The following is a 72089-nucleotide window of genomic DNA, read 5'->3' as shown; positions in this document are numbered from 1 at the left end:
CATGCTACAAATCGGGGGGTGCCTTTGATCTTTCAAGCCTCATGGAGCCCTAAGTGGTCAATTTGTTTATTTTTCGTCTTCCACCATGTAGTCACGCAACGCTTGAACTATCATCTCCCACGCTCTCGCCATCTCCAAGCTTTTTTCATTGTCAGTCCTAGCAGCTTGTCGCATTCGGAGCACACTCTCACATCCAGACCATTTCAGCAGCTCATTCATCCATCTCCGTACCGACGGACCCTCCTTGGACCTCCAGTGCCAGGTAATTTCTCTTTGGGCCAGCATGAGCCCCAGATCAATGAATTTGCTCGTTATTTTTCTGTTCTTTGTGTGAGGAAACCAAAGCAATAAGCACACCGCCATGTCAAAGTCCACTTCCCTGTCAGTAACCACGTTCAGGAGTTCCCCCACTTCCGGCCAATACGTCCCCAATTTCAGACAGCCCCACAGCAAGTGGTCCAGGTCAACCTCAGGCGCCAGGCACCTCGGGCACACTGCGTCATGTACCCGAAAGTACTGTTTAATCCTTTCCGGAGTCAGGTATGCCCTGTGCAGGACATAAAAGTGTACCTGTTGGAAACGTGCATTCCTTGTCCCCTTCCATGTACGTTTCAGAATATGGCCCCACACCGTGTCTGGGATGGGCTTACCTATACTGTCCTCCCATTTCGCCTTCAGCGCCAGAAGCGGTTCCAATCCCTCATTTAACATCCTATTATGTAGGCAGGTCACCGCTTTAAACGTACCCGCGGCCATCACCACATACTGGCAGGCCATGGTCGTTTCCGGCTCAATTAGCCCTCCCTTCCAGTGCTTTTGTATCGCCGCCACTACAGCCGCATGCAGAAGAAAGTGCCCGTCCGGTAGGCCAAACTGTTCCTGCAACGCCTGAAAGGGGACTAACATTCCATCTTTGTATAAGTCCCCCACCATTTGTAAGCCTAATTCCTCCCATTCCGACAACGGAGACCAGTCACCCCCATGCGGCAGAGCGCTGAGCATTCCCAATGGTATCTCTGGGGCGTACGGCCGAGCTCTCTTTGCTCTCTTCAGGCTTCTTAGCCAACACAGCCTGATCGTGTTTTCCTCCATTGTAAGGTCCCTCATTTCTAGTTTCTGTTGCATAATTATATAGGCCAGGACGTGGCGTTGAATACCAGTCCCTCGTTCACGATCCGGCCCCCTGAACTCCCTGGCAACGTGTTGTGTGAGTATCTGAAGCTGTGCTGCCAAATAGTATAGCTCAAAGTCGGGGCCTGCCATCCCTCCCTCGAGCTTGGGTCTGACCAAAGTATTCAACGCTACCCTGCGTCGCCTGTGACCCCAAAGGAAGTCGTCACCAACATCCTTAGTTCTTTAAAGACCCGCTGGGGAATCCAGATCGGCAGCGTGCGAAAGTAATATAGCAGCCTCGGAATCGCCACCATTTTCAGTAGCGCCACTCGGTCCAACACCGACAAAGGGAGGGAGGCCCAGAAGGATATGCAGCCTCTCAATGCGCGTACACAATGCCCTATGTTACCCTCCAAGAGATCCGCGGCCTCATGGTAGATGCGGACACCCAGATAAGTGAAGCAAGATGGCTCCCAGACCACACCCAGCTCGCGAGGGGGACACGGCGTGCCCGCCCGCAGCGGAAAAATACAAGTCTTAGTCCAGTTCACCTTAAGGCCCGACAAGCGGCCAAACCTGGATAACATGTCCACTGCTCCCTTCAGGGCCTGTTCTGCATCTGCTAGGTATAACAACAGATCGTCTGCATATAAATATGTAATGCAACTTCTCACCTTGCTCGATCCCCTGGTACATGGCTCCGGACCTTGCACGCGCCGCCAATGGTTCCATTGCCAGCGCAAACAGCAATGGGGATAACGAGTACCCCTGCCTCGTCCCTCTACGGACTGGATAATCTGTGGATATAAACGATCCTAGGCGTACCCTCGCTGTGGCCGATGAATACAGCACTCTTGTCCATCTACCAAACCCCTCACCTATACCAAACTTCACCAACACCTCATCCAGGTAAGTCCACTCAAGGCTATCAAAGGCTTTCTCAATATCAACTGATAAGACTGCAGGGTCCCTATCTGTGTCCTCAGCACTGTCCAGTATCCGGATCAGTCGGCGTATATTCAGTGATGTGTTCCTAGTAGGAATAAACCCTGCCTGGTCCCCGTGCATTAACCCGGTCATATGTGGTAGCAGTCTGGTGGCTAGGATACGGCTCAATATCTTGTAGTCCACAGTCAGCATGGACAGTGGCCGATAAGACATCACATCTGATGCCTCTCTTCCAGGTTTCAGCAGTGGCACCACTAGTGCCTCCCTCATTGACTTGGGCAAGTACCCCAACCTTCTAGCTTCAGTGTACACCACCAATAGTCTGGGCGCCAGAATATCAATATATTTCAGATAGAATTCTATCGGCAGGCCATCCACCCCAGGTGTTTTGTTCCTCGCCATCTGTTTAATGGCCACTCTAATCTCCGATAGCGTTATAGGCCCTCCCAGTTCCTTTGCTTCCTCATCATCCAGCACTGGCAGTGGGACAGAGTCCAGGTATTCCCTGATTTCAGAGACCTCCACCTCTAGTTGGCATTCATACAACTTCGCATAATAAGAATGAAAGCGCGCCAGCACCGCCGCCTGCGAGTAGACCATCTCCCCTGACTCCATTCTTATGCTCATTATCGGGCAACCTCTAATGTCTGGGTTAGCAATCCTAGCAAGGAGCGTGCCCACTTTATCCCTCTCGGCATGTGCTTTAATGGTGTATTGCTTATAATCATAGCACCGCAGCCGTTCCGTTTCGGTCGCCAATGCTTCCTTAGCCTCAAGTAACCGCTCCTGTAGTTCCGGTCGCTCAGGCCTACGCTGCTCCAATTCCCTTAACGCATCCTCCGCTTTCGCTAGCGTATTCAAAACTGATGTCCTTGCATTCGAGAACCTGCCCAAGCATACGCCTCTCAACACCACTTTCATCGCATCCAATTCTACCGATCTCGCAGTAGCAGAACCCTCGTTCTCCTCAAAGCAGTGGTGAGCAAAATAACGATGGATTAAACCCAGGTCTATGACTGCGGGTGAATGTTTTGCCAATGTGCAACATTACGTTCATCACCTTGTGTGTTTTGCTGTCCAGAGGACAGATGGCACTCTCCTTGGACAATGTCTGTCTATGCACTCGCTCAAAAGCTCACTCCCTGCACTTCGACAATGAGCAAGTAATCAACCAAACTTTCATCAGCAGCAGACTCGACTACAACAATGCACTCTATGCAGGCATCACCCAGAAACTCCTCAAGAAACTGCAGAACATTCAGAAAGCCTCCTCCAGACTCTTCCTCAATATTCCCTGACGCAGCCACATCATCAGCCACCTGAGAAACGTCCACTGGCTCCCAGTCAACAAAAGAATCACCTTCAAGCTCCTCACACATGCCCACAAAGCCCTACACGGCGTGGGACCTGCGTACCTCAATCACCGCCTCGCTTTCCATGCACCCACTAGAGAACTTTGTTCTGCCCAACTGACCCTGGCCACTGTCAGGGTTCCCTAAAGGGGAGGAGGCAAATTCCACAGAAGCGAAGATGAAAGTCCCCCACACTTCCAAAGAGCAATGACAAAAGTGTGGTTTAAACACACTCAATGCCGACTGCTCCCACAAAGTGTGGGGGGAATAATCCAAGGAGTGTACCAACTCTCCCCCAGCTGGGTGATTGTAGCTGTAGTCTTGGAGTCAGGAAAAATCTGCAAAAGATACACAATGCTTCTAAACTTCACTTCAAACCTCTAAGAATAATATACATGAGTTCAACATAAAGCTCTAATTACCCCACAATAGTGAGCGTCTGATCTTGAATGAAGATACACCAGGGATATTCCAAAGAGGATTTGTGCCAGGGAGCGGAGTAATACCCGGCAAAATAGCAACAGAAGTGAAGGAAACACTCACAACCAGGGGAATTCTTACCGTCTTGTGATCAAAAATTAGCGCGGTAAGAACATATACTTGCCAAAGAGACAAAACCCTGACTGGCTCTAAAACTAAAGACAGAGCAGAACGGGATTACAAAAAACACAGATGGAAGATTCTGCCCCACTCTTAAGCTAAATACAAAGTGGAACGGAATACTCGCACCCCTTCCGACTCATAAACTTAAGACAGAGCAGAATGGGTGTACACAAAACACGGACACAAATGAGCAACTCCGTCCGACCCCTAAGCTAAAGACAGAGTGAAACGAAGCTCTCAAATGGCCAGAAAGTTACGAAACACACAAGACAAAAGGGGAGTGTTGTCCGACTCTTAAACTGAAGATGGAGCGGAACAAGCACTTCCCCAGACAGACACACACGCTAAGACTTTACTCACAAATACAGTGAAACAATGCCAGGTGTAGGTGATAGAGTCAAAAATCCCAGGATAAGACGGAATCCGGAAGTGCAAGACAGCAGGGGAAAGAAACTCCACCCCGCAAGGGAGGGAGAGGGAATCAGAGGAGAATAGGGGGTGGACAGCGAGATACCAAGGATCTATCCACACATGAATGGTCAAAAATCGATATCAGGAACTCGAGCAGGAAGGGGATCAGGAAACAAGGCTCCGGTAGCTTCCACGAAGCACGAAGAGCGAACGCTAGGTAAAGGGGGCGTGGTCATGACAAAATCAGTAAGCCAAGCGTGGATTAACGTGAGAGACGTCCTTTTCAATTCCTTAGGGATCGTCTCAAAAGTACACGGCTAGGCACAAGGAACACCAGGAACTGTATTAGGGGATATCTAAAAACACGAAAATCCGGTTAAGAGGGAACACAATGTTGAACTCATGTTACAGAGGGTCTGTGAATCCGACCACTCCTAACAGCCTACTGTCCCACGTATCTGCACGACCACAGCTAGAGAAAGAGCCTTCTCCTGCCTCGCAGCAAAGGCCTGGAACATCCTGCCTCCTCACCTCAGGCAATCACCATCACTGCCTCAATTCAGGAAGGACTTCAAGACCTGGCTCTTCGACTGAACCACAGTACCTTCAACGGATCAGCAGCCCACCAAACCCTCCCAGCACATTGAGATCCATACGTGTGAGTAGTCGCGCTTTACAAATCACTTGATTGATTGACGTTGTGGAGGAGCCCTCTCCTAATTTCTTTACATAATGCACCTCCCAGGTGTGTGGTGGTCCAAAAACAGTGTGTCTCTTCAGGAATAGCTGTGCCCCGCCTGACATGCCACTAGAATTTCCTTCAGCTACGGGGGCCTTTTCTTGAACTGCACGCTCACTGGTGACTTGCATACAGTGGGGGAAACATGCTAGTCACTTGCTCGTTCTTTTGGTGCAGTTCAATGTAGGTGCCACTAGGTGGCGATACAGCCTTCCGAGTGGCTCAACACTCTCTCTCTCTCTCAGGTGTCGTTATTCCCCAGGGAACCAGGGGCCTCATTTATGAGGCCCCTTGCGCCATCGGAACTTCACTTTTCATGAAGTTCCGTGGCGCAGAAGCCTGGGTGGTATTTATCAGGCAGCAGTACGCCAGTTTTTGTGGCGTACTGCTGCCTGATAAATATCAGTCCATTTAACGCAGTGTTCTGCGTTGAAGGGGCGTGCAATGGGTGTTGCTGGGGGCGTTCCCAGCAACATCCATGGCCTTTTGACACTGCCCCAGATTTACGAGAAATCGTAACTCTGAAGCAGTGCCAAAACCTTACGCCTCCCCAGGGGAGGCGTAAGGGAGGCGCAACAGGGAGAAATGTCTTTATTTCTCCTCGTATTTCCTTTTTCTATGTGTGCTGCATTCTGCAGCACACATAGAAAGAGGAAAAGCCTCTTGTGATTATTTTTGTACAAAAAAGTTTCCCTTCCTGTTCAAAAATAGTCTTCCCCGCAATGCAGGCACCCTTGCACCATTGTGCAAGGGTGCCTGCGCTGGCGCAGACAGCCCATTGTGCGCCGGCGCAGGGGATAAGGACAGGAATGCGCCATATCTTATAGATACGGCGCATTTCTGCCCTTTTCTTTTGCCGTAGGGAAGCGCAGCAGGAAGGCCTGCTGCGCTTCACTACGGCAAAAAGTCATAAATGAGGCCCCAGGCCCGCTGTGGCCCGGACACACAACAGGACAGGGACATACCAGCAAGACCGCAAACAAAACTTGCCCCCTCACAAACAAGTACCTCCTTTATTTGGTGAGTGCCCGGTGGCATCCTCCTCGATGCAGTGGGCCGTGCCATGCTCCTTTCACCTTCGGGCGGGGTATCATCTCTTTCTCCTGGCATGGCACCGGGCACTAATCTTCCCTTCTGCAGGTGCTTCCCCACCATGCTGCTGCTATTTATGCTGCCGTATATTACAGGGACCTCGCGGAGGACATGAAGCAGATAAGCTTTCTCACTCATGTGACTGCGTGTCCTCCCTCGGGAGCCATCGCTTGTCGGGGGGGGCACAAATATGCAGGCACTTGACAGCCCTGTACTGGGTATCAGCACTTGCGCTGTGAGGAGGGTGATCGCTACCTCCTCGTCCATGCAGTAGTTGTCGATGCGGGGGAAGGAGTGTCCCTTCATGTGGTCGAGGTCCGCAGCGTGTGGGTGCCTTTCCCTCAGCTCAGGCTGGCACTCTTCACCCCAGTTCTCGCCTGCTCCATTCCCAGGTACTTGGCCCCTGGGAGAAGTTCGCCTGGAATATGATGTCTACTAGTTATAGTGGGCACCTTGCACCAGTCTAATCGCCCCTATTGATGATGGTTTAAAGTCAACCTTATAGAAAGCTATCCTAGTGGTAGCATGAACCAGCAGTCTTCAGGCTAAGACTTCAGAAGGCGAGTTAAGCAAGTTGTTTTACCATATATAATCCCTTGAATACCAAATGAAAGGACACCACACAAGGTATATATCATATATATGTATTTAATCTAAACACAAACCCTCTGTACTCTTTATGAGGTCAGAGGTCAAAATACAATACAAGTCACACAGTTAATATACGATAAGTTGCACAGTATACGTTATGCCCTAGGGGCCTCACAAACCATATACTAAGAAAGTGGTATAAGTACTACGTGAGATTTAGAAAGGAGGCCTAGAGCCTGTAGAATCGCTGGGGCTACACTAAATAACCAAAGGTTAGGAAGTAGGAGACCCACGTGAGCCACCTGTAGTGTCTAAACACAGGCGCGGGTTACCATTGACTTTCTATGGAGTTCGTAAAAGATACAAAGTTACAATTTAAGGACACTTCCGGGTGGACTAGGATGGAACCTTTTTACACTAGGACACTTCGACAGTCAAGACCCACAGGAGCACCGGAGTACTCGTGTTACCTCACCCAGGGAAGCCAGGTGCATAGGTGTCTTTTCGTGTCGGGTTTCGTAATTGTTTTCTATGGAGAGCTGCAAAGAAGTGCTGCAGGCGACCAGAGGAAAAGTGTCCGGGTGGATCCAAGGGTGGATCAGTGATGTGAAGAACCTGAAAGCAGAGGGGACAGATTCTGGGTCACTAGCCAGTGACCAGGAAGGAACCAGGCGATGTTGCGTGCTTGAAGGTGAAGAAGGTGGTTTTGTCTCTTCAGCCACGAGATCCAGGAGGCATCGACGATAACCAGACACTGGATTCAAGCTGATCCACAATGGATCTAGGTGACGGCGGTGTCAGTATCCAGATTGGACCCAACAAGCCTTGGCAACCGCAACCCATGCAGGATGTCAAAATTGGCTCTGTTGCAGACCAGCAAGATCTGTGGTGTTTCTCCTTTTCAGAGAAGTTGGAACGAGCCTGGAGCAACCAGGAAAGCAAAGTAATTTCAAGGTGGCGTCTTCAGGGGGCTCACTAGCAAACAGGCAAGGAACTGGGCAGACGCATGAAGCTCAAATGCAAAGGCAGGGCCCACGGCACACTCGTGGAGTGTGAGGGCCTGAGCTTCGGTGCAAATTGTGCTCGGGGCTGGGGATTCTCGTACCCTAATGCACAACTTACTGAGGTTTCAAGAAAGGAGTGCAGGTAGCAAAATGCAGGATGTCCAAGATGTCCAGTTCCACGTCTCTCGTGTCCGTCACGGGTCTCAGCTTTGCTGTGAGTGTGTGTCAGGATCAGAGAAGTCTGGAAGTCTAGTTCTTGAGTCGCAGATTCTTCGGGTTCCATCGGTAGCCATGAAACTGCAGACCGGCAAAGATGCTGTTGGTGCCTGTTTACACAGGGTGGTCACTCCTTGACCACAAGGGAGATGTCTTCCGTCTTCCAGTCAGAATGGAATGTCGAAGGTCCAAGATATGTCTTTCAAAGATTCGTCCAGGATAATCTAAAGTCCTGGGGACACAGCTCCTATACTTATACTAAGGATGGGGCTGGATTACCTGACTAGGTCCCTCCTATGGGTGGACCTGAGAAGGCGGTGGTTACACCCCTTTCCCTTTGTCCAGTTTCGCGCCAGAGCTGGGGCTGGAGTGCCCCAGCAACTGGTTTTAACCGGGCTATGCATGGAGCACCTTGTGTGCCCAAGGCAGTGTCTAGATGCATTCACTGAATGCAGCCCTCCCTGCCCCAATACACAAAACCCCTGTCTGGGGAGGTGCTGGCACCTCCCTGGACAGGAAACCTATTGTCCAGGCCACCCTTGCTGGAGTTTCCCCGATCAACAGGAGGTCAGACCCGTGTCTGTGGCAGCAGCATCCATTTTGTGATGCTGAGGCTCTGTTTAACTTTAACCGGGTAAAGCAGTAACATACATGCTTTTTCCCTCTAGAAGGGTGGAATGCTACCCCCGCCACCAGAATTGGTAGGGGGGGGGTAGTATTCCAAAGTGTTTGACACCTTACATGACATGTTTTGATAAAGCCAAACCAAAGTTAGCACTAACCGGGAGGATTATAATGCACTTAAGAGTATATGGTACGGCTATATCATAGAACAGCTATAAGGAGATGGTTCCGCAAGCTGCAAAGGGGCTTAGCTCATGCTAGAGCACCATCTCACACAAAACCAAGCACTCTGCCTGCAGGATTGTCGAGGCCTACCATAGGAGTGGCTTATAGGTGTATCTGTGTCTATATGTAAAGGTAGATATAGGTATACTATATCTAAGTAATGGGTGATTACATCACCTTACCCAGGCTGTGTGAACAGACCTGAGGTGTCAGTTTGGAAGGCAAACCAGGGGTGGCACAATACATGCTGCAGCCCCTGGTAGGCCTAGGGTGCACCTATGCCCTGGGTACCTATGGTACACTATACAGGGGCTCACAAGAGTGACCCAGTAACCAATCTGGTATGTACCTAAAGTACATGGTATCAATTTAGAGAGAGAACAGCTGGGTTGTGGGTCTGATTAGCAGGCCCACAGCCACACTAAAGTCGAAAAACCAGAGAATCACAGCAAAAAGTGGGGGTGACCATAGGAAGCAGACCCTACTCTCCTACACAGCCGCCTGCAGGGCTCACCTCACGGCCAGCAGATAAGCGAGCAGTTTACCTGGTACACCACTGCCTTACTTGGTCGTGTCAGTGGAACACTGGACTAGTACTCCCCTCCTCCTCACGTCTGGGGATAAACCCCTCAATGTTCCAGCACTGGCCCACGCAGGCGGGCTGCTTCAGGGTCCTTCACTTGTGGGCCCCAACGTCCTCACCCACTGGGCACAGCGAGCTGGCAGGGACGCCTTGTACTCAGGCTACATTCCCCCCCCCCTTGCCTACTTCAGGGTGGCTGCACAGGCGGGTCCAACCCGCTCATAGCAATTGTAAAGGTGTGGACCCCAGACACTCATGCTAGTGAAATAATGTATAGACACATAGCTGGGGTACCAGTGACACCTGTGATGGTTGGGTGTGGGGTGAGTGTAGAAACCAGCCCAGGAAGAGTGGCTAGTGGAAACATATATTACAAACACTAGACCGTGACCAGCCAGTCACTACAATAACTAACAAGAATGATAAATAAAACAAATGACTGACCAATTACAAAAACAGCATCTGTTGGGGTACAACATACAATGTAGAACACAACCCGTGCAGGCTAAAGGATACTGGCAGCCTGTTTTCCTTTTCGCCCTGGCCTGCTTCCCAGACTCTGCTAGTTTACCTCAAAGATCTTCTCTCTTCCACCGGAAGGATGCAGAATCTCCTCCACGGCTGCTTTCAAACTCGAAGCCAAAAGATTCCTAATGAACAAGTTCTTACCTTAAATGGCTTATGATCATCCGCTCGAAGTCTCTGATCCTACAACCTTCAGACCTTCATTTGATGCCACTCTTCTTTACCTCATCGTTTGCTCACTTCTTAGCCCAATATGTATTAGTTGTTGTATTTTTTCTCCTTTGAACCCTTTGTACTGTAATTATTCATGTTTATTATGCTCTTTTATATGTCAATATTGCATTTATTACCTTCCTTCTATCAGTTTGTAAAGCGCTCTGATATCCTTCGGGATCTTGTTTGCGCTATATAAAACTTTATAAATAAATACTCCCGGAGTTGCTGGATGGAGTTGAATTCTGCCGGAGATTATACCTCGGGAGGCCCCAGTCATGTCCATTGGGTTCTGTTTCAGTGTCCTTTTCTACATGCGGGGCTGAAGGCAGTGTGGGTTCGGAGATTACGCGGCTATGCTGCAGGGATGTTAGTGGTTTGGGGCATGGCAGGAGTGGATCAGCCCCTTCCATATTGTCCGGCTCCTCTGGACCGTGTTCATCCATAGGGTCATGTGAGACTCCGGGATTTCCTCGGAATTAATTGAAATGGTAAGCAGTGAGGGTGACTGGTTCTCGGCCCCTGGAGGCCGATATCATAGTACATTGGATCCTGGTGATTTTCCACAGGTGGCGCTCAAATGAGAGCTGGAACTTACTCCTTGGATGTCAGTATCTTACCAACAACAAGTCCTCTATGGAGAGTCTTGGTGCATTGGCTCACCAGTGTTGAGATGCTCATCGGTTTTGCTCCTCCCTGCGAGAGTGAGCATGGGTAGTCGGCTCTGGGGCTTGTTCCACTCTTCACCTGAAACAAAAGATGCTGGGTGCTACTCTGCTGGTGGTGTGTGAGGTCAGGCAGTAGTCTTTCAAGAAGGTGTAGATTGCACGCACTGTTGGTCCACCTGGGCTATGCACATGGCTTTAGTGATGGTTCTCATACCCCTTTTGACCTCACCGTTGGCTGGGGGCCACGGCGGTGTTTTGTTCCTCTGGATGTCAGGTAGTTCATGAGGTCTTGGCTGATGAAAAGCAGTCCTTTGTCCCTTTGGAGGTCCCTTATTAGGCCATGCATTGCTAGGATTTTCTCTAGCTTGGGAATTGTCTCTTCTGCTGAGGTTGTCCTCACGATCGCCACTTCCGGTTATTTAAGAAAATGTATTGATGACTAGAAATAGGTGTCTGACGTCTGGGAGAGTGCCAAAATCCAGGCTAGTGCAGTGCCACAGAAGTTCAGGGACTCGCTCTGTGATGTCGGGGGAAGAGGATCACCTCTCTTGATGGCCTGGCAGAGGTCACATTGCTGGACTGTCTGTCCCCCCTTCTCATCCAGGCTGGGAAACCATACTTTGCTTCTCAGCCTGTTTTTCATCTTGATGACTACCTGGTGTGATCCGTGGGCTAGGTCCCACACCTGCTGAGTCAGACTGGCTGGGATGACAATCCATAGTTCACAAGTAGCCATCCGTCTGCCGAGATGGTTAGTTTGTCTTTCATGTTTTGCAGGGATCTTAGTGTGCCCTGGGCTTCCACCGTCTTTTGGGGAAGGGCCACCATGATTGTGTTCCACCTCTGTAACCTGGCTGCTCGATAACCTGTTAGAGACAATTGTCTGCTTGAGTGGCTACCATTATGTTGGTCAGAGATATGTTATGTTATGTTATGTTATGTTATGTTATGTTATGTTATGTTATGTTATGTTATGTTACGCAGGTTTTATAAAGCGCTCAGCTACTCAAGAAGAGTGTCCCGGCGCTATCAGACCAATATGGGGAGGGGGCATGACCATTCGCTGATTACCATCACGTATTCTTCTGCATCCTTAGTCTTTAGTTTCTCCTGCAGTGTGGCAAGGCTGGCATGTCTTGAGAGATAACCCGCAGGGTTGTGGGCTCCAGGTCGATACTCCACTCAGAGATGGTATTTCTGTAACTGGAGTATCCATTTCTCAAGCTGCAGCTGGGGCTTCAATGCTGACCCTTTGAACAGTGTGACCAAATGTTTGTGATCAGTACTGACTGTGAACAGGTGTCCATTTAGGTAGATGTAGGAATGTCTGAAGCCCAATGAATGGCTATAGCTTTATTTTTGCTATGTGAGTATTGCTGCTCTGTGGGGCTCAGACCATGGCTGGCATAGACAACGGAGGCCCACTCTCTGCAAAATTGTCGCTGGGACAGTACAGCTCCCAGACCCATGGGACTAGCATCCATGGCTAGCTCTGTGTTGTTTTTGGTGTCGAAGTAGACAAGTGTAGTGTCTGCTTTGTGTCCTGGAATGACTTCTCTTGTTTGGGACCCCATTGGCAGAGGGTAGACAATTTGGTGAGGTCGCACAGAGGTCCTGTGAGTTCGGCTAAGTTTGGCTTGAACCAGCCCCTGTAGACGACCATTCCTAAGAAGCTTCTGGCTCCGGTGAATGTGGAAGGCGCTGGTGGGGCCTTAATGTCATGGACTTTGGCCAGGTCAGGGGTGACCCCTTTCATGGAGAAACGGTATCCAAAGAAACATATCTCTTCCTTCAGGAATTCACATTTCTCTTTGTGCAAAGTGAGGCCTCAGCTTTGTAGCTGGTGAAACACTGAGCATAGTCTGTGAAAATGTTCCTCCAGAGTAGGTGAGTGAACTATGATATCGTTGCTGATGTTCAACACTCTGGCAAGGCTAGCCAGCACTCTCCTGATGATGTCTTGAAACGCCTCGGCGGCGCTGGAGATGCTGAAGTTGAGGCGCTTATTTTGCATCAAATCGAGGTGAGTGGAAAATGTGGTTGCATGACGGGACTCGGGCACCAGGAGGACTTAATGGTAGCCAGACCCTAGGTCCATTTTGGAGAACCATCGGGAGCCAGAGAGTTCATCTACAATGTCATCCACAGTTGGGGTTATGTGGCACTCCCACTTGATTGCAGTGTTCAGGAGACTCATGTTGACGCATAAATGGACTTCTCCGGGCTGCTTCGGCTTGTTAGCTACTATTATGGGTGATAACCAGGGTGTTGTCCCTTCCAGTTTTTCAATAATTTCCACTACCTTAAACTTCAGCAGATGCGCCTCCACTTTCGGTCGAAGGTGAAAGGCCACCCTGTGGTGGCACATTGCGACCGGTTGCACCAATTGTCAATGTATAGCTGAACTACTCGGTCTTGAGGCATCCAATGCTTTGGAAAAGGTCTTCAAATTCATCCAGGAGCGAGTTTATAGTACTGACATTGACACCAACCGCAAATAGGACCAGCTGAAGTCGTTCAGCCGTGTTGCAACTGAGGAACATATCGGCCACACCTTTATGACATAAACCTTTGCTTTGGTGGTTTGTTCTTGGTGGCTGATTGTGGTGGTGAACACTCCTGTGAGCTGGAGACATGTGGAGGTGCCATAGTGGTGGTGGTGGGACGAAGTGCTGGTGGGGAGGTCATTTCGCTGTGTATTGATAGTGGCAGTATGTTGATTGACACCCCAGTGTCTATGAGGGCCACCAGTGGTTGTCCATCAATGGTGACTTGGCACCAAGGGGTGTGGTGGATATGGCCTTGGCCCGGCTCCACGATGTGGATGACATGGCCTGTTCTCTCTGATTCGTGGTCATCCATGTCATTCTCATCTGCTCGCATAGATTCTTTGTCCACCAGGTTGGCTGTCTTCTTTTTGGGCCCTTTCTCTGGGGTTGTGTAGCGGCAGACCTTTGCATAATGGTTCATTTTTCCACATGCAGTACATTTTCTCCCTTTGGTGGGGCAGTCTCCAGAGTGTGGGGTAGGACGTCCGCATCACCTACAATGTCTGGTGGTTTATGGCGTCTCTTTTGCCATAAGGTGACATGGATGCTCCTACCTGGTTGATTGGCTCAGTCTTGAAGGCACACTGTAGAGGTGCTTCCATGTGGGTGGCCAATGATTTTGACAGTTCTTTTGATCGGCCCATGGTGAGAATGTCTGCCAACGTCATGCGGGGCACCTGAAGGATGTGCTCTCAAAGCTTTACCTATGAATAGTCCCAGATGAACTCAGCTCAAACTTCATCTTGTTCATCTGGAAGAGTGCACGTACTTGCTAGCTCTTGGAGCTTGGCATAGAATTCATACACAGATTCATCGTGTGTCTGTTGGGCTTTCTGAAGCAGGATCCACTCATAATCCAGACTGACCAGGCATGCAAAGTCAGCAGTCAGAGCTGTTTTGAGCCCGATGTAGGTGCACGGTGGGCCAGCTTCGTGTACTGTTTTTCCCAGCTTGGCACCCCTTGAATGGCGGCACCCCTTGGATGGAAGAGCATGGGCCAATGCCTGTCTGCTTCTAGTCCCACTGCAGAAAAGTACATTTTTAGGCAATATAGCCAGGTTGCCCACTAGGCAGCCTGTGTAGACAGTGCTCCGGTCACAACAAAAGGTTTAATTGTGGGGACTGACACCATCAGCACAATTATTTAGTGTGGGTGGATGAGCAGTCGGTGGGGTGGTGTGCCGTTGGTTGTGCCAGGAGTAGGGTGGTTAGCACCTGGTGTGGGTCCTTACTGGCTCTTCTGCCATCCTTCTAGCTATGTATGATACTGGGAGATATATGGCGATCTTCTTGGTGCCTGGTGGGTCATGGACTACTCAGCATCAGGCGCATGTGCCTTCTTAAAGGCCTTCTCACCATCTGGCCATGGGCCTTGCTTCGTGGGGCACACATGTCCGTCTGTAGTCTTTCCCTTTACAGGGCTGCAGTGGCAGCAAAGAGAGTAAATCAGGTGCCCCTTCCCAGGGCCAGCATGAAAGCTGGGGGTTTGTTGCAGGGTTCCTGGTTTAACAGTTCCAAAAATTGTGTGCTCGCCGACTGCAGGTGACTCAGAGAGAGTAGGCGGTGCAGGCGGTAGGCGATGTGGATGTGGGGCCGCTGTCCGTGTTTACTGCTGAAGGTCAGGCGTTGTCGGCAGGGCGTTGCCAGGCAGAGGGTGCTCAGAGCCTCCTCCCACTGCGGGGAACATCGGTGGGGTCGGGCGCAGCAGGGCGTTGATGCAAGGGCGGAACTCCACCATCTTCGTAGCTGGCGGTTATTTTCTGGGGCGGTGGGTACCCAGGGCTGGCCTCAGAATGCTGTGCGCAGGTCGCGTGGTGCGAAAAGTTATACACAACACAATCTAGTCATGGCCTATGCGCAGTCTCGTCCATTTATTTAGGCCCTCAGTCATGTGACTGTGGGGCCATACCAAGTCCATTGTGATGCCGGGGGTGCGATACTAAACACTCCTTGGCCCACAACAACCCCCATGTTCACCATATCCTATTCCAACCTTGACTGCCCTGCTCCTCCTCATACTTCCTGTCAAGTCCCTTGAAGTAGGAAGTCATTTCCAGTGTCTTGTATAATCAATAAATCCTTTTGTCAGAGAGACTGTTCTGGGAGTAGGTATCAGAAGTCAAGGGGGTGGCGCAACTCTGGACATTTGACACCATGCCTTAAGGGTCAGCAGTCAGTTAGGAGGAAACCATATACATTCTGTTGGGTCATTTCACAGGATGGCTGAGATTTAAACCAAGATATGTAAGCATTTTATTTTTACAAGCTCTTTAAGTTATAAATGTTACAAGTGTGCAATTACATTAAGAATGGCCTTTAACACGGCCCTTGATACAAATTGAATAATCTAAGACTACTCTCCTCAATGGTACCCATTAAATAACCCTTTGAAGAACTGAAATATTGAAATAACACCTGCAAGGATTTAAGCATATCCTGGGTAAGTTACATGTTACCTTCACAGAGGGGAACTGACCTACCTATCTTACTAAGTTACAAACGTGTGACCTGCAGGCTACACAGTGTTCTGCCGTGGGCTCATATGCCCTCTAAGCTTTTTTTATTACAATGAAATCCTTTGTGCAGCATATTAGACATAGATCTCTGCATCAAGTAGATTAACCAAAGGGGCGGAGCTTGCCTGACACCGAGACGGCAGTTTAGATTGAGAGTTCCTCCAAGTCGTCTCACTATCCGTTAATTATCCTGAATCTGCTCTACCAAATGTGCTCCTTGCTGACTGAATACTGAATGCGGAGGCTGTGACTACAAGACCTGCTGACTTTGCTGCAATGGAGACGGCTGCGAACGGCATTACGGTGGACTGGTGTGGAGGCCTGGCTTGGACCGGCAGCGCTGCGTAGTAGATGCGCCGATGGTACGCGCTCAAAGATTCCTGCATGCACTGGGGGTCACTGTGCCAGCGGGGCTATTGGAGGTCCAGGCCGTTGACATAGAGAGCGGGTGTCCGAATTCCCAGCCTCCCTGGCAGTGTGTCGAGCTGCGGAGTTGGGCATGTTCTAGGGGTGGCCTTGGGCCTTCCGACGTTAAGGCGCTGGCGTGATTGACGGTGTCTGGAAGATTGGGGCCTGCTGCACGCTAGTCGGCTCATTGAATCGCCCCAGGGGCCTAAGTTCTACATGCACGGCACAGCGGGACCTGCAGACAGAACGGGAGCTGTCTAGGAGCGCGGGGGCTGGTATGGTCCCTGAACCACACTAGTGGTTTCCAGCACTGCAATGTTGGCAGCCAGGCTTTGTACACCCACGCTACAAGCAGTGAGGAGAGCAGACATGGTGCATCCCTCGGCCATATAGATGCAGCTGGGACTTGGGGGACTGCTGGGCCTATGTTTAGCTTCTTACTACACGGCTGCCTGACACTGGATTGAGTATGCACTACTGATTCCTGGGACCCGGGACTTCCGGTGCACTGACGCCTTCCCAGCCACGTGTCTCGGTCACACCTCAGAACACCTCTCGCATTTGAGGAGATACTCACGACGGAATTCTACATGCCAGGGCTCCTGTAAACAATGACAGCTGGCTTACAGGGATTGCGACTGCAGATCTCCCCTCATAATCATGCTGCTCCCCTGGGAATCGTATTGCAGGCTGCCTTGATGCACTCAATGCCTTCGGGTCTTCAGGGGATTGCCGGCAGCTTGGTGGAGTTTGTCAGTCTTCGTGGCTCGCCCAGTCCCTTGCTGCGACACTCTTGTGCTGGTATACCCAGGATTGCACTATGGGCAAAGTAGACAAGATGCAGCTGAAGCTGAACTTTGAGCAAAGGAAATCCAGATTAAAGGATCCGACCCCAAATCGGAGCACGGATTCACAATTGGATGGGCCGGACCCGGAGGAGGGAGATATCAGAACCATGCTGGCTGCCATGCAGAAGAGTCTACAGAAAAGCTTTTCCACAATTGATAGCGAGATCGACTCCTTAGCACTCTGTATGGACCGAATGACAGAGCGATTGGACAAGCATGCAAGAGATTAGACATGGCTGAGCGCAGAGTCACGGAGGTCGAGGAGGCCCAGACAGAAATGGATACCGATCAAAAGCAGATGGGGAAACTCCTGCAGTCTCTACAGGATAAGGCTGAAGACCTGGAAGCGAGGTCCCGGCGCAGCCATATACGCATCACAGGACTTCCAGAATCCACCAATGTGGGGAACATGGAGCTGTTTGTCGATGATTTGCTAGTGCATTACGCGGTATGGAGAAGTTCTTCTCAATGTTTGTGGTAGAGCGAGTGCATCACACGTTGGGACCAAGACCCCCACCAGGAGCCCCCCCAAGGCCGATCATCGCCAAACTGCTCAATTGCAGAGACAGAGACACAGCGTTAAAAGCGGCGAGAGAGAAGCAAACGCTACACTACGAGGGCTCAACTATTTCCTTGTATCCCGATTTAACGATCCGGGTGCAGGAAGCTCGCAGGCAGTTCGCAGCTCTGAAGAGTCAGCTGCGTGAACAGAATTTGGACTATGCCATGCTGTACATGGTGGGTCTGAGGGTAAACAGACAGGGCCAGTCCTGGATATTTATGAACCCTAAACAACTTCAGAAAGCACTAAAGGAATGGTCCAGGGACACAGCTCGCACTGCGGAATCACCTGATCGAGAGGGAGCAACCGGGGGCTGCCTTGTGCTTCTGTTTAAATCTCCTGATCGCTGGACTAGTATCCTTGACTCCATTAATGCGACAATACACGCCTGGCACCACCTTCTGAAATTACAAGCAAGTGTCATACTATACTCCCCTAGGGCCCCATTAGAGTGATGCCTCTGGTTGCCCTCATTCAGAAAAAAGGGGTGATTAGGGCCTTTAAACTCTATAAATATTCACACAATAGGAGATATGTTTGCTGAGGGTAAAATGATCACATAGGAAAAGGCCGTCCAGGAGGGACAGACTGCTACACCATTGCCCAATTCCACTTCCACAGCGTCAGGCACTCATTGAAAGAACTCCTGGGCAGTGGGTTAGATGAGCCACCAGAGGTTGCTCCGCTCACATATGTTATTACGGCTGACTCGCTACTACGAATTGTCTCCAGGATTTATAGCACAGCACAGGGATACCAAGTTAATTGTTACACTAAGGCTAGGTTAGCGTGACAGGCAGACCTGGACCAGGTTATTGATGACAAAACGTGGAAGTATTGCTGTGAGAGTAGTAAGTGTATTTCATTAAATGGGCGACATAGGTTGATAGATTTCAAATTTCTAAATAGGGTATATTATACCCCAGAGAGGCTCTGCCAATATGGTTTGCGTGACTCTGCGACGCACGAGCGTTGTGGTGCTGATGCAGCAGATTTTTTCCATCTCGCCTGGTTATGCCCTGGGATTGCGAACTTTTGGCCGTTGATATTTAAGTCTTTGGGGGAGAGTACGGAATCCGTACTTGAACCTGACCCTATGCTCGCTCTATTGGGCTATTGCAAACATTTGCCTAAGGTGATTAGATGACTGGTACACATGGGACTCCTAATGGCTAGGCGTAGGGTTGCGATCTGCTGGGTCCGGTGTCCGACCCCCATTATAACGGGCTGAACAAACGACCTTATGTATTGCAGTACACAAACAGAATATTATAGCAATGTATTACCCTCTCCCCCACCCCCCACCCCGCAATCGGCCTAAGAACTTCTGGGGACTATACCAAACTTATCTTGCTGCCAAGGCAAATGGGTCCAATTGCGATGAGAGCTTTGAAACGTAGCCCTGGAGAGCTGATCGCAAGATATGTTTCCTGTTTCTGGCCTGGGAGAAGCGCTTTGACTAGTGGAAGCCTTTAAGTGCCAAAATACGAGTACAGACAATTGGGCAAGTACAGCATTGATCTGAACTGCAAACAATATGGATGTGACTCTCATGGTGATGAGGTTGAAAATGTATGATACACTATACTAGCATTACTATAATGTGTATGACTTTGTGGAGTGTGTACATTGCTGCAAGAACAATATGTCTCTGCTTTGGTAGGTTATGAATAAAAAATGTAATTAAAAAAATAATTACATTAACCCACTGAGAAATCTTATCAATATTGTACCCTGATATTTTCTGGATGCACATAGATCTGAGCAGCAGGTGCATTCACACCCTTAACTATCTTAAACACGGCCAGGAAAGTAAGACAGTTTTACTGCCGCATTTTCCACATAGTAGGCAAAAAGTAGGTTCTGAATCTCGTTTCAACATGAATAGACACGCTCAAGAATGCACAATAGGGATATGTTTTATGATTTTCTTAAAATAAGCTACTTATCCTCCTAGTGCAAACAATGTGTGTAGTTGTAACAATAAAAATGAACAAAGCTGTAGAAATTATGGGCATTACTAAACAAAACACTAAAAATACTTGCAACAGTGTAACGGTGGTTGAGCATATCAAATTGTGTTGCATAAAAAGATGGAATCTCTAACCACCAGCCCCTCCCTTCTTGCCTATAGCTAAGCTGTTTTAGCACTAAAAGGGCTTGCACACGTTTTTAAGGTGGTCTCTCATCTGTTCTGTTGAACAACAAAAGTGTTGTTCAGTGTGAAGATGGTTGTTGCTTATCTTTGCGCTCAGTAAATATGGCATCCCATAAGGCTAATAAGACCAGGATTCAAGACGGTTGGCTGAGATCCTTCTTACTTGATCTGGTCTCCTAGGAAGTTGAAGATTTCATCTCTAACGTGTACTTGCCTGTACCTATCTCAAATACACTTTTCTAATTATTTTGAAAAAGAGCAAGCCTGACATCGAATTATGTCAAATTCAAGAGTTAATCTTGTCACACCTTCACTTAATTTTATACAGTATCTTAGATCATGCAAATTCATATATGAATTATTGCTGTGCTATCATACTATAATAGAGAAAATATTATATTGTATCATGTGCAAATTATACTAAATGCTACATGTGTTTATAAATGATCAATGTGCACTCAAATAAATAAATACATGAAATGCAATGGAGTTGAACATAAGCAGAAAATGAAATGCAATAATCACGCCATACCTGCATAGCCCTTGTCAGAATCCTGTAATGCCAAGGGAACACTTTCTTCCTTTCAACGTTTAAGTGCCATTACACAAAAACTACAAATGTAACATTTTCATGGGGTTTGTTGTTCAAATCATTGGTTTTCTGGTATCTGTTACAGTAACCAGATGTTGGACACATAGGGGCCGATTCTGATACTGGAAAAAAAACGTCCGTATGATTTTCATCCAGAGCCATCGCCGTACGATTCGTACCTGTTCGTCCAATTCGTGTAGTACGATCCGTAGTCCGTCAATCCGTCCGAATCAGCACGATCCGTACGTATTGCAAGGCTGAAACAGTGAACTGTACGACTCGTACACATGCCGTACAACCCGACGAGTACGATCCGGACCGGGGTATCAGGACGCGTATCTCTCCGATCATGGGGGGCACGCGCCGTACACCCAGCGAACATGGGTGTACGGCGCGTACCCCCCATGATCGCAGGGGTACAAACCGTACCCCTCCAATCATTGGGGGTACGCGCCGTACCCGGGGGGGGGGGCGTTCCGTACCTGTTTCGTCGTGAACTCTGCTTTCACGGCTGTTTTCAGGTCCCGTAGAAAAAGGGTCATACTGTGCGTACCCGACACGTATCGTACTTGCTGTGTCGTATAACCAGCCACGAACCGTACAGATGTCGCGTACAGTGGGTTCCAAGTGAGACTCGTATGGAGATTCGAGTCGTACGGTCTCTGTACAATTCGTACGGAGTCCAGCTCCTGGTACGAATCGTACTTCATCGTATGTACGTGGGACATTGCAGGGTACGATTCGTACGGGAAAAACGCTCTGAACGGCTATTCGGAGCGCTTTTTACCGGATCGGAATCGGCCCCATAATAAAACATAAAGTTGTTAAAAGTTTTCAAAAGTGTAATTCTTATACGAAAACAATAATTAAGACATGATTCAATACAGTAGTTTTCAAGTGAAATATATTTCCATTCTCTTTGAAAATATTTTTTTTTAGATACACAGTTTAGGTTAATCACAACATTCACAAAAAGTCTGTTTTCCTTATATGACTATTGTGTGTAGCTTTTGGTTCTACTTGATCCTGACAATCTGATGTCATCAGGAACATGTCATCTTATATACAGACATTTCTGTTATATGAGTTGTTCATTGTCGTTCGTGTTCATCCTGTATACTGAGTGTGGAGAGCTTTGCGTCTGCCTCCTCGATGAACCCTTCATCCAGAGATTCACATTCTCCAGTGTCCGATTGCGGCAATTCTCCATTAGGCAGGTACACGTGAAGCTCTGTTTTGGATTTTCGGAACTGTGGCCAAGCCCGCAGCTCAGCAGTGGACCGAGGTGACATGCACACCACACCGCATACACAAAGGGTTTCTACCACTGGGCGGTGGGAGTATTTCATCACATCTGGCCTTAGTTGTACATGCATCTGGGCTCCGTTGAGGCGTTTGCTTCTGAGAAGTCCTGATCTGCAAGTGGCTGGTCTGAAGACTGGCCGGATGGGACTGGAGAGCTGGAGATAGGCCCGTCGCTCTTCTGTTGTGCCTGGTCTTACCTCTCGCCTGTCGCCTTGCGCTGTCACTAAGGGCTGGCATCCATTTAGAGCAGTCCTGCAAATGGCTGCAGGCAGAACAGGAGGATCTCCTGGGAGGCGGCCCTTTTGGTTTTTCATCAAATCCTCCAGTACATAACGCCTGCCTTTGCCAGATGTGATCCTGCATCTGCAAACAAAGAACAATCCCAATGAAACAACAATCAATACCACTGAAATGTATTATACCCGCTCATACTCACAAGACTTGATACAGTTAGCCAGACTTTCTTCAATGATATGTCCAGATGATGTAATGCTAAATATCTGCTGATGTCCCAGCAGTGCCTAAGCATAGTGCAACTGAGCATATTATCTGGTAGTCAACTAAACAGCGAGACCCCATGGACGAGTGACTACGGATACCTAAACGCTCTTCAAGGGAGGATGAGATGAATATGGGTACAGAACACTTTGTGGGAAACTGCCTCTTTGTAAATAATTGCTTCTTTGCATTAAAAAGAATCAATAGACTTGAACGAAATGTACTAAACAGTGCTTCACAATCTTGATGTTTTGTTTGATTGCCTTAGCTTGCCAAAAAATATTTAATAAATGTACCTGGAGTATTTGAATATTTAGACTGGTCTAACATAGCAACAGATAGATGTGTACCTGGAGTATTTTGTAACCCTGGGCGGAGTTGGCGGAGTGGGGCTTCGCGGAGCTACGCGAAGTGGGCGAGAAACTACGCCCACCTCCGCACTCCGCGTAGCCCCACTCCGCAAACACCACTGGCCGCCAGCCCCGCCACCCGCCTCCCTCCCTAAATACTTTAAATTAAAGGGGACAAATAATTTAAAATGCACTTACCTTGCCCGCCGCTGCCCGCCGCTGCCCGCCGCGTCCCCGGGGCTCGCTATCTTCCGTCTTCCGTCTTCTTTATTAATGCGCATGAACGGGCGGCCGCGCATGCGCATTTCTCACGAGAAAATGCGCATGCGCGGCCGCCCGCGCATGCGCATTAATAAAGAAGACGGAAGATAGCGAGCCCCAGGGACGCGGCGGGCAGCGGCGGGCAAGGTAAGTGCATTTTAAATTATTTGTCTCCTTTAATTTAAAGTATTTAGGGAGGGCGGGAGGGAGGCGGGTGGCGGCCAGCTGCGCTCCGTCTGCGGAGCGTGCGTAGTGCCGCCTGGCTACGCCCGCTCCGCAAAATGCGGAGTAGGCGGCACTACGCACACTCCGTGCACGGAGCGTAGCTGGCCGCCCACCCCTAGTATTTTGATTTTCAGACTCTCTAACATAGCAGCAGACAGATGTGTACCCAAAGGAGACGAGTCTGGTAAAAAAAAAATCTCAAGTCCTTAGCTGACACTTTCATTGTCACCTATCTTTTCTGGGCCACCAACAGTTTGTCAATGCCTTTATCAAACTAACTACTAATCATACTTTAAGATCTATTTGTTTGTGAAAGTGAAACACACTTGACAGGTCAGAGATGTCTAAACGACGCTGCAAAATTCCAGACTGGTTTAGCGGACATCGCAGGGTGGATGACAGCCAAATGTCTCCGGTTCAATGCCAGCAAGTCTGTGGTCCTGCTGGTTGGGAAAGACCGGGAGCTGTGGAGTGAACAGTGGTGGCCCTCCACCCTGGGCCATGCATCCACCCCTAAACAGGTGATGAAGAACCTTGGGGTCTGGGTGGACTCGATTTGAGTTTTCAAACCCAGACTAAAAATGTAGAGGCGACATGTTTTTGCATTCTATGCAGGCTTAAACTCCCTGCTGGGTTTCATTGACCCTTCCAGCCGACAGGTGATTGTCCAAGCATCCGTACTGTCAAGATTGGACTATGCCAGCTCGCTATATCTGGGGCCAACAATACGGAGATTGTGAGACTGCAGAGAGTCCAAAATGTGGCCACCAGAACTCTTCTAGGCCTGCCTCGCCGCTGCTCCACCTCCACTGCCATTCATCAGCTTCACTGGCTGCCAGTGGCAAAACGGGTGGTGTTTGAGTCTCTGTGTTTTGCATTTAGAATCTTGAATTCTTGAATTCCCCAGCTCCTGGCATTCTGGATGATTTGCTCTCCACCTACGCCCCTTCCCGTCGCCTTCGTTCAGCAGGTCAACACTTTGCAGTTGTTCCTCGGGTTAAGAGGTCCCGCGCCTGTGGGCGCTCTCTTCGCATTCTAGCAGCTAAGCTGTGGAATGCCCTGCCTGTCTACATCCGGAGTATGGACAACTACCTGACATTCCGGAGGGCCCTGAAAACGTATCTTTTCCCAGCCCTCTAGGTGTGGTAGTCTCTCGGGCTTTTCCTTCTGCTTGTTTTGATGGCGCCGGGACGCCCCTTTGCCAGGGCAGCTGTTGCGCTTTATAAATCAGCCTAACATAACCTAACTATCAGCGGCTGCTTCTCCGCAATGGCGGAGGAGTGTCACCCTATTGGCTCAGAGTCAGCAGCTGTAAAATAAAACAATATTTTATTATCTGCATGTCTGTTTGCCTGTCCATCTTAGGCTGGCCAAACAGTCATGCGCAGTTAGGTTTCTTCAACCCAGCTGTATTGCACAGTAAGGGTTGGAGAAATAGCACAGACTTCCTGTGACTGAGCGAGCGTTAAACCAGCCTGCTCAGGCCAATGCTCACACTGCTCTCATAGCATAAAAGCAACCTGAGAATTGCCCAGGGAGTCTCTGATGCTGCCCCATTTTCTGCTGGGACCAGGAAGAAGAGGAACAGCAAGGCGCGAGGTGGCAGCTTCAGGTAAGTCTTTATTATTATTATTATTATTAATCCCCCCCCCCACGCTCCCCCTCCTGCACTCCCCTGCACTCTCTCCACCTTGCTACCACTTCTTGCTTGTGTCGGCCGCTACTGGTCGCTATGTAATGTAGGGCAAAGTGAGTGGGAATGCAGTTGAAAGGACATGACAACATCAAAATAACCAAGGTAAATTCTGGCATGACAAGGGAGAAAGAATAGAAGTAGCTTCAAAAGTTAGCTTTCCAAAAAAAAATTGTAATGCCAAAGATCTTAAAATGTCAGAAGCAAGTAGCTTCCTGCACATAAACAATCATTTTAAAAAAATGCAGTTTTGCAACCTCTATGTGTGCTGCATTAAGCAGCACACATAGAAGTTACAAAACGACATTTTAAGATTGTTTATGTGCAGGAAGGGCGAATTTAGTGCACATAAACAATCTTCCTCTCAACGCAGACACACTTGCACTATTGTGCAAGGGTGCCTGCGTTTGCGCTAGGCTGCTAAGTTTAGCGCCAGCGCAGGGGGAAACGCAGGGCTGCACCATGTTCTTGTAAATATGGTGCAACCCTGCGTTTCTGAAGTGGCAGAGTGCGGTGTTAAGCCATAAAGGCTAACACCTAACTCCCCTACTTCATTGTAAATATGCACCTCTGTTTCCTCCATACGTATCTCTTTATCTGAATTTGTTGGTTAAAATGTATTATATTTATCAGTGTGTATAAAAATAAAGTACTGATCTTTTGTAAGATGAAAGAACTGATTAGACCAATAGGATTAATAAGTGTTATTACTATCTCTGCTAAGTCCTGATTTTCTAACCTATACCACCTCTTTCAGTCTTGGACTGCTGTTCTATGCTATCTTGAGGGAAAATGTATAAAGGGATGTATTTGTTGCTTAGTTTTGAGTCAAATAGAAAGGTGGCCCCAGGCACCAGGGGCCATATCATGTGAAGTGAACACTACAAGTGCTAATGTATACACAGGACAGTATCTTCTTCTTTTTTCTTTAAAGACTTTATTGCGGCCATTTGTAGCCATAAAAGCACATTAAATTGCATCAATTACAAATCCAAACTAGATTAAAGTTACTAGATCAAAACGTGCAATGGAACTAGGAATAAGATGGAAAGTAATACATTTGATTAAAAATGTAGAATCATCATTATGGGAATTTCATGTATTTAAAACATACAATAAAAATATAAATTAGATATAAGAATTCATAAAAGTCTAAAAGGAATCCCATGGTCGACAACCGATCCCCAAGTACATACTACTAAATCTCAATCTGGTTTACCTCGATCCACCTCGGACTAAGATTTGGGATTCCAGAATTAGTCTTGATACCAAATATAAAAGAAAGAGGGTGCTGTAGATTACTTGTGGTCTGCTCCAATTTTAGTAGGTTCCTTCGTGTTAACCACATAGCAAACAAAATTTTTGATATTGCAACCAAGTGAACAGGGTCCGTGCCTGTTTTTAGGATCCTAAAAAAGGCAAGATAACTCCTAATACCCAGGTTCCTACAAAGTTGGATAATCCATTTCTGCCTGGTTTGTTTATATGCCCTACAGAAGAGCATTACATTAACCATAGTTTCTTCCTCCATGTGGCAGCCAGGGCAAAGACAACTGGATACTCCCGCCCACTTATTTGTGATCGCGTGTAGCGGTAGGAATCCATATCTGAATTGTAAAAACAACGTCTTCGCTAACGTCGGTTGAATAGAGTCCAACACCCGCTCAAATTCATAGTGGCACTTAAAATCCAGGAACCCATAAGTTAAGCTCGCATTATTAACTGACTGCAGAATTTTAGTTCGTTTATACTCTTTTAGTGCACTAGCCATGGTTTTCTTAGAAATGGCTGGGCAGGAAACTTCTGGGTTCATCCATAGTTTCTCCCTACCAATTGCCCTGAAAGAGTGCCTTACAAATGAAAGCCAGGGTATACTACCAGCCCCTAATGCTGACATTACCGCTTTTAATTCTTACCTATAACATCCCAACTCTGGAGTACTCCACAACCGCCGCCAATAAAGCAACGGGCGTTTCGAAATAAGATCAGCAATAGGGAGGATATTCAAATCCATCCTTAGCGGAACTAATGGTGTATTTTTCAGTATGGTCAGAATTTGTCTGATAAAAGTATTTTCAGTTAGTGTGAGGGGATTAGAAGATCTATGCCCCCATAATTCTGCCCCATATAGGGATGCTGACCTGGCTTGAACTTTATATATTTCAAGTGGTGGGCTTATAATCTTTGAAACACATTTCTTCTGAACTTTTAAAATTCCACCTGCAACCTGGATTAATTTTAAATTAGCCTTATCCATTTGAGGACCCCACCCCATTTTATTGTTCAAAGAGAGACCCAAATAGTCACAAATGGGTACCCTTTCATGGGGTCTGTCCTCCATCATCGGGTGTGGGCAGTTAGTGGAATTAGCGTTAAAGACCATGTACTTGGTTTTGTTAATATTGACCACCAGGTTCCTCTTTTTACAGAACTAGCTAAATACATTTAGCACACGATGCATACCCATTGCTGATTTCTAAAGCAGCAGGGTATCATCCGCAAACATTAATGCGGGAAATCTGCGGAGAGACAATTTCGGGAGTCTATGTCCTTAGTGGCAGATAGATCTTGAATCAAATCGTTTAGAAAGAGGGAGAAGAGGATCGGCGCAAGCACGCAACCCTGCCTCACCCCCTTACCCATGGAAAACGGAGCCGTCAATTGCCCATTCTTGCCATATCTTACTCTAGCAAAAGTATCTTCATGGAGTTGTTTAAACTGAAAACATAGATATGGCGGAACTCCCATAGCCAGCAAAATACTCCACAGCTGGTTACGGTCCACCATATCAAATGCTGATTTCAGGTCCACGAAGGTAAGATATAAACTCCCTCCTTCCAAAACTACATGCTTCCAGTAATTAAGCTGGAGCCTAAATAACTGATCTATAGTAGAAGTTTTAGCCCTAAAACCTGCTTGCAGTGGGGTCAAAATATAATGGTCTCGAATCCATTCCTGCAATCTTTCTAGTAACACCCTTGCGTCAATTTTTTGAGATACATCGATTAGGCTAATTGGCCTATAATTGGCCGGTTCCATGGGAGACCCCTTTTTTTATAAATGGGGATAATCTCGGCCCCTGCCCATGTACTAGGACCCTGAAGGCTTGCCTTAAAAAATAGTTGGAGATAGGGAACCCACACTGCCTGTTCAATTTTATACAGGTCTCCCGGAATCCTGTCTAATCCTTGTGCTTTATTCAATTGGAGCTTATCTAAAGATAGTTTGACCTCAGCCAAGGTGCAAGGTGGTATGCTCCACAAGAGATCGGAGGTTTGGAGACAAACCGGCGATTCACTTGGTTCAATTGACATAATTGAATATAGTTTCCTTAAAATATAGACGCTAGGCTTCCTCAGCAATGTTTTGCTCAATGGTAGTCTTGCCCTCTGGCTTCCCTGTATGGACCAAATTCCAAAAGAACCTCGCATCTTTTGCATCTAGGGCAATCTTAATAGCCTGCCACCTATCTGATTCCCATTCTGATTTTGCTTTAAAAACGATTTTCTTAAAATCTAACCTAGCTTCCTTTATACGTAAACGGTCACCCCTGTTGAGGGAGGATAAGAGTTCACTTTGCCACCCTACAACCCTTGCTAAACCAGTGGGTTTTTCCCCCGTGTTGTTTACGCATGATTGGCCTACTACTATAAAAGTAGTCCCCCAGGGTTACAACCATTTCCTCATGGATTTTCCCCAGGCCATCACCGTGTCCAGTGTTAAGGTTTTTTCTGGAAACAATGCTTGCCTTTTCTAGGATGGGGATAATGCTATTATACATTCTTGACATTATTTCTGGGGATTGAGTAATTGTGGCCCAGCGAATACGCCTCCCTCCATCGACTACTCTAAGATTGCTTCTAGGAGGAATTACAATACCTTGATCTGTTTCAATTATACCAAAATCCAGGAAAATGACCAAAGGATTATGATCACTTTCAGTGCGCTGCACAGCGCTAAAATCTGCCACTTTATGCCAAATTTCAAGACTAACTAAAAAGTAATCAATTGCTGGAGCCTGGACCACCCTCTTAAAAGTTGGGTGCCCTGGATTATCTCTCGGGAATCGCCCATTGCAGGCCCTCAAGGAAAAAGTGAGTGTAAGCAAAGTCATTTGGAGGACTAGTGGGGTCTACCCCTTTATTGGGTATGTATTTGGCGATGGAATCGACCAGAATGCATCCTCATCACTGGTAATGGGTTTCATGAAACCACTCAGGGGTTCATATGGCAATTGAAGTCCCCACCGATCAAAAAGGACACATCACCTGGGAAGGAATTCAAGAGACTCGTCAAGGAATCTAATGTCGGGGATATCCCACCATGCTGGACTGGCCGAGAATAGATATTAATGAGTGCCAGTTTTTGTTATTTTCTATGGATCAAAAGAATACATATTATGTCAGGAGAGTGGGTATCCACTCTTTTCACCACACATCCAAGATGTGTTCCCACCCATATACATAGACCCCCGATGGTCTACCTCTGGGGCCCTTAAGAGCAGGCTCACAATATGTCACAAACCCAACTCTATGTACGGGATTTAGGGCCCAAGTCTCTTGGAAGAGGTAAATCCCATGCGAGTCAATATAATCTCCCCAGACCAGCAGGTCAATTTTGGCTACAAGGCCCGCGATGTTCCAAAACAACATTTTCAGGCCACCGATGGAACCCTCCACATCGCTCCCCACATTTACCTCGGAGCCTGCACAGTCTAATGCTAATGAACCAGAGAGACTAGTACAGTGGCGGGGAGGAGATGCAACTTCAAGGGATAGTGTGGTTTCACTAGGTAGGGTGCATACATCCATTATTGTAGCCTGGTTCCCATCCTCTGCATCTAGGTCAATTATAGGTATTGTTCCACTATCACTCGACCGTATTGCCTCATTGATTAAAGGGACTCGATTCTTCCCCCCGGAAAACCCTCCTGTATTGATAACCCGCTGCCTCTTTGGTGATGGAACTGTAAGTGTAATAGTGGTAGGTAGTCAGTCTACCAAAATCTAATACACTGAATCTATTGCTAACTGGAAGACCTAATGGGTGCTGATTTCCACCCACCTCTTCTCTATGGCTCTGGCTAACATATTGGACTCGCCACCCCCTATTGTCTCCATGGTAGTCTTGGTTCATACTGTAATTGGGGGGGGGGATAAAAATAACCTATATCCAAGGGCTGGATTGACATTTGAGAATTTTTAGAGAGCCCCATAGAAACATGTTCAACCACCCTACTATCCTTAAAGTTAATGACAATGCAATCCCCCTCCACATCTTTAGGTCTACGTCCCACCCATCCCACTCTTCTGGCAAATAGGATTTGACATTGCACATTTCTAGGGAGTGGTCTGTTCTTATTCAACCAGTGGATCAATTTGTTTTTTAGTTCGATATAGGACTCAGTTACATTTTCCCCCAATTTGGGGACCCCAGCCAAGACAACTACATAGGGTGCACTTTCGGGAGGTAAATCAATATGTGGAAGGTTAGTCTCCAAGTCTTTGGGGTTCATTTTTCTTTTCAACCTTCTGCCTACAGTTTTCCAGTCTTCCTCTCCTGAATGTTGTAGGGCTTTAGTTGATTTAGTATTGCAAACCATGGGTGCGTAACCGTCTGGACAAGCACTAGTGGTTGGGCGAGTTGAGGTATCCAAGGAATTAGAAGGACAACTAGGAGTCAGTGTTGAAGTAGTGGGCAGAACCCCTTCAGGCACATGCTTTGCTGATGTATGACCCTGATTCGCCTTTTTACCCTTGATAAAATCCAGACTCGACCTAGAGATTTCTTCCATTTTAGTAAGGCTTTGCTCTATTAATAGCAATCTTCCCTCAAGGGGCTGCAATGATGATAGGATTAGAGCTTCCAATTTGGACAAGAGTAGATCTTCTGCCAAAGATGGTGTTTTAGCTGTATTCCCCACATCAGAGGCTATTAGTGCAAGTGAAGTCTCCTGGAGGTCTTCAGTGGCTTTTGGCTCCACGATAACAGGATTCTTATTATTGTTGAGCTTTGGCACCTTAGGCTTTCTACCCCGCATGACAACTCCAGCCCTCTTCCTTTTGGGAATTGCGCCCTCAGTACACCCATGCGGCTGTATGGGAGTACCGGAGACTTCAGAGCTGCATACTACTATGTTTTCATCGAGATTGGTCGATAAATTATCAGTCATTACTGCCGGTTGTAAAAGCTCTCCAATCACGGGTATATTATCCATATCTTGGGATGGCTGTATATTAGTCCCACTCAGGAGCCCGACAGCGGCAACCCTTTGCTGACGCCGCTCAGGTGTACGAGCATTAGACAAAGCCCCTATTGAAGACCTTTTAGTAAAAACAGGGTCCTGGGACAGCCGACGCTCTGTTATGGCTATCTCATGATTCAAAACAGACGTTGCCCTCATGATAAATTGGTCTAGTGTCCCAGCGACGTACCCACCCGTCATCGCTTTCTTTCCCCTACCTTCGCGCCCAGCCATTATCAAGTCCAAGTACAAATAACTTAATAGGTACTCACAGAGCAGTAGGGGCCTTCACTATGGCACACGCTAGATGTTAGAGGGGTGGTCTGGTCCGGTCTGGTCTCCTTCGGGCTACAACAGGCTTAAACGGGCTTAAACGGGCCCGCCCTTTGCCCGAGCTTTGCCCGGCGCGCGCGTCCCGCGAAGCGGGGGCCGCGAGCCGTAATATGGCGCTTGGAGGCGGGGCAGGCAGGCACAGGTGAGTAGGTTCAAGGGCTCCTGGTCTTTCAAGACCTCGTTTCAGTCAGCTCCTCAACCCCGGCAAGGATACGCGGAGCCGCGAGCCGTAATATGGCGCTTGGAGGCGGGACAGGCAGGCACAGGTGAGTAGGTTCAAGGGCTCCTGGTCTTTTGAGTCCTCGTTTCAGTCAGCTCCTCAACCCTGGCAAGAATACGCGGCTGCGAGCGGCTCCCACAAAGCAGGGGCCGCGAGCCGTAATATGGCGCTTGGAGGTGGGGAAGGCAGGCACAGGTGAGTAGGTTCAAGGGCTCCTGGTCTTTCGAGTCCTCGTTTCAGTCAGCTCCTCAACCCCGGCAAGGATACGCGGCTGCAAGCGGCTCCCGCGAAGCAGGGGCTGCGAGCCGTAATATGGCGCTTGGAGGCGGGGGAAGCAGGCACAGCTGAGTAGGTTCAAGGGCTCCTGGTCTTTCGAGTCCTCGTTTCAGTCAGCTCCTCAACCACGGCAAGGATACGCGGCTGCGAGCGGCACCCGCGAAGCGAAGGGCCGCGAGCCGTAGCATGGCACTTGGAAGCGGGGCAGGCAGGCACAGGTGAGTAGGTTCAAGGGCTCCTGGTCCTTCGAGTCCTCGTTTCAGTCAGCTCCTCAACCCCAGCAACGATACGCGGGTGCCGCAGCGAAGGGCCACGAGCTCTAATATGGCGCTTGGAGACAGGGCAGGCACAGGTGAGTAGGTTCAAGGGCTTCTGGTCTTTCGAGTCCTCGTTTCAGTCAGCTCCTCAACCCCGGCAAGGATACACGGGCACTGGAGGCATTACTTTAAGACACGGTCTCTGACATAGTTTTGGGCAGACTGGTATCTGGAGCTTTAGACCGTGGTAAATGGTTGCTTGTGAAAAGAATTTTAAAGACATGTGCTGCTTTTGGCTGGGAATATAGAAGCATGTTGACATATCTAAACTAAACAACTGAACATAACAACTGTGATACAACACAATAAAAGCACATTGTTCTAATAGAGCACAAAAGTTCAGCTACACAAAAAACAACACAAAAGTTCAGCTACACAAAAAACAACACAGCACATCAAAACCAAAATAAAATGGCACGCAAAAAATGTGCACACACATTCTCGTCACACATTTCCACCTCCAAAATCTTTTCATAATAAGATGATAAAGGGTATTTGGACTTTGCCAAAAACGTGAAATAGCTCCAGTCAGAAATGTTTTCTGATGCGGTCCCAGGGGTGTCACAATTGAAGCCCAGTAACCATTGGTTGTCCTAGTACCCCCTCGAACTAGTTTGTCATTTTTCCTCTATCCTATGATATACACCAATGTTGTAGCATACCCACAAAACGAAACATCTCCGTTCGCTTTCATAATGGGGGGCTATTAATAAACTCATTAGCACTACTTTTATACCTTCCAAAAAAGGAAAGCTGGTTTCCCCCCACCTTGGGTCAAAGCCATAACCTGCACTTTACAGACAAACCTGGAAAACAAGCAACGGAACAGCTGAACTATTGTTTAAACTTATAGTTGATTTCTAGTTCAGTAGTTTTTATTGAAAAAGGACATATATACAAGGTACAGAGTAAAAAAGAGTGTGAACGTAAAACTATTTGGGTCTAGCCAAAGCATCTGCAAACAATCCGTATTCCAATCTACAAGCCACTAGGGTGAAAAAGGCGTCTCTGTTTCTTGTTGTCCTATTATGGCCTACTGAGATTTTGCTGTAAGTTTTAGGAAAATCGAATTAAATCCCTCAAAAGCTGTTTCTTAATTGAAAGCATGAGTGTTCCGGAGGTTTTGCAGGACATTTTGACACTGCAGTCATTTATTTAATATGACTCTGTGTACATTGTTAAACCTTTATTATAAAAAGAAAACGACTTGCTAAACGCTCCCGTGCTGCTTTAGAGACCAATGCGCCATGAATATACTGCCATCCAGTGGCAAGACCCAATAAAAGTTTTAAAAAGTTAAAATTAAAAATATTTTATTGTATTGCAACATTTATGTTGTGCTTACTACCGCCACACCTTTGTAGAGTGGGTGGGTGGAACTGTGTTGTCTTTCTTTTGATCCTATGTGGAAGTTGTTTCCATTGCATGTTTGATAACCACCGATGCGTGGTTACCATGTTATGGTATGCAGCGCTTAGCAATGTGATGAAGAAGTGTGAGGTTTTTCAGCAAGCTGGCCGCTTATAACAGCTCTGCGGGTCCCTTTATGGTATAGATTATGCTCATATGCCACTCAGCTAGTTACTGCATTGGGATGTTCAATCTCCATTCTACTCCGAGCACCAATACAATGGCGTGTCTACACCCATGGTTATTACTCTCCTGCTATGACCTTGTTGTTTATTGAGGTATTGCCTCTATCATGGTGACACCTTGTACTGCTCACAAGTATGTTTGTTTGTTCTACCTGTTTCTGTTTGCCTGACCATTTGTAAAGCGCTCAGATACCCTTAGGGTCATGTTCACGGTACATAAAACTTTGAAAATAAATACATTAAATTAAATATCTTGTTTAAAGTTTATGGTCCTGAGCAGGCATGGGTCGGAGGGAGAAATGTTGGAGATCTGCTGGGATAGACTTTGTCAATATCATCCCATTTCTGACTGTCATTGTGAGATGTTAAGTATGGGCAAAATTTGCTAATTTGCGGTAAGCAAATTCGCTCGAAAGCAAATTCGCGGTCCGCAAAATCCGCGAATTTGTGCGAACTTGCAGATTTTTTTATTTTTGCGTGTTTGCAGGATTTTTTTTCAGCGCGGCTACCGCGAACTTACCCATGCAGTCGTTTTTGGGCGCGGCCATCTTGTTCGCGGGAGGAAAACAACTCAGCAAACTCAGAATCAATGTAAGTCAAGGCAGCGCACGCAAGATTGTATTTTTGAAGCACGAAGAAGCAAAAAAAAATCGTGAACTTGCGAATTGCGGATTGTTTGACAATTTCACACGATTCAAGGACCGCGAAATTGCCAAAAATCCACAAATTCCGTGATCGGAACGAATTTTCAGATCATGCTTAGTTAAGAAGCGGCCACATTTAAGAGGCTTGTTCAGACCTACAGTGATGGACTAAATGAAAGCCCTCTGCTGACCAGCGGCATGTGGCAGATCTCCTCAGTTACTCAAGGACAGTTCAATGTTTGGTGTCGGGTGGCTTACTGATGTGGACTAGTACACTACGGTGCGATGGATATGACCCATAGCAGTTTTGTCTTATGTGAGTGTAAAAGAGTCAAGCATTATAGGGGCATTATTATGTAGCCTGAATTAACTACTATCGGCTGCCCGGCCCCTCGGTGTTACTTACTACCCCCAAGAGGCATTGAAGCACTTCACGCCGGGTGCTCTACACATGATTTCCAACAACTAATGCGCAATAAAACAGGTGAATTTACAAGGATCAAGATTGTTTGTGAGGATCGCTAATCATATAGGATGAAAAACAGTTCAATAAAGTAAAAGGTTTAGTCAAACAATAATTAATACTGGTTAAGTCTCATCAAATGTGAATGTTTTGACCACAAATTGTAACAAATACTGATGTTCTTCCTCAGGTAGAGGGGCACAATTATTCCTCAGCGATTCGCATCCAATACAAAGTGAAGCACGAAATACCAACATCTGCTTTGATTGAATCACATTTTCTGACTTTGATGTCGGTATGTTCTGTGGTCTCTGATAACCTTTAAACGCTTCAAGCAATTCTGAATCTGAGCTGTAGAAACTACTCTTTCTATAAAACCCTGATTTACCCAGCTTCCTCTTGGGTGTAGGGTGGCCCTTATTCTTTTAACCAGAGGGTGCAGAGTTCACTGCACCTTACACTATATAAACGCACTGCTAGACTGATGATCCAAAAAGGAGATATGATATGATGTGATGTATGTTCTAAACTTAGGAACTCTGTTTTGCACTGGTCTGGAAATAAAAAAGGCTCCATAAATCCCATAGTTGCATAGTACCTGCAGCTCCAAAAACAAGCGTTAAAGACAAATACACTATTTCTTTTCCCTCTCTCCCAAAAAGGCACTTAGGTTTTCCAGACTGTAGATGTAAACAAGGCCTCTAACGCCCTCAAACGATGAAGGCAAGTGGTTGTCTTCTATGAGTAAATCCTGCCCTGGGTGTGGTGCGTTTAAGGAGGATGAAATGCATATGCTCTTTTTCTGCCCTGCCTACAGAAAAGCTAGAAAGTACTGGCTTGTACCCCTATGCAAGAACATGGGTTTTGATAAATGCTCTGTTGCAATGAGAGTTTTCAAGACAGATGCATCACCACATATAGTTTTTGCACTTTCAAAATTCCTTTTAGCAATGTGGTCCAAAAGATCCTCTCTTATTACAGTGGCACCCAGGGGTGATTTTATACAGTGACTGTGTACATTTCATGACAAATTCCTTTTTATCTAATCAATTTTATGTATTTTATGTATACTGTTTTTACTGTAATCTTTTATGAATGAAAAAATGTCGAAATAAAGATTTAATGAATGAATGATGAATTGAAAATACTCTAAGCAAATACATTGGTGGGTTTTCTGTTCTCTACTGGGAGGGAAACGAGATGGTGGTGGTGAGAGGGTCTCCTTCAAACAAAACCAGCAGCGGGGAGGTGAATTAGGGGAAGAAAGGACAGCGGGGGCTGGGCTCCTAAAACCGCACGAGTCGGCAGACACAGGCAGAGTGAAATTGTGCTGGAAAAGAGTAACAGGAAGGGGAAAAGAGCCATGTTGGGTAATTGGTGGACAGGAGCAGTTTATTGATGGGGTGAGTGTGGGCGTACTGGTATTGGGAAACCCGATTGTGCTGCTGTGACTGGGGTACAACCGTGACATCATACAGTGGTGTGTCGTAGGACTCTGGTGCGAACGCGATGGAACCATTGTATGTTGTTACTTGCAGTTTATAAACTTGTTTTCACACATGTACTTCATATTATGCCACCTGGACTGTGAAAGCAGATTAAGTATCCACACATTGACATAGGTTAAGAGAGAACAATTTGTTATTTATATTTATAAAATTGTTTACAGGGGTTTGTATAATCCGTTCTGCATAAGAGAATTGCTTCTAGATAGAGAGGCAGAAGGAAGAGGTAGGCGAGGCAGCGAGGGAAGGACCACCTATTAAACGTGGTATCTTTTAAGCTATTTCCTGAAGGTGAGAAAGTTGTTGGTGGAGGGCAGCTGTTGAGGGAGGCTGATCCACATTGGACCCAGTCACTGAGAATCGTCTACCCCCTCAGGATTTACAGTTTGACGTGTGCAGATGGTTTTAATTGTTGGATTGTAAGTCTCTGGAAGGAGTGTATTATTTTCATTTCTTTTGACTGTATGAGGGAGAAGACCCATGGAGGCATTTGAACCTCAGACATGGGTCTTGAAGTTGACTCTATCTGTAACTGGTAACCAATTTAGGTTTCTTCGGTGTATGTTGCTGGGTTGTTTTTTTTACACTTACATGTCCGTGGTAAAAAAAACAGGCTTTCTGGGCTTTTTGGAGTCTGTTAAGTTGGTAGACTGGCAGGCCGGTGTATTTGCAACGCCAGTAGTCGAGGCAGGAGTTAACGAGGGAGCCCACTAATGCAACATGGTAGGTTTGGATATAAAGTGGAGAGTTTTCATGAGTGTCTTGAGTTTGTAAAATACTGACATGACTGCATATCTGATGTAGGTTTGATGCTGAGATTGGTGTCCCAGTAGAAGCAATGTAATGATTGTGGATAGATCTGAGAGGCAGTGGGAGGACTGCCGTGTAGGAGATGGTGTGGACCAGACAACAGGGGATGTGATGAAGTTGGAGGTCTCCAGTGCATGGATGGCAATAATGGCCAAGCTAAGGCGTTTGGTATAAGATAGAATGATTGTTGCAGTTTACAGGTTGAGGCTGTTGAATGTATACATTTTTTAGAGGAGGGGAAGGTTGAAGGAGTTGATGGCGGGATGGATTTGTTTGGTGATGTAGTCTTAAAGTCTGTGTATTATAGCTAAGCCGCCTACTCTTCCTTGAGGTCTCCTGGAGTGTATGTTGGTTCACTTCTGAGTGACAAGATGTTCGAAGGTATTCTATGAGGATTGGGTGAACCATATTTCAGTGATGAAGGTAGTGTCTAGAGCTTTGCCTAATACTATAGTTTGAAGGTCATGTGAATGTTTGGTGGTAGACATAGCATTGATTAGGCAACACTGTGCAGGTATCCTTGTCAGGTGGGGGATTGCATTATCACAGCCAAAAGAGAAGCTAGTATTGAGAATACCTATCCTTTGCAGTGATTCTGGTAAGGTCGTATTTAAAGAAAGGGATGTCTTTTCCAGCTTGTAAGTAGCGCAGGTAAGTATTGGATAAAATGATGACTTATGTATTTATCTAATGAATTATTTCGACTTTTCTGGTATTGCTAAGTGCTGTTATCATTACCCTATTTAAATCTACTCAGTTTACTAATATTAGACAAACAAAAGACGGAATTGTTTGTGGGTGAATTGGAACGCCGGACCTGCAGATCACACAGAAAGTCAGCGGCGATTGTTAACTCGCAAAACATCGCTGCAAGCGTAAGCCCTTCTGATGAACATTAAAAACTGCAAAACATTGGTGCCAAGACTTCTCAAGGCAGAATAGCATGAAAGTAAATGAAAAGCAGAATTGTGAATAAATATGGTCTACAAGTATAATAACATCCTGGGGTTACATGAGTGACTCCATGGCGGCTCTTAGGGCAACAGACCAGTGAGTAGCATGGTGGAAAACCAGAGTACAGGCAGAACATAAGGTGGACGCGGTTGTCATGACGTGTCTCTAAGCATCTTCGATTATTTAATGTATCCCATTGACACACATGATTCTTTCGTTTACTGCTTCCATTTTCCCTCAGTTCTCTGGTGACACCCTTCACCACCGCATGGGTGCCTCTGTTGCCTTTGCAGATTTCTTCAGAACAAGTCTTATGGTGCGACGGGCTGTGTGTGGGCCAGGTCATAACTGGTCATATTGATGGGCATGGGGTGTCCACGTCTGGGGTTGACTCTCCCTTGTTTGCCGACTGCCAAATCAAGTAGGACATGAACAGCACAACCTTAACTCTGCCAGATACCACGTGCTCGGCTGGAATGTATCTGGTCAAGCTAAGGCCTCTTGGAATAGAGTACAAGAAGCCTACAGCATCTTTTATCACATATGCCGAGGTAGGAGCAGGTCAGGAGAGTATTTTCACCCAGATCAAGGACTTAAAGTGCTTTCTAGATGGTCGGCCAAGCAGATACCCACTTTATTGAGCACAATTGGTATCTGATTGATTGAAGCTTTTATTCGATATGCAAGATATCTTGTAAGCGTACACAAAATACAGCAATTTACAAAACTAGAAAAAGCATTATTTTAAAAAGCAATATTAAATGCACATTTAAGAAGGATAAAAGGACATATAATGCCAGAATAAATTAGCTAAAAATGAATTAAACCGCTAATGACAATCTCTTGCATCGGATCAACCAAAATTGCTTTAAAAATTTGGCTACACCACAAACAATGGGGGGGGGAAGTGTCCGTCATTAGGATGCGCAGGGCTACTAAATAGCTACGCGTGCCCATATTGCGACAGAGGGGTGTAAGCCAAAAACTCCTGGGTTTAGCATAGTCCGAACATTTGAACAAGATATGCGTAATGGACTCTATCCTAATGGAACAACATGCACAAAAAGGGGACGTGTGAGCACCTGATTTCCACTTTGACACCAGAGCCCCAACTGGAAGGGAGCCCACTCTGAATTTAAAATACAATGCTCGATCAACTGGAAGGGTTATTAGGTCCAGATAAGGCTCGTAAACTACTGCATCTTTTACTGTTAAAAAGGCAGCTGTAGATTTACAACGTCCAGTGTTTTTAACTAACTGATCCACAACCCAATTCCAGTATAGTCTTTTCAGAACCTCTTTTGGTGGAGCCGATCTTAATACCCAACAGTCCCCCAGTCCAAGTTCCTCCAAAAGTTTTTTGGTATCTCTCAACCACTTAATTTTTGCCCAACCGCCCAGGCTCATTATCTCAGCCAACCCTTCAGCATACGATTTTAGCTCTTCACCCCTCCAGATACGTGTCCATAGGAGGAGTGGGCGAAGCCGGGCTTGGTCTTTAATGTTCTTACATCCTGTGTCCAACAGCACAGGCACTGTTGGAGTGCTCGGAGGGATGGCGATTAAGGATTTCAAGAGCTTGCTCTCTGCTGTTGCCAAGGAGTCCAGACAGCAATGCCCCCACAGTTCAGCCCCATACAAGGCTGATGTTACTACCTTAGCCTTGTAGATGTCAATTACTGGGGCAAGCGACCTCCTCGGTGATGCCCGGAATTCCCTCAGAAGGGCACCTCCTACTCTCTTATGGTTCAGGACCATCTTGGCAATGTGGGGTGACCAGTTCATGCTATCCGTGATCCGGATTCCTAGGTAATCAAATTCGGATACTTTCTCCAAGGCAACAGAATTGAGAATAGGAGGGCGGCCCAGTTTCCTTGGAGGATTTAGGACTAAAAACGTAGTTTTATCCACGTTGATTACTAAGCCCCTTGCAACACAGAAGTTTTGGAAACGGGTTAGCAATTTCTGGAGGCCTTGCGGAGTCTTAGAAATCAAGAGCGTGTCGTCCGCAAAAAGCAGGGTAGGGATCCGCACTCCTCCGAGACAGGGGGCGTCGGCTGGTTCTTGCTGGAGATAATCCACCACCCCATTCACATATAGTGAGAAGAGGGTGGGCGCTAGGACGCATCCCTGTCTCACACCCCTAGACACTGGGATTTTCTCTGTTAACTCTCCATTTCTTCCCCAGCGGACCTGAGCAAAGGTGTGGGCGTGAAGGCTAATAAGGAGGGACAAGATGTAGGGAGGCAAACCCAACCCATAAAGAACCCTCCATAACTCCTCTCGGGGAACTAGGTCAAAGGCAGTCCTCAGGTCTATAAAAGCCAGATATAGACTGCCCTTGCCTAGCTCCACCACCTTCCACCCAAGAAGTGCTAACCTAAACACCTGCTCTATCGTCCCCATTCCTGCCCGAAAACCTGCCTGGAAGTCTGATAATATTTTATTTTCCTCCACCCAATGGAGAATCCTACCAAGTATAGCTTTACCTGCTATCTTTTGGGTGGAGTCGATGAGGCTTATGGGGCGGTAGTTCCCCGGGATTTCTCTGCATCCTTTTTTATAAATCAGGACCACCACCGCCCCCTTCCAGGAATCGGGCACTGGCCCTCCCATCATAATGTCATTAAGGAGGGCTGCAATAACCCTTCCCCACGCCACTGGATGTGCCCGCATGAGATCCCCCGGTAGACCATCTGGACCTGCTGCCTTGCGGGGGGCTACCCACCCAATTACCTTTTCGATCTCTAAAGGTGTAAAGAGATAATAGGCATGGGGTTCAGATACTAGTGGGGGGATCGCCCTGACATTAAGTTCCCCATCCGCCGGGAGGTATAGAGCCCCAAAGTGTTTTACCCAGCTTTGTGGGGGAATATTACAGGGTCTCATAGCTTCGTTGGGCCTGTTCCGGGAGCCTAAAAGGTTCCAAAAGCCCCTTGAGTCTTTACTTTTGCTAGCAAGGAGTAGGTCCTCCCAAAATTTCTCTTCCTACTCCATCCTAGCAATTTTAAGGGATCTATTGTAAGCCTTCCTTGCTTCCAGTATATCACTGTGGGATTTGTATTTCACTGCCTCTACAAGTCTTGATTTGTGTACCCTACATATTTGTGTGTACCAACCATGACGTTGCTTTACACCTCTTTTGCTTCCTGGCTTTCTAGAGGGGATGGTAAACACGTTTGTCAGATCCTCTACTAAAGAGACAAAGACTCCGCTAGCCCTACCCACCCCTTCCGGGAGAGACCCCAGATTTGACACTGCTTGATTTAAGAGGGTTGAGATTTCTCCAACCCTTTCCTCTGAGAGGACCAATTTAGCCCATTTTAGGCGCCTTCCACAGAGAGAGACTACAGACTCATCAGGGGGAGCTACTTTGGGGTTAATGGGACCCTTTTTAGGAAAACACCACCACTGGGCCATGGTCAAGGAAAGTGGGTTGTGATCACTTTCAATCGTCGGGACCACAACCATATCCCTCACTTGGCTCCAGAGACATACATCTAGTAGGATATAGTCTATTCTAGAGGTGTGTCCTGGTCTATTATATGTATGAGCCCCCCCCCCCTATCTGAAGTTGTCCTCCCATTCACTGCCCTTAGATTTAATTCAAGGCTCAGGGAGTATAGCTGTAAAGCCACCTCTGACCATCTCCTAATGGGAGGAATCTCCAGGACTGGGATCCCTGACCTAACATCCTCCTCATCCTGGTCTAGAGCAACATCCGAGCCCAAGGGCTCGAACGTACAGTTCATGTCACCCGCGACCAGGATACACGACTTGTGTGGAGTTGTGCTCAAAAGGGTCTCTAGGATAGATAATACAGAGGACTTCCTCCCGCCCTTAGTCCCTCTGGCGTACACATTATAGACATTCAGTATTGTTCGTCCCCTGGGGTCTCTAAGAATAATGTTTTGGATATCCGGACAGCCTGTCTGTGACTCCTCTATTCTGCAGTCTAGGGAAGCTGCTACCCATATGAGCAGGCCACCCGAGGGGCGTCCTCTCCCTGATTCCGAGATTAGCGCAGGCACAAAGTAGGAGGAGAATCCCACCCTATGTACCGACTCCAAACTCCAGGTCTCTTGGAAGATGCATATGCCGTGCTCATCAACCAAGGCATTTCAATCTGGGAGGGCCAACTTTCTTGCGATCCCTGCGACATTCCAGCTGAAAACCTTAAAGACTCGGTCCGTCACAGCTGATGTGTCGCTGGACGCGAGAACACTAGTGTCCGCAGACCTCACAGGAGGAACATGTAAGTTACAATCTAGAGGAATAGGCAGAGAGACTACCAACCCACTGTCGCTTGCAGTTGAGGGTGAAGCTGTTCGGGGTGATGATGCTACCATTGAGCCTATTCTATTGACAGTTACCATATCTGTAACGGCAATTTCCCTCGTATCGCCCCCCTCCAGTCAGCAACTCCCTGGTCCCCACGGGGGGTTCAGCCCGTTGAACCCAAGACCCCCAGCCCAGCATGGGTCCCAGTTTTGGCCTAAGCCAAATGTACTAGGACACTCCCAAGGCGGCATAGCAATTTGCCTGGGGTAAAAAAAGGTTAAGTCCACTACTTTAACCCCTACTGAATCCATGCTTTTTATAGGGCCACAGATGGAGCTCACTACTCTGGGATCTTGGAAGTTTATTATTACACAGTCCCCCTCCTGTGTTTTTTTCCCTTGCCCTACCCACCCTACTCTGCGGACACTTAAAATAAGCCCATCCACACCAGTCGGAATTGGCTTATTTGACTTTAGCCAGTGGATACATTTGTTCTTAAGAGACTGGTGGTTCTCCAACTGGCCTTCCTTCAGTGGGGGAACATTTACTAATACGGCGAAAAAAGGTTGGCAATCTGGTGGGAGGTTGACAGGGGGGATCTGCTGTGGGAAATAACGGGGGGCCACTGTGGTAACAACTGGGGTTATAGGTTGAGGGGCAGTTTTGGCGACCGTTCCTGTCGCTGTTCCATTGGCTTTGTCTTGTATACCAGGTGCTTGGCTAACTTTAGCTTTACCTCTGCTTGCCAGGGGCTGCACTTGTGGAATTGGCTTAGGTGTGGTTTTAGCAACCTCTGTGGGTCTTGTCGTTCCCTTAAGTTGGGGCCCTACTTTGGGTGCGGTAGGAATTTTAGGTACTGGAGCTTGCACTCTGCTAGTTTCAGCCTTATTTGTCCTGTTTGGAGGATTAGAGTCTGCCTGTGTTGGCAAGGAAGCTACTGGGGGCACACTCCCCTTTGGTCCCATGTCCTGGTTCTCGCTCACTCTTTTTAGCTGTTTGATTGTAGTTTTAAGGGAGAAAAAACCGTTGAGGGTAGATTGCTCTAATTTATCTATTCTAGCCCCCAGGCCCTTAACCTGAGTCAGCAAGGGCATCAAGAGACTATTTACCCTCTCCAAAATGGTGTCAATAGTCATGGGGTCGATAAATGTGGGGACATTATCAGCACTATTACTAGAGGACGGGCAGTTATTTAAACCCATGTGTGAGTCCCCAGAATCCCCCTCCATCTCAGCCTTATCCTCTGGGACCGGCCCCTTTGAGTCTTTCCCTCCCTGCCCAAAAGACTTTCTTGTTCGTTTATAGAGCGCGGCTTGTCTCACCAGCCTGCCCTTATTAGGGTTAGCTGCCTTTTTGCTTTTGGCCCTTTTATTCTGCCTACTTGAGTCATGTACAGATGGCGCCCCATCTAGGTTTACTGTGATGGGGACGGGCGGTATTGGCAATGGTGGCTGAGTTGTAACTTTATTTGGGGGCGTAGGTGGTGCAGGTAGAAGTGATGTACTTGAGCCACCCTCTACCACAGCGCCACTAGGAAGAAGCGCGACTAAATGTTCCAACCTGTCTATATTTTGCCCTATTTCTAGCAACTAGGGGGGGTCTATAGGGCAGCTCGGGACAACATGGGGGGCAGATTGGTCCCGCTCGCAAGCCGGTGTCAAGGCCTGTGCTACAGCCCCCAGTGATGAGCGTCTGGAAGGGAGATAGACCTCGGAGAGACGGCGTTCGGACATAGCAATCTCCTTTTCTATAACTGCCGCCACTCTGGTTATAAAACGGTCCATAGTTCCAATCACTGGGCTCCCACCAGCAACTCCCCTTTCGCCCTCACTCCTGAGTAATTTACCAGAACGGGTTGACATGGTAAGAGGTACACCTTAGGAAGTCACACGCAACCCACCAGGGCCCAGGGCTGGATGTAAGAGACGTGGCCAAGCCCAGCCTCTGTCAGCCCCTGACTGCCACAGACTGCCCGCCCTTTGCTCGGGCTTCGCTCGGCGTCCCGCTTGCGTCCCGCTGAGCGTCGTGCAGAACGTGAAGTAGGGGCGTTGCAGGCGGGGGGCGTGTCTGTCAGTGGGCGCGTCCGCGCGCACCTGTGGAACGCAGGGACTCCTGGACTTCCGAGTTCCTGCTACAGGCGCCGTTGGTGTTTTCCTGCTCCTCCCACTGGCTAGCGCCTCACAGGCAGCGCTCCCTCGCTGAAGCCGTGAAGCGGCACCCGCGGAGCGGGTGCGGCGAGAGGCAGCGGCAGCACTCGGTCCCGAGGTCAGAGGGCAAGGAGCAACGCAGCAACCTCCGGTAAGCACCCAGGTGTCCCAAACAGTGATGGTAACACGCGCCTTTTCACTCTGGCCAGGTGGGGGGCGTGTCTGTCAGTGGGCGCGTCCGCGCGCACCTGTGGAACGCAGGGACTCCTGGACTTCCGAGTCCCTGCTGCAGGCGCCGTTGGTGTTTTCCTGCTCCTCCCACTGGCTAGCGCCTCACAGGCAGCGCTCCCTCGCTGAAGCCGCGAAGCGGCACCCGCGGAGTGGGTGCGGCGAGAGGCAGCACTCGGCAGCACTCGGTCCCGAGGTCAGAGGGCAAGGAGCAACGCAGCAACCTCCGGTAAGCACCCAGGTGTCCCCACAATTGGTATCACATTGGTGGTCACAGTGAGGCCTGTGTGGAATGTATTTTCATGTGATACTTGAAACTCGGGCGGGTGTTTCAAACATACCAGGGCAAAAATACAGAGGCGCTTTCTCACAGCATGAAACACGGTTGGAGGGATAGACTTGCATTTGCACATACTTACAATAGTTACCAAGAGAAGGTGTGAATGAATGAGTGTGGGAGGGGTGTAGTGCTACACAGCAATCTATACTGGAACCCACTCTAAAGTAAGGCACAATTTTCAAATGTATATTTAGTGGTGGGCAAGAGATCGCAATTGAAGTTTAAAAATGAAGCTAGTACATTGAGTTTGTGGGTAAAAGCACCTGCTGTAGGGATCTGTGTCGAACACGTGAGATGCTTGTTCAACTTCAGTCTGGTGGCTCCTCCTTGGATCCCTCCTAAGATGATAAAATTGTTACAGCTGCTTTGTTGATGGCACTTGTCATTAGAGTACTGTGGACTTCCACTTGTGTGCGTGAACGTACCACAGGTATATTGATCCTTGGTAATGGTAAATGTCTGTAGCCCTTGAATAACCAAAGTCAAGGAATGGCCTTAAGTTTTTCAATCACTCAAGGGTTAGTAAAGCTCAACTACTCACTCGTGAGGGTCTCAAGGAGCTGGGGGAGGAGGGGAGCAGATCCGTCTAAGTGCTGGGGTCATTCAATGAGCCAGGTTTATGCACCTTGGAAGGATGAAAGTCTGAGTCTGAACTGCTGCGATTGAAAACCGATGCATAAGGCATATCTCTAGCTAAGACTAAACCCTCAGAGATCTGCAGCCCTGTAGTGGCACTGAAGCAACAGAAGAGTGATTTTCGTCTCCTCCTACCAGATTACCTGTGACAGATGTGATCTTTTTGTCACAAACACCATGGGGGGAGATACTGGCTTTTGAAATAGTCGGACCAAAAACTAATTTGGAAAGTTTTTTAAAGTCACCACAGATAGCAGGGAAACAAAAGGAGAGGACAGTGTTGGCCGGTAAGTATACTAATATGTTAAACAACTAAAACTGAGATTCAAAGCTCTTTAAACCATTTTAAGTGTGTTCCGATATAGTACTATAAAAGAAAATTGTATTTCAGTGTTGGCAGGTTTGCCCAGTCGTCCTCTTCGAACTAGGCCAAAGTTGTTGCAATATGCCCCCCCCCCCCCCCCCCCCCCCTCCACACCCCACCCTATCGAACACGGCATCAAGCAGAACCTTGTAAATAAAGAAGCCAACATCAACCTTCTCACCTGAAGACGGTGTTCCTGTGTGGAAAGCCCAGTCTCCCGGGCGGGTGACCCCCAGACATACTTCCGTTTATGAGGGGCAAGGCGCGAGGGTCCCTTGTTTCTGTACTGCGTGGGACCCTTGGGAAATCGGGGTCCAAACGGGCGGGCCTCGCTCCCCTCTTCAGCTCCGACATGACCGGGTCCTCCTAGCAGGCTGCGCCTCTGCTCTGCCGGTTCCGGAGCCCAGCAGCCGGTGTAGGTTTCTATCGCGCCATTGTTCGATTGTAAGCGTTTGCCGGCTGGATCGGTTCAAGCCTTTCCTTTTAGTTAAAGCATCAAATGACGTCTAAATAATTCAGCCATTGAACCCGATAAAATATGAATAACAAGAGCCTCAGGTTAGTCTCCTATTACCCTGTGAAGCCTAAGAGTGGTGAATGCTTTTGGTACGAGTATTTTCATTTTGTATAGCGCTTAATACTCTTTTCGAGGCGCCAAGGTTCATTATCAGATGAGATGGGTAGCATGCTACATCGTGCGGAAGGGCCTACTTGGAAAGATATTGTATTTGCAGTGTGCCCTATATGTGGGATCATTGCGGTGTCATGCTTGAGTGAACAAAATGGCGCTCCAGTCCTGCCTCGGGTCACTGCGCTTAAAGTGTAGTGGCGGAAAAGGAGCATAAAATGGAGCGCATAGGGTTTATATCAGTCAGCTGCTAAGAGCAACTTTGCAGGTCCGCACTGAGGTTATTTTTACATACATATTTTATTTGAGTGTGACAGACGGCCATCAACCCATATGCTCATTGCAGAAGTCAAAGGGAGCTGTCAGGGGCGGCTCTAGGCTCATGGTGGCCCTGGGCAGGCAGACAAGGTAGGGGGCCCCGGAAGAGTGGGTCCGGGCGGGGCGGAGAGCGGAGGCCAGTGAAGAGGGGGGGAGGGGAAGAGGGTAAAGGTGTTTGGAAGTGGAACAGAGCCAGAGGCCGCCAAATCCCTGCCAGAGGCCGCCACGCAAATATTTATCCATCCTCAGAGGATTTTTATATTAAGGATATATATTGGCGTGGTGGTGCCTGGGGTTTGGTGGCCCTGTGCAGGTGCACAGCTTGCACATGCCTAAGGCCGCCCCTGGAGCTGTTCTGTATATACTTGAAAGGGAATAAAGACAGCAAGCATTGGAAAAGCCAATAGGTCTCACATAAGAGCCCAATTGGCTTTGCAATTATTTTTTCCAATATAAGAGAGAGTCCATTATTCATCTGCTTTGTTGTTGCCCTCAATTCTTACCTGTGCGGCGCACTTTATTGAAGCTGTTGTTTTTAAAACATGGTATTATCACAAAATAAAATGACGGACATAGTGTTGAAACTTTTCAAACACTCACCACCAGTCACAGATCTGGGTTTAATCCATCATTATTTTGCTCGCCACGTCACCCCAGTTTGGACCCAGCCATTTGCAAATCAGCCTTGACCCTGTTTCTCATGGGAACAGACCAGCCTGAACTGGAAAAAAGCATCCAGGCAGGCCCGCCTCCAGAAACTTTTATTTGGGTGGGCCAAGAGTGCATTTGGGTGGGCCACTGCAGGCCCATTTTATCACTGCTTGTGTAGCCTACAAGCCCTAGATTACATCATATCTACTTGCATATAGTCACCATGATACAACGGATGGATTCTGTGTGGATACAGAGCATGTGGAGAGTTATTTGAAAGTAAGTGCAATGTCTGGACCTAAGTGCAAACCCAAAAATTCCAACAGGCCAGGCCTGATTATCTAATTTTCTACCAACAAAATATGTGCCTTGCAGATTTAAAAAATAAAAACAAATACTAACACATTATTTATTTATTTATTTAGTTATTTATTTATTGCGTGTTTTCTATAGCGCAAACGGGTGTCGAAGCGCTTTACATTTCGAACCACTTCGATATCAGCAGATATCCAATTCGTCCAGGTTGTGAATATGTCTATGTGCTCCGCTAACATTGTCAAAAAATTATCCATACAAAAAGAATATAGTGAGGAATAATAAAAATCTTTAGATATCATTTGATTACATTCAAAAGTGTCTTTTCGCCCTTCATTTTATGAGTAGAGGCTAGCCATTCACACTCAGTTCATGCCTCTCACCTATTCAGTTAGTCAAACTTTGTGTCACAGCCTGATCTGATAAGCAGCTGCAGGGGTCAGGAAAGGTGAATCAGAATAAACAAACTTATTTTCTCCAGGCTGAACAGAAAAGGAAATATCCACACAGGACAGTAGGCAAAAGTTACTCAGTGCTAAATAAAGAACTGTCCCCTTCGCCCCTATTGTACCTGCATGACAACCCACCTCTCTAAAAGGAGCTGTTTGATTGGGGATGGCTGTGATAAAGAGCCCAGGCCCAATCACTCAACTTCCAGAATAGGAAGAAAAACAATGTTGGGAGGAACGTTTTAAATTATAGTTCCCATTTTCTATTGACCTTCATGTCCTCACTGCGAGTGCCAAGGCTAATGTCTGGGTGGGCCAGGCTCATGTTTGGGTGGGCCTGACCCACCTGGCCCCCGCTAGAACCAGGCCAGTTTTGGGGTATCACCCCTCATCAGCCAGGCTAGCTTGAATCCAGTGGTGCAGAGAGCAAGGGACCCCCGTCTGGGCATACCGTTTGCCACTTAGGGCACACATAGTAACATCACAAAATAAACTGGGTTGGCATGGTGAGCAAAAGAAGGATAGATTTAACCCAGATCTCTTGACTGGGGTGAATGTTTGATTTATTCAGCATTCCATCCATTATTTGTTGCAGCAGCATTTTTCGCCCTAAGTGCGCCAGGTATGGCCAGACTGTGCCATTGGATTCAAGCTAGCCTGGCTGATGAGGGTTGATACCCTGAAACCGATCCGAGGATACTTATTTCTGGTCCACGGAAGACCTGGTTTGGCAGTTTGGGCTAGACTGTTCCCATGAGGAGCTCAGTCAAGACTAATTTGCCTATGCTGTGTCCAAACCGGGGTTGCATGGTGAGCAAAAGAACAATGGATTTAACCCAGATCTCTTGACTGGGGGTGAATGTTTGATTTGTTCACATTCCTTCCATCATTTCTGTGTCTGTATTTTTTAAAGCATGGTATAGGTATTACAACCTTCAAGGATGTCTTGAATTTCGGCTTAACAACCAGAACCTGTATGAACTTGGCTCGTTTTGGGAAGTATTTTGATTTTCTACTTTTAAACCGCAAATTAAAGTACCAAACGTTTCTTGAGCATGAAACCATCAGTTCCCTCTGTACATAAACCTCTTATTTGAATGTTTTATCCCTTTTAGTGACTGCCTTGTCTGTTTCATTTTAACCTTTGTATAGACATATCATACTTGGAACACCTCATAAATTGACTTTTATCACTTCTTCAGATGCAAACGGTCTTGCACCTTACTTAGTACTGAGTAGTGCATGCTTTGTGATTGAATGCTATGTCTATGTTTTAGTACTTTATGTATTTTGTACCAATTTAAGTTAATTGACACAATAAAAATTCACTCATTCACAGATTTTTCGCTACGACGTAAAGCACCACGGCTGCTGTGCAGCATGGATAAAAATAGAAACTGAAAATGCCATATAATATAGCTGCTGAGTAATTTTGAAGGTGCGCGCATGTAGCAATGTTTTTTCATCTTTTCATTTACCGCTCTAAGATAGAATAATACATAAAAAGAAGTGGCAAAGGCACATCTGACATTTTTTACACAAAAGCCCTTTTTTAAAACAAAACAAAAGTAGGAGTGGGTTGAGGAGCCGGGGAGAGACATAGCAACAAGGAGACATGGGTGAGAGAGAAGCAGGAGCAAGGAGCAGATTGTGGGTGGGTGCAATGGACACATTGTAAAAGCACAACAGGCATGGAGGGTGTGAGGGTAGGGGAAAAGGATAAAAGCAATGGAGGGAAAGCAAACTGCAAGGAAGGGCAGAAGGAGGGGTAAAGCAAAGTGCAATGGGGGTTAGGCGGGACAGAACATTGGACAGGAAAGAACGTGGAGGGCAGAGAGTGGGCATAAAAGTATATGAGGAATACAGCTGGAAAACACATGCACTCTCTTGGAATGCTTTACGGAAATGCAATACTATTGTTCATAAAAAGCGAGCTCTCATGGAAGGAGTTAGTCGGAGAGAGGTGGTAAAGAGTCTGTGCTCCAAGGAACGGACATAGACAAGATAAACAGGCTAAAACAAAGAAAGCCAGTGAATAGGAAGCAAGCAAATGTGAGTGACAAATTACACAGTCAATGGTAATCAATAGCAGGAATGCTTACATAGCAAAAAAAATCCTCAAACCACACAAACCATTTACCACTTACAACACAAAGCACCAGCAGTTGACCTACATTAGCATCTCTTTTCAAAATGACTGAAGGAGACAGCCCAGGTTCTCAGAAAATTAGTTAAATGTTGTGGTGGATGAGATAGTTAGTGTTGAGCCACTGTTATTCGAATCCCCGCCCAGACAACAGCCATGAGCCAGTAAAGGCAAATGTGGGACAGAATAGTGTATAAGTTGAATGCGATCTCCAATATCAGACAGTCACAGGAGAACATCCACAAGCAATAGGACTTACCTGCAGGGGAGAGTACTTTCCCTTACTTCCAGGTTGCACCAAGATGCACTGGACCCTCTAAATCAGGTTCTGGGAGGATAAAGTGTTGTCCGTACTTCACACTGAAGGCATTGAGGGAATTCCAGGTGGAGTGGAGGCTGGTAAGTATAAATACTACTTCTCTAGGACTAACAGGTTCACCCTATTTTCACTCTAGCACCACTATTTCCTAACACAAATATCTTCACTAATGGCAACCTATTAACACAAATTTCCCACAGGATGTCTGTCACATACCCTACTCAACCACTAGCTACCATTTCATCACTCTGTTACAATTTTTTTCCTTGCAAATGAATTGAATTTGGTTCAGCACTTAGGTTTAAATATGGTAATAGTTCTTTTATTTATTTCATATATTTCGTTGGTGCATAAGGTGGTAATCTTGCTGGGCTATCAAGATTAGAACGTCAAAAATGCTTAGAGATATGAATCCTGTGTCACAAGAAACATTCCATCCATGCACTCCTTTATAACTTTTCGTTAATAATTCAAAGAATCTTTTTTCATTGTTCTGTATTTCATTTATTAGTAGCAAAGATTTTCCTTTTTAAGTATTTTTCATGAATATTTTATATCATATTCCATGGTATTTGTTTTGCCCAATGCATTTCAAGCATATAGCCCTTCTTCAGGGGCCTTCAGTTATATCTAGAAACAGTATAATATGTCATCATTGGTATCATTATTTAAGAAAGAAAAACATATGGCATTAAACATTTATAGCACGTATATCACATTTCAATCACTGTGTGGTAAATTGTCTGTGAACTGAAAGGTTCTGTGTTGGTGACTACCCTTTATATCCCCATGTGGATTTATGGTGTGAAAAGCAAAATTTACGATAGTAGGGATGAAGAAGTACACACTGACCTTGTATAGTTTTTTGCAGCGTTATCAATGTGCTGCAAAAATAAATATAGATGCCATGTAAAATCGGCATTGAGCGGTCTAGCACGAGCGGTAACTGATGGGTAAACAATCAAGTTCTTACCGAGTAAGTTGTGTAGGTGAATCTCTCCTCGCTACCCTTGGCATGCAACGCTCTATTTTGCAATACTCTATGGTTCCTAGCTCTATAGTCTGGGTGCGTGATCACGTGGTGCGGAAGCGTAATAGACATAGAAAACGTCTATTTGATATGAGGAGGTGTGTTTGCTGACGTCAGAATGTAAGCAATGGAGCTTCACATATCGGGGATAACTATGGTGAAATGTTACGGTGTAACCACAGTCGTGGGTGAATAGTGTTGTCACCTAGAGTACACGATTGATTGAAATCGACAAATACAACAAATGAGGTATGTAAAATAAGACTGAAACAATAATATTACTGTACTGTTGTACTGGTGCTGCTCCTGCTGGGCTTGAGTGGCGGTGCTTCTCTTCTCCCCCCGCCCCGCTGCCTGGCTGTGTGGGCGTGGGGTTCCCTGGACTGCCTCCTGGCCTGCCGGGCTTGCTTGGAGTCAGTCTTTCTCTGGAGCCGGTGTTTGGATTGAAGGGTTCCCGGCTTTGCTGTGTGCTGCCTGCACCTACCGGCCCTTTGTGGCTGGTGCTGGAGTTCCCGGTTGCTTCCGGGTCGCGGGCTCGGCTTACCGAGCCTGACCGGGGAGCCGTGCCTTGCTGGATGGGCTCCTGATGGTCTTCTGCTCGGCGGTGCTGTGGGGGCCTTGTTCCTGGGGTTGGCCCCCACTCCTGGTGAGTCCCGATTTCGGGATCCCTTTTTTCTTCTGCCTGGCGCTAGTGACCCGTTTTCTTTCTGTTTAAAAGAAAAGGCCCTGAAGTGACGTTTGGAGATGCTTGTGCGTGTAACTTTCATGCTGTATTTTTGTTTCTTTCTCCCCATTCATCGTGGATTTCTATTTTAGAGCTGAGGGAGGCTGTGCTTTTTCAGTGTTTTCGCACTCACGGCAGCTCCTGCACTGAATCATTTCAGTTTCGGTGTTGACAGTTCACAGAGTGCAACACGCTTTTTTGATGTGGCTTTGATTCGGCTCAGAACGGAATCCCTTTGCTTTAATGGCAGCAGACGCCTTGCCTCGCTTCTGTGACTCTCTGCTCGCCGCACTTCTCTTCCTGCACCGGAGGCTTCGCTTTGTCTGCTGTGCTGTGTCTTCTGCTTTTGTTGTGCTTTATGCTGCCGTGACTCTGTTACGAGTTCTAAGCCTGTGGTTCTCGTGGTCTCTCGTTTTCTTCCACTTTGCAGGAATGGGTTGTGGCCGCTCGGCTGGCGCTGCCGCCTTTGCTGCTGGGATCCGTGGTCGAGCCTCACCTGTCCCACTACAATGTATGACGCCTGCATGTGCTTCTTTTACGGATGTTTCTTTGCGGGGTCTGGTGGCGTGATGGCTTGATGCATTCGCTTAGGGGGTCCTGTGTTGCTCCTCATGCTCACAGGTTCTATTCCCTTCGGGTCCATTCAACCTTTCTTCTGTTTTATGTTGATGTTGTGTGTACCATTGAGTTGGGTTGCCTGATGCATTTGTTCTTTCGGCGCCAAGTTGCCCCGGTGCTGGAGTGAACGTGCGCTTTCCACATTCATTTGTTTTGGTAACATGATGTTTCCTGCAGTATCTCGTGTGGACTGTGGTGTATGTCTTGTTTTTTTTTTCCCACCAGGTTGCGGTGGGGGCCTTGTTGATCTGATTGGCCCCCGCTCTGGTTGTTTTACCCCCTTTTTTCTTCTAGGAGGACCCTGTTGGCCTGCTGGTGTCTGTCCTGGCGTGGTGACAGGCGGACCTTCTGTTCCATGCCATGTTCCTGCGTCGGGTGCCTCCTGGGGGTGCCGAGGTTTGTGCTGGGGCCTCTTGCTTGGGGTACATGAGTTCACGCTGTGCTTCGTTCCATCTTCCTTAGGGGTGTTCTGCTGCCTCTGGGTGCCCCGCGCTGCTTGCTTCCTGTATGGGCTAGGTGGCGGGTGTTTCTGTGTGCCTATGGTCGCTCGGACGTCCTGGTGCTCTCTGGGGCTCCCTGTCCGCACCCTCCCCTCCTGTGATGCGGGGGTGTCTGATTGGTGCTGGGTGATCGGGCGCTGTGGTTCCTGTGCTCCTCTTCTTGGTCTGTGTGGTTCGGGTTTCTGTTCCGGGCCTGCTGCCTTGCCGCTTGCCCCGGCTCTCGTCTGTTTTCTGGGTTGGGGCATGCCGGGGTCTTCTCCCTTTGGTGCACTTCTTCGGGGGGTGCCCCTGCTCTTGGCCACTCGTGCCTGTAAGTTCCTTTTGGGCTCTGTTGTGGGGTTTCCTCTCTTGGGGGTTGTTTGCTGGTTCTCTTTGCTGTTGGCGTTCGCTCTTCTGTTTGTGGCCTGCCTGGGGTTGGCGTGGGTTCCTGTCGCCTCTGTGGTGGATGGTTCCTTTTTGCTGGCTCTGCCTTTGCTTGCTTCTGGGGTTCCCTGTGTTGTTGGGGTTTTTCCTGCGTGCTTGCTTGCACCTTGCTTTCTTGCGTGGTGTTCCTCTCTTCTTCAGCGACGGCCTGTGGGGGGTGCGTTCTGTTCCCCCTCTTCTTCGGGCTGCCTGACCCGCCTGGTGGTGAGCCGGTGTTCCTGCTCCTCGGACCGATGCGGGGCCTCTGCTCTGCTTGGGTGTCCTGGCTCTTCGCTTCCTGGCCTCTGTGTGGTTGGTCGCCTTTGGAGCTCCTGGTTCCTGGTCCTGTTCCTCCCGTCCCTTGGGCTGTACCTGGTTCCGCTCAGGGTGCTTGCCTGTGTCTTGCTGGGGGCTCTTTAGGGTGGTCTGTCCCCTCTGCCCGCGCTTGGGTGGCTTGTGCTGCCTTGGGTGCGGCTGTTCTGATTCAGCCCTGCCTGCTCCTGTCCTCGTCTGTTCCCTGCTTGGTGCCTGTTGTGGTGCCTGCCTGGGTCTTCCTGTTGGTGTGGGCTTCCCTTGCTCCCGCTTGGGGCTTCTGGTGTTGTCCGGGAGCTTTTCTTTGTGCTTGGCCTGGCTGCTTCTGCGCTGGCTCCCCCTGTGCTGGCTTTTGGCTGTCTGCCACTCCTGTTTCTGCCGGAGTGCCTGCCTGGTTTGTTCCTGAATGGGGCCTCCGGGCTGCTGCCGGTTCCTGTCATGCCTCCTGTTCTCCGGGTTGGTGTGCTGTCCCCGTGCTCCGCTGTCTGCTCTGTGTTGGCCGGGTTGGTCCCTGCCTGGCCTTCTGGGGCTGCTGGGGGCGTTTGGCTTCCGGGTCCGTCTCCTGTTGGGGGTGTTTGCTCCCTGAGTTGTTCTGGTCTCGTCTGGTTCCCTTGGTGGGTGCCTGGCTGCGGTTTTTTGTCTGGGGCGTGCCGCTCCTGCTTCCCTGCTGTTGTCCCTTTGGGTCCTGGCGGGGTGTTATGAGTTGGGACCGCTTCCTGGTGGTTCCTTCTGGGCCTTCTTCTGCTGTTGGTTCTCTTCCCGGGCTTGTTTTCCCAGTGTTGTGGGCCTGTGGCTACGGTTCTGCCGGCTTCTTGCTGGCTGTGTGTGGCTTCGGGCTGTGCCTTCTGGGTTTTTGGGCTGTGCTGACCCTTTTTGGCCTGCTATGGGGGTTGTTGCCGGCCTTTTCTGGGTTCTTCCTGGTTCTGTGGTCCTGGCTCTCTCCTTCCTCCCTTGCTTTCCCGGGCTTTGTTCCCGGTGTGGGTCTGTTTGGTTGCCCCTCCGTCTGTGGTTGGGGTGCTGTTCTGTGGTGCTCGGGCCTCTGCGGGTCCCTCCCTCCTGGCTGTGGGTTGTCTGTGGTCCTGCCTCTTGGTCCTCTGCTCTTCTTCTGGGGTTTGCTTGGGCCTGCTGTTCCTCCTGCGTGGTCGGGTTGCTTGGCTGTGGTCCTGGCTTCCCGGTTCTGTTGGGGTTTGTTGACCTCTTTTTTTGCGGTTTGCTTGGCTCCTCTCCGGCTTTGCTGGGTTGGGGCCTTGTGGTTGTGGTCTGGGTACTGTGCCTCCTGGGCTTTCTTTTTCCCGCTGCTCCTGCCCTTGCTGCTTACCTGGCCTGGGTGTGGGGTTCCTGGGTGGTCCTGTGTCTTTTGGGCGCCTTCTTTGTGCTGCCCTCTGTGCCTCGTTGGGTGGCTGCTGGGGTTTCCCAGTTGCTCGGTGCTCCCCTCCTGCCTTGTGTTCCTTCCCTTTGGGGTTGGGGTTTTCTGGGCTTGTGGTCGCTTTCTCTGTTCCCGACCTGGTTGAGTTTTCTTTGTTGCTGGTTTCCGGTCTTGTTGGCCTCTCCTTGTTTGGTGGGCTTTCGGCTGGGTTCTGGGGTTATTCCCGGTCCCTGTCTTTTGGGTCGGGTTCTCTGTCCTGTTCGGCTCCTGGGTGCTTGTTGCTTCCTGGGCCTCCTCGGCGGGGTTTCCTCCTCGAGTCTCTTGAGCTCGAGTCCTTTCCTTTTGGGAGTTTGGCCGTGTTTCTGGCCTTTGCTTCTCCTTCCTTTTTGGGCTGGGTGCTTGTGTCTGCGCTCTGTTGGCCTTTTCTTCTTTGGCTTTCTTCCGGGTTGTCTCGTCTTCCTGGTGGGTCTGCCTGGCCCTGTGTGCCTTCCTGCTGGTTTTGGCCTGGGCGGTCTTCTCCGGTGGGTTGTTTTGGCTGGTCTTGGTGTTCTGGTCCGGGTCCCGGTTGCCGGTTGCTCGGGTTGGCGGCCTCCTTTATTTGGAGCCCTGGGTTTTTCTTTCTCTCCGGCCCTTGTCCCTGCTGTCCTGTTCTGGTTTGCGGGCCGGATGTTTCCTGCGGTCTTCCTTTCCTCCTTCTCGGTGCTCCCTTGGGTGGCTGCTTTTGTTGTGGTTTCCTGGGTGTGCTTGTGCGTGCGGAAGGCCGGGTTTCTGCTTTGGTATTCTCCACTTGTTAAGTATGAAGGTGTCGAGGACGGAGGGACCTGGGGGTAATGTCCTATTACTTACCGGTAATCTTCATTACTCCGGGTCCCGTAGTCCTCGACACCTTCATACGCCCCTCCCTCCCTCCCGGACGGCCGGCCTTCCTGTCTGGGCTTGTTAGTACAGGAGGTCTGCTGGGTAAGTACTGCTTATGTACTCCCGGGGGGAGGGGCAGTATTAGTGTCCCAGCATTCCTCTTGTTTTTTTCTGTCGGGAGATGGTCATCTCCACTTGTTAAGTATGAAGGTGTCGAGGACTACGGGACCCGGAGTAATGAAGATTACAGGTAAGTAATAGGACATTTATATATATATATACATATCAAAATTGAATCGTACATTTTCAAATTGATGTAACACACATCAAAAAGTATGTGTGTTAATGTCTTAACTGTTCATTGGAGCGGGACATAATGTCTGTATAAATGGTGATTTCGGAAAAGACCCAAAGTTATACTTAGTATCATAGATAGCAATGTAGATCCATCCTTTCATTGAGTCCTTTCGGATGTAGGGTGCATAGATAATTGATCCAAAAAACTTCTCTTCGTAGTAGATGGCTATTGTTATCTCTACCTGGGAGTATTGCCACTTTTTCCATGATACAGAATTTTAATTGGCTTACATTATGTCTTGCTTCATTGAAGTGTGCAGCTATTGTTGATCTAGTAAAAGAAGTCAATCAAACCAAAGATGATCTGAACAAATTAGTAACCAAAGAGGAATGGGACCAAATACTGGCTGATACAAACAAAAAACTGGATGAATACACAAAAGAAATAAATGACAGAAAACTCAGAAAATTTAAAAGGGACACCACGGATTACCGCCTAGGAGAAGTATACTCATGGGCAGAGATATATGCTAAAAGACGACAACAGAGGCCAAACACTGACAAATCCACAGATGAGACATCTTCAGATGACTCTCAACAAAGACGTCCAACTTGGGATAATAAGAGACCCAAACCAGGGCAATCCAAAGAACAACCTAGTCAACTAACTGACAAAACAGTTGCAAACACATCAACGTCTACAGCACAACAAATACCGTCGCCTTTTTTAGCGACAGGCACCGGACCACGAGTAGAACCAGGAGGAGCAAACATACAACCAAACACCGTACCAGTCTCCAAAAATACTCAGGACTCAATGAAAGGATGGATCTACATTGCTATCTATGATACTAAGTATAACTTTGGGTCTTTTCCAAAATCACCATTTATACAGACATTATGTCCAGCTCCAATGAACAGTTAAGACATTAACACACATACTTTTTGATGTGTGTTACATCAATTTGAAAATTTACGATTCAATTTTGATATGTATATATATATATATATTATTATTTCATTCTTATTTTACATACCTCATTTGTTGTAATTGTCGATTTCAATCAATCGTGTACTCTAGGTGACAACACTATTCACCCACGACTGTGGTTACACCGTAACATTTCACCATAGTTATCCCCGATATGTGAAGCTCCATTGTTTACATTCTGACGTCAGCAAACACACCTCCTCATATCAAATAGACGTTTTCTATGTCTATTACGCTTCCGCACCACGTGATCACGCACCCGGACTATAGAGCTAGGAACCATAGAGTATTGCAAAATAGAGTGTTGCACGCCAAGGGTAGCGAGGAGAGATTCACCTACACAACTTACTCGGTAAGAACTAGATTGTTTACCCGTCAGTTACCGCACGTCCTAGACCTCTCAATGCCGATTTTACATGGTATCTATATTTATTTTTGCAGCACATCGATAACGCTGCAAAAAACTATACAAGGTCAGTGTGTACTTCTTCATCCCTACTATCTTAAATTTTGCTTTTCACACCATAAATCCACATGGGGATATAAAGGGTAGTCACCAACACAGAACCTTTCAGTTCACAGACAATTTACCACACCGTGATTGAAATGTGATATACATGCTATAAATGTTTAATGCCATATGTTTTTCTTTCTTAAATAATTATACCAATGATGACATATTATACTGTTTCTAGATATAACTGAAGGCCCCTGAAAAAGGGCTACATGCTTGAAATGCATTGGGCAAAACAAATACCATGGAATATGATATACAATATTCATGAAAAATACTTAAAAAGGAAAATCTTCGCTACTAATAAATGAAATACAGAACAATGAAAAAAGATTCTTTGAATTATTAACGAAAAGTTATAAAGGAGTGCATGGATGGAATGTATCTTGTGACACAGGATTCATATCTCTAAACAATTGTTTCCTTAACATCAAATTCTTTAGTGAGATAATCATGAAGATCGAGCTTTCCCTTGGCAATCACAACCAGACTTCCAAGGAGAACTCGCCTCTCGGAAATGAAGATAATAAACCCCCTCCCACCACACGACCACCCTAGCAACGTTCACCCCAAAGGACAACAATGGATCCGATTGAATCCAAGGGCTTCACTCAAATCCGAGAAAATGGAAGGTATTCAACCCACTCTCGGAAACGTACATATCTATTCTGTTAGACATGTCCAAACCCTCCTCCCACTTAGCAGATCCCCCCCCAACCTCTCTAACAAAAAAACTAATTCACTCACTAACTCCCTCTGGACTAATTATAAACAGCTCCATGATAACTGGACTGATGCCTGACTGACTCAAACTCACTCAAGTCACGCCACTACTAAAAAAAAAACAGAAGCAGGCCCTAACAGCCTAAATAACTCCAGACCTGTTTCCAATCTGCCCTTCCTAGCCAAAACTCTAGAGAAATGTGTTCTCTTACAACTTAACAAACATATCGAAAACAACAATCTCCTGGACCCTCACAAATCAGGCTTCAGAAAATGATGCAGCACGGAGACAGCTATTTTGAATATAGTAGATGACCTACCCAAATCTATGGACTCAGATCGATGCTGCCTGCACATACTCCTAGACCTAACAGTAGCGTTCAACATGGTTGACCACAAGCTCCTCCTGGATTCCCTCCAAAAAAGGAATTGTGGGGATGAGGAGGTGCTACGCTGGTTCACATTCTTTCCACAAAATCTCTCTCAATTAATAAAAAATATGCAATCAGACATCTGATACAACAGCAATAACCCAGTGTGTCCCTCAAGGCTCTGTCCACTATGTTCAATATCTACACAAAAACCCTCACAGTCATCCTCAACCAAGCAGACATCTCCTTCCATCTATACACAGATGACATCCAGCTTTACATGCAAATCTCCTCACTAGGTAACATACATTGGCTAAATGACATCCTAAAAGAAGTCCAGCACTGCTATCTCGCAACCACCTAAAACTCAACCAAGATAAGACAGAAATTCTCCTCATCTCAAAGACAGTTCAGTACCCTCAGATGCTAGAATGATCAAATGCCATAGATTCTCTCAAGTGCAATCTAACCCCAGCTGACTCCATAAAATCTCTAAGCATCACACTGGATCCCAAACTATCATGAAAGACCACATAAAGAATAGTGCAAAGAGTAACTTCTACAACCTGAAACTTCTGCACAAAGTCAAACCCTATCTACCGCCGAATTATCTCAAATCTGCCACACAAGCGCTGGTGCTGTCTATATTGGACTATGAGAGCTCCACTCTCACATGCTCGGCCAAATCCTAGCTTGCACTCCTTAGAACTACTCTCAATGCAGCAGCCAGAATGGTCACCAGAATAAAAAAATATGACCACATCTCCCCTGCCCTGAAAGAACTGAATTTGCTCTCGATTGAAGCTCGCTGCAGCTTCTGAACCACCTGCCTTACTCACAAAGCTCAAATACCCTACTACTCATTCCACCTAAAGCCCATAAACAAAAACACACTGGCACTGTCTTTCTCGAGCAATGCCCCTAAAATCTGTAACTCCATATAAATACCTTTCAGGATGAACCCCCTCCTTCCTGTGTTTAAAGAGACAGATAAAGGATCTCCTACTCATCCGGCATCTCAACTAGTGGATTATCAATCGCTCAATGTTACAGCTTCTCCGCCACGCTCTCCCTACACCTTCTCCTTGTCATTTGTCCTCCCTGGTGCTCAACCACTGACCTGATTGGACTCTACTCACCTGCCCTGATTATACTTGCTATTGTATTATGAAAATGTACTGATGATTTAAAGTGCTCTGATACCCCAGGGTCTTGCCAGCACTATATAAAACTAAAATTAAATAGGAGAAATTATTGAAACCCATCTAAAGAGGGGTATCAGCCTCTTTAGAGTATAAATTACACCCTCCCATATGTAACGCATACATGTAACAAATTACTAATAACACTGTAAACAATATAAAACAAGTACATTGTGGTAGAGAAGTTATAATAGTTGAATACATGTTTCTGGCGCCATAATGTTCAAGTCTGGTTTTTAACATTGGATATCCCTAAATGTGGGAGAATATTTTTATTCGTTTTTTGGCCAAATTGATGAACTCAGTTTTGCTGCTAACTATAACTCGCCTTTAACACACATTATGAACATAATTAGTAATGATCCTTCACTTGTTCCTTATACATTTTTCAAATTACTCATTTTTAATTGATACACAAACATGCAAACATGGACTCATCTACATATAAGTTGAAGTAGAGGGATGTATTTATAAGTCTGGCAATAGCTCTGGAAAGCCCAAGTATCTTCTGACCAGAACGTTTCGGCTGTCTCATATTGCGTATCAGATCATTTTTCAGAATCATAATGTGTATCTTAAGAATTTTGCACTGTACATATGCTTATAACACTGATCACTCATTAGAATTTTTAATAATGTCCAACATATTCAATGCTAGTAGCGTATGGGGCTGAATATCCTAAATAAACTCCATAACCAGGCTAGGGTAGGTTACAAGTTAGATTATTGATATAGAACCGTTTTAGAGATTGAGCTTCACCAACTGTTTCTAAGGCATTTTACTATATAGTCTTGTGCAGGAGAGTGAAATATAGTACTTTAGAAAGCTCACACACACCCTTTCAGCCCCAAAGTGTGAACCGATATTTAACTCCACTTCAGTCACTATGAATCTATTGAAATATATTAGCATTAATAAGAATGAAGATATCTTTAAGGATGTTCAAATGGGTCAGCCATTGATACATGTCATGTTTGTGATGAAATAACCCACCTGGCCAACTGTAAATCAGGCCTTAAATGTTAGGAAGTTAATACGTTAATTACAATGCATACACTACCACTTGCTAATTTGTTATTTGTTTTTTCCACGGTTAGCCATCAAGATCTCAATATTCAGCTTTAACTCTGTTAGCCAAAGGGGGGGGGGGGGGGGGGGGGGGGGCAGAGCTTGCCTGGCCTTAAGATTGTCGCTGCTTATGTGAGTTCCCGAAACCGTCGTTAATATGCTGAATAATCTTCCAACATTGCCAGAGAAATGCGACATCAGAGGGTGACATTGCAAGGAGTGCACCTAGAACCGCCAAAAGAGACTTTTGAAACTGCCGATGGCATCCCCTGGGGATCCGATCTGCAGCCGAGCCGGTCGGCCTGCGTGGCCTAACTTATGGCGGCACAGAGGATGTGCACCGTGGGACCTGGATGTGCCTACTGCCGGGTGGCTGCGACCCGTGCTTGGCAGTGATCTGTGGTGGGGGGGCGCAGATGGGGGTAGTGGAGTGGTGGGAGTAGAGTGCTGCATCGGCCCCAGCAGCCTTCTACCGGCAAAAACTGGAGGGTTGCGACCTAGTCCGTGACCTGCGCATCACTTGGGTCCACAGTGGGCTGTCGGCTGTGACGGGAACTGTGGAGCTTGCTCTCCCCCGCTGTGCTGCCTGTGGAGTGTGCAGGGACGTGCCATTCTTCGCTGGGAGGCCTTGAAGGTCCACCATCAATAAAATATTTGGCAGACGGCCCGGGGAAGTGCCGGACAGACCCACCCCCCCCCCCCACCCCCTTCGGTGTTGGAGTCGAGTGCAGAAGCTGGCAGGCCTTAGGAGTCTGCAGTGCAGGGTGTGTCACACGTGGGGCGCCTCCGCCTCCCCCTGCTATACTACATGGTGGAGCTGCATCCTTTGCTGGGGGCCCACAGATCTCCTGGAGGTGAACTGGACCAGTGGCCCTGGGGCGTCCTAACAGGTACTTTGCTAGTGTTGTGGAGCTTTCATTAGGCCTTGATGGTTGGCTCTGAGGCCTGGATCATTTACATTTACATTTACATCACTGTGCTGTAGAATTAAATGCATAGAGGTGCCTGACTTACACCTGGGGCAGACTGAGCTGTTGGCTCTGGTCAGTACTGGATTTTCCAGACACAATCGTAGGACGCTGCCCGAACTAAGTGTGTGCGCGCATTCGACTACCGTGATGGGGAAGCCCGATAAGGAACAACCCAAGCTGAATTTTGAACAACACAAATCCACGAGGACGCGCAAGGAAGATGCTATTTCGCTGGCGCCCCGTGAACGGATCTGGGGGGGGGTGACATATTACACATCTTGGCAACTATGTAGTGAAGCCAGACTACCATTGATGGTGAGAATGACGCTCTCTCTGATCGCATGGAACTCTTGTATGAACTTATTGATAAACAAGCCGAGAGGATAGATATGGTTGAAAGGTGAGTGTCTGAGGCAGAGGATATACAGGCGGAAGCTACATGGGCGCAAAAGCAAATTAAGAGGCTCTTGACAATGCTGCAGAGCAAGGCAGAGGAGTTGAAGGCATGCTCGTGAAGGAACAATCTACATATAGTGGGCTTGGTGGAGTCCACAGTACGTAGAATATGGAGACCTTTGTTGAGAAGCTACTAATAACTTGGCTAGGTCGCAACACCTTCTCAGCTGTGTTCATTGTGGAGTGGGCTCATTTTACTCTTTGGCTCCACAGCCGACGCTGGGTTCGCTGTCTCACCCAATAATAGCAGTGTCGCTCAACTATCGAGACAGGGATGCAGCTCTGCAACATGCCCGACACCTTCAATCACTCCGCTACGATGGATCTGAACGTTCATTCTTCTCGGAATTCACCCCATAGGTTCAAGAAGGGAGTAAGCAGTTTGTACGAGTGAAACAAAAACTCTGTGAGCTCAGCATGGACTATGCTATGCTCTATCCAGCGTGATTGCGCGTGATGGTCGAGGGGAAGCCCAGGTTCTTTACTGACCCCAAAAGCCTGCAACAAGTACTTAAGAAATGCGAAGTGGCAAATGTCAACAGGCATGCTCCAGAGCACAAAGCGGATGGCCAGACCTCCACGAGCAAACTAGATCAGCAAGACTAATTGATTTGTATATAGGCTTGCTACTGTACTATTGCATATACCCACTGAGTTCAGATACTTGAATTACTGTGAGTATGGTGTTCTTTTAGCATAATGGCCTAATGTGGAATATGTGTCCCTACTGCTGCAGGTTCCTGCTGTCTGGAGCAGAGTATGGTGGTAAGAAGAGTTCATAGAGTTGTATCGTACACTTGAACACTTTAATTTGCAGTCTGGTGTGCACAATGGGAATGTTGCGGTGCGTGCCTCCATGTTTCGATGATGACCACTGTTACCAGGTCCCCAGGGACACGTTATATGCTAAGTGTGCACAGTGAATACTAAGATGCGATGACATAATTGTTTGACAGCATAGTAGCAAAGTGTGACCACGCAGTGGCGTTCTGGTAATCTCTGCCATCATGTGTGATCTACACATGTTTGATTGGGGCATATTGTTTTGGTGTGGGGGTCTATGAGGGTGGTTAAAGACAAGCTGTGTCAAGTGTTGAGGTACACTGGGTTGGAGGGAGAGGGAAGACTGTTCTGTTTTCAATTGTTTTTGCACCACAGCCATGGGAAAATGCGGAGGGGATTGTTGTGTGTAACCGTTGGTTTGATTGTGTGCAGGATGGGAGATGAGAGGTGAGAAGGGCACTACTGCATCATCATTTGCATGCAGAGCCACACTGAGCTTTTTAACTTGGGGCTGAGCGATAACCAAAAGATTCGTAAGGTTGTATTATACCTTCAGCACCACCAAATAGACTTAGCTACACACTTGGCTCCCCATACTGTTATGCTCTCTCAAGCATAGGATGATGATGGCCTTGCTGCAGGGTTCACTTCATGCGCAGGTGGAGTCTTGGTGTGAGCATGCTGCGGGTCCGGCGTTCGACAGAGGGAGGTCTCTATGGACCCAGGGGGGAGATATGTGGTCATTCAGTGTAGTAAGGGACATTTTGAAGCAGTTCTAATAGGCATTTATGGTCCCAAATTTGATGACACCCAGTTATATCACTCCTTACACAGTAAGATCACACGTTATGGCCATATATCGCAGCTTGGGGGGGGGGGGGGGTTAATTGAATGCTGTCCCTAGAGTTGGATAGATCGAAGGAGCCCCCTGCAGAAACCTGCATCCTCCTCCCGCGCCTTAGCTGCAATTGCTGAGGCCAGTGGACTGGTGGATGCCTGATGACTTAGCTCTCCCAAGGGCAGGGAATACACCCATTACTCCTCTGTGCACAGACATCCATACCCGTATTGACTACTGGCTTGTTTCCCATAGCTTATTGTCCCTCATTGACCAATGTGAGCATTTGCCTCGCACATACTCCGATCGCTCACCGGTGAAGTTGACTTTGAAAGTTGGAGAGATGCAGCCAAAGGCTTTCACCTGAAGCTTCCCGCAATATTCACTTTTGGATACAGTGTTCCCTGAGGAACTTGCACCATCGATAGACAAGTACTTTAGCATTGATTTGAGAAGTGTGTTCAGTATGGCCACTATCTGGGAAGCTGTTAACGCATATATTCGGGGATCACCATTTCAAAACATGCTGGGGTGCTTAGATCCATCTGAAATCATTTTGAGAAACTGGACGATTAATTGGCTGTGCTGGAGCGTACATCTCAGACGGGGACTGTCCGCCAGGTCCCTGCACTCATTAGGGTTAAGCTGGACGAATGCAATAAACTGGCTCAAAGCAAAATGCCACACTTAGGGGAATACGGCACTGCTAGGGATATACAGAAGGGTGAGAGATGCAGCGCTACATTGGCAGCCCTATTCCACCCTAACAGAGAAGAAAATGAGGTGCCCATGGTACATGGCGAAAAAGGGGAGCCAGTTCAAGAAGCGGCGTAAGTGGTAGAAAGATGTTGTAATTACTATGCTGAATTGCATGCCTCCCGACCTACGCATAACGATGAGGCTGCGTCTGATTCTCTCACTGAGAGAGATTGATGGCCCCCCTTCGCCTGACTGAGATTGTTGCTGCACTGAAAGACATGTCCAGTTAAAAGGCACCTGGATCTGATGGTCTTACTGTAGCATTTTATAAGGTCTATCAGGACAAACTTATCCCACACTTGGTGAGCCCATTTGAGGAGATGATTGCAAGGGTATTATGCCTCCAACCATGCGTGAAGCATTGCTGATAGTGTTGCTGAAGCCGGGTAAGCCCCCTGAACAGTGTTCTTCTTCTAGTCCCTTTTCGTTGCTCAATACTGAAATGAAACTGTTTGCTAAATACAGGCAAATAGGCTGGCCCCCTTATTTCTGGGGATTATAGGTCTGGAGCAATCTGGGTTTGTCCCTGGATGATCACTCACCAGTAATATTTTCACTCTATTTTGCACATGCCCAGATTGACCCCGGCGTCTGTGCCATGGTAGTATTCTTAGACGCTGAAAGAGCATTTGACTCAGTAGAGTGGTCCTATGTGCTGGCTGGGATGTGGCAGGTGGGCATCGGTAACATATTCTTGAAGCTAGTTCCGGTTCTGTATACGGACCCTTCAGCACGTGTGCAAGTGAACCGCTTATTATCAATTCTGATCTCTATCACAAGGGCCACGAGGCAGGGATGCCTGCTCTCGACAATTTTGTATGCCCTGGTTGTGGAGCCACTGGCTTGTGCCCTGTGAGAATACCACGCTCACTGTGGTAGCCCCTAAATTTCTCCATTCACCGAAATTGCCAGTGGAGTGGTGTGGATGGTTTCCGTTGGGTGGAGAGGGCAGTACTACAGGCATTGCGTGCGCTTAACATACATTGCATGGAGTACTTTTTTATAGAGGTGGTGATTAGTATCTGGGAACAGATCCAATCAAAACACCTGATATAGCACTGCTTACCAGATCCGACTGTTACCGAGCACGCCAAGTGTTACGTGCACTGAAAGGGAAAGAGATATTGGAACCACAGGAGATGGTCTCACTGACATTCCTATTGCAGACTCATTCCCCCAATTGGGGGATATCGACATTATATAAAGTCATGAGAATAAATGGGGACTCGATACTCGCAAATCCACTGCAGGAATGGAGGATGACCTAGGCATAGAAATAACAGAGAAACAGTAGGCATATTGGCGTCGAGGCGTCAAAGCGCTTTTTCGGCGAATAGCTCGCTACTCCGGGACTCATAGAGGATTAGTGTTGAATTAGTATAGTGAAACATGCAAGTATATTTTAAGTGGTGGATAGGTTAGTCAGTTAATTGGATTTGGAATAATACCAGAAGGATAGAGGAGGACAAACATTTGTATTTATATAGCGCTTGTTGACGCACGTTATTCAGGAAGCCTACAAAGGATTAGTGGTGAATTAATATGGTGAAATATGAAGTAATTTCAGTGGTGGGTATTAATCAATTACTTGGAGTGAGAAGGATAGCGGAGGGATAAAAGGGGAAGAAATATTTGCATTCATATAGCACTTGTTACCCTTGATGGGTGTTTAAGCGCTTTTCTGGCGAGTAGCACGCCACTCCGGAACTCGTAAGGGATTACTGTTGAAAATTAGTATAGTAAAAAAAAATATGAAGTAATTTGAGTAGTGGATATGTTAGTGTGGAGAAGTGTGGCTCAATGGTTAGAGCAGGCAGACCTCGATGCAGGGCTCTGGCCAGGGACCAGGGTTCGATTCCTGCCCCCGCGGGTCTCGGGCTCATTAATTCCCCTGACCAGATATTCTTGCCTCAGTGCCTATTCTGCTCATGGATCCCATGCTGCAACTCTGGGCAATAGCTTGCTTAGTCTCCACAACGGCCCCCACAACGCGAGGGATGCCTGGTCTGCACCATGGGGGTGCCCAGGAGTGGACACTTCACAGAGAAAGCCAGGAAGGGTTCCCTTGTGGCATTCGTACAAGCTCCGGGAAACCCACTGTGGGTAGCTGTGCGCTATACAAGTACAAAAACATTTACATTTACATTTGGGTAGTATATTAGTATAGTTTAATATGGAATTTGAGAAGTGAACATGTTAGTCTGTTAATTTCGATTGAAAAGGATAGTGGAGAGATAAAAGAGTGAAGGATTTTTTTTTTTTAGGTCTTAGCAGTAGGAGGAGGATTTTGGATGAGTAAAAAGGAGTTTTGGAGGGCAGGACTCAGAGGGAAGAGTTTAGAAAGGTTTGTTTTAGGGGATCGGTATAGTAAAAGAGATGTCAGATGATGCAAGGAGGGGTAGAGTAGGAGAGAGTCTAGAAAGTAGTAGTGGTATGGAGTTTGGGATAAATGAGGATAAATGAGAGAGTGGATGTAGAGGATATATTGATAGATGTATAGGATGAGAGATAGGGTAGTGCATTGGAAGGAGTAGTAGAAGAAGTTTGAGATGAGACAGAAGGTTGGGCTAGAAGAAATATTGAGCAAAGTATAGGCTGAGAAATAGGGCAGTGCATTGGAAATGCTAAATTAGAAGAAAGTGATAAATATATAGATCCATAACTACATTGAAAGTATATGGATACATAAAGGAGGTAAGTATATGTAGATTAAAGATATTGATAGTGGCACAGGATGAGAAATAGGGTAGTGCATTGGATATGCTTTTTCAGGAGAAAAGTAACAGACACACAGATCCAAGTACATGGAAGGTACCTAGATGCACAATGGAAGTATGTCCTTGTAGACCAAAGATGATTTTTATTTATTTATTATTATTATTTTTTTCTCTCCACAACATAATTTTTTTTGCATGTTTATACAAAGTAATACACAAAGATAGGTACATATCTATAGTGAAAGAAATGCGTGTATACAGAGGGATATGCTGTAAATTTATGTTTGCGTATGGTGCTTATGTGGGGAAGAGCCAAATCTTGAGTACTTTTCTGAAGATAAGGTGGTTGTCGGTGGACCTTATGTTGGGTGTAAAGAGTTCCATAGTTTGGCTGCTTGAACAGAGAAGGATGTGCCACCCATGTTTTTTTTTCTTGTATGGTGGGATTTTGAGGCAAGATGCTCCTTAAGAGCGGAGGTTCCTTTGTTGAATGTGTTTGGTGATTTTATTCCTGATGAAGAGTGGTCCCATTCCATGTATTGCTTTGTGGATGATACAAAGCAACTTGAATGTGGATCTTCTGGCAACTGGTAACCAAAACAGGGCTTTTAAGGCAGGGGAGATGTGGTCTTGCGGTTTGATATGCAAGAGTAGTTTGGCAGACGAGTTCTGAATCCGTTGTAGTCTTTTCATGGTATTTAAAGGTGATCCATGGTAGAGGCTATTGGCGTAATCGAGTTTTGACAGAACAAGGGAAATGGTAGCTTGGACCTTGTGTGGAAATCCCAAATGAGGGAAAATTCGTCACAGCGTTTTTATAGTAGCCAAACTTGATCTTGCTAGTTTATCTACTTGGGCATTCATCGACAGCTTGGAGTCCATGGTCATTCCGAGGTTTCTTACTGCCTTCGATACTTTAGGCAGTGATCCCAGTTCATCAGGCCATGCGGCAAGCGGGTTGTAATGTTTCCAATCGCCACATGTGAGTATTTCAGTTTTTGAAGCATTCAATTTGAGATAGTTCCAGGTCATCCACTGATCCATGGTTCTAAGACAGCTGAAAATTGGTGATTTCCCAATGTATTTGGGGCATTCCAGTTGAAGGAGTATTTGCGTGTCATCTGCATAGCACATAAGGTGAAATTTATTGATCAGTACTGGTAATGACTTCATGTAGATGTTGAAAAGCATGGGCGAGATGATAGAACCTTGAGGGACCCCTGCTTTTGTGGAGTATGGTTTGGACGAGAAAGGTGGGGTATGGATGATATTAGTTCTGTTTCAAAAGTAGGACTCAATCCAGTCTAGAGCAGTTTCCTCTATGCTGGCTTCATAGAGTCTTTGTTTCAGAGTGTCATGGTCAACCGTGTCAAAGGCAGCTGAGAGGTCCAAGAGGAGTAGCGCAGCAACCCCGTTGCAGTCAACTGTATTCTTTAGGTCTTCCCAGATGGCAAGGAGGGCAAATTCAGTGCCTCTTGACGGACGAAATCCTGTTTGGAAATCTGAAAGTATGTCATTCTCTTCAATGAATTGTGACATCTAGGCGAACGCTGCTCTTTCTATGAGTTTGCCAAGGAACGGTCCATTTGTAATGGGTCTGTAGTTGTCAGGGTTCAGCAGGTCCAAGTTTGTTTTCTTCAGTAAAGGGCGTATGTATGACTTTTTGAGTTCTTCTGGAAATATTCCAGTAGTTAAGGAATCATTGATTCTTCTTCTTACTGGAGTGGCAGCAGAGGTTTTTAAAAGAATTGTTTTGAAAGTTTGTGGTGGACAGGGGTCAGAAGGGCTGCCGGCAGGCCTGCTTCTTTTGACCAGGTCCATAAATTCAACGTGTGAGATGTGTTGGAAGGAACCAAGTGGCTTGATTAGAGCATTCTTGGATTGTTGTTTTGTACAAGGGTTAGTGCTGGCGCTTTGTTTCCGTTTTAAGTACGATTCCAACTTGTCTGCTTTGTCCGTGTAATGATTTGCCACTTTGTCTGTGAAATCTTGAGTAACAGGATGAGTTCCTTCTAGGCAATTTGGTTTGCGAAATTCATTGAGTATTTTATAGAATTCTTTATTTGCACATTTAGCTTTTTGAATTCTTTTTTGATAGCAGACTTGTATAATCTGGTAATTCTCTGTAGGAGAAGTTTGTCATGTTTGGCGTTTGTTTTGGGCCAGGTATGTTGCAGCTTTCTAATTTATTGTTTTATGTCTTTTATTTCTATGTTTCTCCAAGGCCCTTTTTTTTCTTTTGTTCTGTTGTGTGGTTTTGAGTGGTATCAGGATGTCAAATATTTCCTGTAGCCACTCATATAGATTTTCAACAAAATTTATGGTTTCCAGATTTGTACTGAATGTTAGTTGTGTTTCCAAGTGTTCCAAATTGAGTTTGTTCCACGGCCAATATGTGGATGGAAGTAAGGTAGTTTTAGGTGACTCGCTTAGCATTTTTATGTTGGAAGGCAAGCAAGTGGTAGTCTGACCATGTGTCAGTCAGTCATTAAAACTTTATTCGGGTTATTACAACCATAAAAGTATACACAATACATTTATAAAACTTTATAAAAACACAAAATATATAAAATTTGTAAAATTGCAAATCAGTCCTTTCCGGGTGGAAACCCTAGTAACTTTGTTATTAATCAGTATCCTCCTAGGATGTGAAAATTACAAGGGTGAACATGAGAAAACATATGTGACCAGGTCTTCCAAACATAATACATACATTGAAGTGCAATCTCGTTACCATACGCCTATACCTCTGTACTCTGGAGAAACCCCCTGACTCGGCTCATGTATTTACCCAAGGCGCAGGCTATATCCAGATTTACCATCCCCACCAGGAGATCTACAGCTTGCTTTCTATTCATAATCCTATAAGTTTTGAATAGCGGGCCTAAAATCTCCTTACGTATATCAAGGGTCATCCTACAGTCTAATAAAATATGAATAATATCACAGGAGGTTCCTAGCGTACATGTGCAATTGCCATTACTATTTATCATGTAATTTTTAACCCTGGTATTTACATAACAGGGGTTTATGCCCATTCTCAGTTTTAAAACCTCTCTTCTTAAGTGCTGATTCGGCAACCTATCCAAGTAAGGGTAGGAGTGGACTTCTGAAATCCATACTTGGATCATATGGGACACCGATATTTTTTGTCGGAGATACTCTTGATCGCATATGCAGGACACCTCCGCTCCCAATGACCGTAGTTCTTTTTTGCCTATATTGGTATGTCCTAACTGGGTATCTAGTTCTATCCCTAGGTTCCCATAGGCTTCCTTTAGTGAGAGTCTTGTTTCTTTAGCCCACGATAACTCGCTGGAGGCAATTTCCTCTCTACACCACTGTGATATTTTTCTGGGAGGTTCCCCTGTCTCCAGACGCTTCCAGAACCGTATTAGTGCCATCCTGGATGTAATTGCCCAAGAAGTGACTCCTATCTCCAATCTTGCTGCTTGTACCATTGCTGATTTCGGCAACGAGAACAAGCTTTTTAGGATCATACCCTCCTCTTTATCCCAACCTTTTTTCCCGCT

General features: G+C 47.0%; 1 protein-coding gene across 1 annotated transcript; it reads right to left on the bottom strand.

Annotated features, from left to right (window-relative positions):
* Window positions 1-21595: 21595 nt before the first annotated feature.
* On the bottom strand, window positions 21596-46583 carry LOC147731476 (uncharacterized). Its single transcript, XM_086958748.1, has 2 exons — window positions 46411-46583; window positions 21596-22208 (listed from the first exon to the last, which is right to left on the bottom strand). Exons 1-2 carry the CDS (start codon window positions 46581-46583, stop codon window positions 21632-21634), a joined length of 750 nt encoding a protein of 249 aa, XP_086814874.1. The 3' UTR covers window positions 21596-21631.
* Window positions 46584-72089: the final 25506 nt, after the last annotated feature.

Source organism: Lissotriton vulgaris, chromosome 2_1, assembly GCF_964263255.1.
Source record: "Lissotriton vulgaris chromosome 2_1, aLisVul1.2, whole genome shotgun sequence".
Lineage (NCBI taxonomy): Eukaryota > Metazoa > Chordata > Amphibia > Caudata > Salamandridae > Lissotriton > Lissotriton vulgaris.
Note: the sequence above shows the minus strand (reverse complement) of the source record. Positions and strands in the feature narration are given on the sequence as shown.

What these genes read in the sequence shown, in the direction of transcription:
- LOC147731476 (XM_086958748.1), bottom strand. Translation starts at nt 46,583, where the DNA reads ATGTCGGAGCTGAAGAGGGGAGCGAGGCCCGCCCGTTTGGACCCCGAT. An exon ending in CACAGGAACACCGTCTTCAG is followed by an intron (nt 22,209 to 46,410) that starts GTGAGAAGGTTG and finishes CTTTGTTTGCAG; the next exon opens with ATGCAGGATCACATCTGGCA.